General features: G+C 38.9%; 1 protein-coding gene across 1 annotated transcript; it reads left to right on the forward strand.

Annotated features, from left to right (window-relative positions):
* Window positions 1–11,179: 11,179 nt before the first annotated feature.
* On the forward strand, window positions 11,180–45,281 carry FRZB (frizzled related protein). The gene is made up of 6 exons (XM_036254244.1): window positions 11,180–11,851; window positions 20,161–20,208; window positions 37,008–37,073; window positions 41,094–41,298; window positions 41,678–41,741; window positions 44,343–45,281. The coding sequence occupies exons 1-6, from the start codon at window positions 11,374–11,376 to the stop codon at window positions 44,457–44,459; spliced, it is 978 nt and encodes a 325-aa protein (XP_036110137.1). The 5' UTR covers window positions 11,180–11,373; the 3' UTR covers window positions 44,460–45,281.
* Window positions 45,282–72,089: the final 26,808 nt, after the last annotated feature.

Consider the following 72,089-nt stretch of genomic DNA (forward strand, 5'->3'; position numbering starts at 1 on the left):
GCAAAATATCTAAAAATTCAAATGGTTTTTGTTTGGCAATTACTAGTGAAAAGTGAAAATCTGAATTTCTATCAAGAGAAGAGATGAAGGATTTACAGAAATTTTGTGCTTAGAAAGTACCTGGATGGCCTTAGTTGATATTCATACTGTTGTTTTATAACTTTGCCAGGTTTTTATCTGTATCAGGTCAAGAGAAAGGAAGGCTAATTTTTTTGTCCCTGTCTTCCTTGCCACCTCAGATGTAGTAACTGAGTGATGTCACTGCCTATAACATCTTTTCCTAATTCTCGTTCTGGGAATCTTTCCCATGGTCTGTGTTACCTTTCACACATGACTAGGGTGGAGGGAGTGGTTTCTGAGAATACCTATATGCAAAGTCCTATCAAATCATGTATCTCCTCAGGTCAAGGGGTTCCAGTGAAGATGGTGGAGTAGCAAAATGCTGCATTCACCTTCTCCTCTAATACCATCAAAATGACAACTGAATTACAGAACAGTCAACCTGAAGAACTATCTGAAGACTAGCTGAACAGAAGTCCAATAATTAAGGATATAAAGAACAAAACACGGGGAGACTGGTTGGAGGGGTGGAGATGTGAAATAGGCCCCCACAGCCTCCTGCTGCTAAAATAAGCCAAAATTTTGTCTATCCATGTGAGATGGAAGGCTGCTGGAAACCCAGATGTCCTCTTAAATGACCTGTGCACAGATTCACTTGCTCATAAATGAAGAATACAATAACTGAAATGAATAATACAATAAAGGGAATTGACAGCGGATTAGATGAAACAGAGGATCACAGCAGTGATTTGAAACACAAGGTAGCAGAAAACACCCTATTGGAATAGAAAAAAGCAAGCAAACAAATAAAAATGAGGATACTTTAAGGTGCCTCTGGGAAAATATGAAGCATAACAACATCTGCATCATAGGAGTACCAGAAGGAAAAGAGAGAGAGCAAGAGAACAAGAGTTCAAGAACCTAACTGGGAGAAGAAAAAAGACACACAACTCCAGGTAACACAGAGTCCCAAACAAGATGAACCCAAAGAGGCCCACATCAAGACACCCCATAATTAAAATGGCAAAGGTTAACAACAAAGAGAAAATCTTAAAAGCCACAAGAGAGCCCTGGCCAGTTTAGCTCAGTAGTAGAGTATCGGGCCATGGACCAAAGAGTCGTGGGTTCAATTCTGGCCAAGGGCACATACCCCGGTTGCAGTTTGTCCTGGGCTCTGGTTGGGCTCATGCAGGAGGCAGCCAGTTGATGTGTTTCTCTCACATCAATGTTTCCCCCCCTTCTCTTTCTGCCCTCCCACTCTATCTGAAGATATTTGAAAAAAATATCCTCAGGTGAGGATTAAAAAAAGAAAATCACAAAAGAAAGACAGTTTCCTATAAGGGAGCTCCCATAAAATTATCAGCTGATTTCTCAACAGAAACTTTGCAGGCCAGAAGGGTTTGGCACAAAATACTCAAAATGATGAAAATGAAAATCAAAGACCTACAACCAAGACTACTCTACCTAGCATGTCTATTATTTAAAGTTGAAGGAAAGATAAAGAGCTTACCAGACAAGAAAAAGCTAAAGGAGCTCATCACCACCAAACCAGTATTACAAGAAGTGTTAAAGGGACTTCTTTAAGAAGGAGGAAAAAAAATAATGAACATAAATATGAATAATAAAATGGCAATAACCACAAACCTATCACTAATCAATTTAAATATAAATGAATTAAGTGCTCCAATAAAAGATATAGGGTAGCTGAATGGATAAGAAGAAAAGACTCATTCATATCCTGTCTGAGACCTACCTCAGAACAAAAGACACACACACATTAAAAGTAAAGGGATGGGCCCTGGCCAGTTTGGTGCAGCGGTTAGAGCATTGGCTGTGGTCCTGGGAGACCCGGGTTTGGTTCCCGCTAAGGGCACGTACCTCAGTTGCAGTTTGTCCCCAGCCCTGGTTGGTCGTAGAGGTGGCGACCACTCGATCGATGTGTCCCTTTCACGTCGATGTTTCTCTCTCTCTCTCTCTCTCTCTCTTCTTCTTCTTCTTCTTTCTCCCTCCCACTCTATATGAACAAAAAATGGAAAAGTGTCCTCGGGTGACGATAAAAAAAAAAAAGAAAAGAAAAGTAAAGGGATGCAAAAAGATATTTAATGCTGTTTTTTTGTTTGTTTGTTAGATAATCTGTCTTTTCTTGTTGGAAAACTTTAGAATGTTCCCTTTGTCTTTGATGTTATTAAATTTTACCATCTTATGTCAAACATTTTAAAAAATTTAAAGATATGTTTGTAAAAAATCTCATCAGGTCCAGCAGGGAATCGGTGGGAGTCTCACTTCTTCATTTTAATAATGTACACGATCAGACTAACAGTCAATATTGAAGATCAAAATAAATATTATTTATTATATATTATAATTATAAATACTTTCTAAACAGTCTTGAAATCTCTTTCTTATGAAGAAAATAAGTCAAAACAAATATTTATTTTCAGATAGAAGCTATAATTCTCCCCTAATGTTATTCCAGAGACTGTGATGTATCATAATGTCATAAAAATTAATGGGTTGGACCAGATGTTTTTCCTTTGGGTTCAAGAAATTATTTACTATTCTGTTCAGTTTATAACAGTGCATTGATCACATATCAGTCATACATTTAGGATAGGATTTTGAAATGATTATCTTCCTGTCTTGCCTTACCATTTCTGAGAGATTGCTTGAATAGGAGAGGCTTTACAAGGCAAATTTTCAAGATAAAATCAGTCTTGGTGTTCAGGTTTTTAAAAATTATCAAAATGAATCAAGATATCTAAGGAATCAATGTAATAGCACTGATAGTCCAGAGTAACCCTTATGTTCGTGTTTAATTGCTTTTGGATGAGAATGCCAAGACAATTAAATGGGACAAGAATAATCTTTTCCATAAATAGTCCTGAGGCAAGTATGTAGCCACATGCAAAAGAATAAAGTTGGACCCCTTCTTTATACTGTGCATAAAAACTAACTCAAAATGGACCATAGACCTACTAGATACAAGAGCTCAAACTATAAAATTCTTAGAAGAAAACACAGGAATAAATCATTGTGACTTTGGGTTACTCAAAGCCTTAGACACAACACTAAAGGCAGTGATTTTTAACCAGTGTGCTGCAAGAATTTTTAAAACGTGCAATACCTGACTATTTAGTCAGGGATACTAATCTCTTTTCCCTCAGACTGTCAAATAAAAAAATGACAACAGCCAACATAACAATAGCTGGCCAAGTGTGAATGAATCAAAATTACATGTAATTTTTGTCAGGTCAGTAAAAACTGTAATATATTTTTGGCGTGCTGCAGAATTTTAGTAATTAGTTTATGTGTACCATGAGATGAAAGAGGTTGAAAATTGCACAAGAGCTAAAAAAAAAAAGTGTGACAAGGATGTGGGGAAATTGGAACTCTTATACATTGTTGGTAGGAATGCAAAATGGCACAGTCCCTCTGAAAATAGCTTGGTAGTGCCTCAAAAGTTTAAATATAGAGTTATCATATAATCCAGCAAGTCCACTCATAATAGTATACCCAAGAGTAATGAAAATGCGTTCACACAAAAGTTGCACACAAATGTTCACAGCAGCATTATTCATAATAGCCAAAAAGTGGAAACAATCAAAATGTCCATCAACTGATAAATTGATAAGAAAATGTGGTCTACCCATACAATGGAATATGTTCAGCAATAAAAATGAAGTCTAACACAGATGACCCTAAAAACATTATGAAAGGCAAAAGAAACAGTTAAAAGACAGCATGTTGTATAATTCCATTGATATGAATAGGCTTATGTATGTACAGAATAGACAAATCTATGAAAACAGAAAATAGATTAGTGGTTGTCTAGGGCCTGAGGGGCTGGGAGGGGGGAAGGGGTTGGGGAGTGAATGCTAATTAGTGTGGATTTCTTTTGGGGGGTGATGAAAATGTTTTAAAGTTGATTGTGATGATGGTTGCACAACTCTGAATAATCTAAGAACCATTCGATTGTATTCTTTAAAAGAGCAACCTTTATGTAATTCATGCAAATTGATCTCACTACAGATGTTATAAATAAAGATATATGAATGGTTGGCGTGAAATTTAATAGGTAGGGTATTGACATTAAAACATACTAAACTGTTCCTAATGGGCACTGTGACAAGATCGGAGGAGCAAGTCTTCAAGCAGAGGCAATGTCTCACAAAGAGGAAGGACACGGGCCTTGCAGCAACTGATTCTCTGGATTTCAATCCTGACAGAACCTCTTATTAAGTAGGGGATCTTGCAAAAATTATGTATTTATTCTGTGACCTCAGCTTCTTCATTCATAAATGGGAATAAAAACGTCACTATGTTATAGAGCTGTGATAATTGAATGAATTAAAAGCTTTAATGGTGACTGGCACATAGTAAATTACAATAAATGCAATGTAAGTATTTGTTATTATTAAATAGTCTACAAAACTCAAAACATAACTCTGCTGCTGACTGAATTCCAACTCTTTATGCTTTTAACTTAGTAAATGCATGAAAAGGAATCTAACGATTAAGAGAAAATAGATTTCTAAGGGACGGATTTCAGACAAATACTAAAAGAAAATACAGAGGAAGACTAGAACAACACCCACATTTACCTCCTCAGATTACTACATTGTAAGAAATAATATATTCTGTCAGTGAAATATGATTAAATATATCCCAAGAAACAGGCAAGATGTCTGCATTTACCTTTTGAGAATCGTAATTAGGAAATTCTCTAACTTGCTAACTCAACTATTGAGTTACTAAGGTTGTTGGCAGTGAGTAGCTTCCACAATTCTAGCCCGAGTTACACTATAATGATCCAGTTCTTTGTGATGGAAGAATGGAGAGACAGATTGAAAGAGGTTTAGCCAGAGGTGGAGTTATTAACCAGTAATGGAAGACTGAGATATCTGAGGGCCAACTGGAGGGTCAAGGGCCTCAAATTAGAAAGGATCTTGGGGGGAAATTGCATTGCATGATTAATGTTCTTTGGTTAGCAAGGTCAGCATGTCAGAATTCCCACATGTGGAAAATTAGTTGATTGGTGTTACAGGAGTAATACGCCTAGTTCCAGGGAAGGTTCTATTAGCACTAGAAGGATTCATGTTAAGAATTAGGCCCTTTACATTGGCTAATTTATTTTTAAGTATCTCAATTTGACTCTAAAAATCTTTCAATAGCTATTTCTGAGATTCATGATGAACATTTATTCATCAAAGCTGAGGAAAAAAAAATTGACTTTAAAACATTTCTTGGCTTCAGTAATTGATATATTGGCCAAATTGGCAGATTCATGTTCTCATTATTTATACATTCATGGAAGAGACTGATTCGTCTTCCAGGTTAAACATGAGATGTACAATTCACATGAACAAATCACAGATGACAGGAGTCTAGCTGGGTTAGTAGTGCTTCTTACTGATTTTTAGATTTTTATTTATTTATTTATTTTAAATCCTCACCGGAGAAAAATTTTCCATTTATCTTTAGATAGAGTGGGAGGAAGGGAGAGTGGGAGGGAGGGAGGGAGGGAGGGAGAGAGAGAGAGAGAGAGAGAGAGAGAGATGTGAGAGAGACATATTGATTGGTTGCCTCTGTACTACCCTGACCAGGGACAGGTACGGAACCGCAACCCAGGCCCATGCCCTAGACTGGAATCGTACCCACGACTCTTTGGTCTGTGCACTGATGCTCTAACCGCTGAGCAAAACTGGCCAGGTCTCTACTGATGTTTTTTAAACAGGATCTCTAATCTTGTGGGATCATTTTAAGACCATTTCCTATTTTGGCCTTGATGTTAAAAATCAATTACTCAATTGTTTGTACCATAATTCAGGCCTAAAGTCGAAGTTAGGAAGATTGGTGTGCCACTCACCTTCTCCTTGGTCACCATAAGAAATTGAGCAAAACAAGAGTTTCAAAGTCATCATAAGATGAAAGATGAAGCAAAACATGGCCGAGAGTAAGATGGTAGAAAGTTTGTTTTAGAAATCATCTATCACGAAATCTTGTCAAAGGGAGATTAGAAAGATTAAAACCTTCTGGGTTTTAATTAGACGTAAAGAGTGCTCCATTGTGGGGTCTCCTTGGGTGTGTCCCCCACATCCCCTTTCAGATTTCTAAATCTTTTTGGGCTATTTGGAAGGTTTGGATGATTTTAAGGAATTGTGTAACTGAATGCCATTATGTTTAATTATCATATACATTATGTATAGGCACCACACACTTCTAACAGAGAAGAAGGATGATGTAAATAGAAAGACATTGAACTGGGCACTGTTAACTGCCGTTAATTGACTCATGATTTTGCATAAGTAATTTTATCTCTGAGTTTTCTTTTCAAATTAAGATATGGAGGGCTGGGAGGTTAGGGACAGGGAACGGGTGGGCGGGCTAGATTGGTAAGGTTCATTCCATTGCTAAAATACTATGCTTCTTTCTGGAACTTCTTTGAAGCAGGATCTATTGTTTTTTTTGTTGCAATCGGGGTGGAGTGTAGCTATTTTCACTTAGAAAAATACACTGGGGTCAGAGATGCAGCTGATTTTATTGTCAAGTCTCTCTGGGGCTCAGAGGATGGTCTCCGAGTGACTAAGAGAGGTATTGGTCTCCCTCCTCCCTCCTCGTTCAGAGTGTCATTTAGCTGTTAGGCTGCTTTATTGAATTTTGTTTCTACATTCCTTGTAAAAAAAAATAACCAGGAGATAAAATAATGAAATCTTTATAGCATGTAAAGAGTTTACTAAAGGTAATTCAGGGCTTAATAATCTACTTCAAAAGGGTGTTTCTCAAAGTGTTGTCCTTGATGGGCTATATCAGCGTCATGTGCAAATTCCCAGGCCCCACCCCAGACCCACTGTTCTGGAAACTATGGATGGGGCCCAGCCATCGGTGCTTTCAGAAGCCCTGCAAGGGATTCCGTCGCACACGGTTTGAGAGTCACTGCCCTGATGCTGATGTAGCTAATGGGTGGGAAGCTTTCATTGGATTGCCTGGAGACTGGAAAGGTAGGACTTTCTAAAAGTGGAATTGAGAAATTCACTGGGTCCACAGAATAGCTCAGGTGGAGGCCATGAAGCAGGAAGTTCTCCCCATTTAAACTGCAAGTCTTCATGTTCTATTCCTGGGCCCGCGTGTGGGTGGAGTTCAGGCCAAGACCCAGGCTCGCAGAGAGCCCCGGTTCTTCCCATTTCCAGCTCCTTTCTGCCCAGGACGAAGTGTTTGTTGGATTCAAGGTCCACTTCTGACAGGCCTTTGTCCAGCTGTGAGACCTATGGGAAATGATTTCATCCCTGAGCTATTCATTCCACTTGGTTTCCTCATCTTTGGAACTAATACCTCCTGCAAAGCATAGTGCCATTTATGCGCCTCACAGATAGTAGCTACTCAATAAACACCAGTTCCCTTGCTCCCTGGGTACCTACGGCTGATCCTCGGTTGGTACAGAACGGCACTGGCCACAGTCATTCTGACTGATCCATGTCCATGCTGGGCTGGTTGTTAATTCTTTCACATTTAAGCCCTGCTTGTAGGAATGTAAGCACACTTTCATATAGAATGGCATGGATGGTCTTACAAGCACGTACCTGGGGTAAGTTTAAAGTGTATTTAAACAGATGAAAAATAGTGTTCATGTTTAAATAGTTGACAAAAAAGACATTGCAAAAAGAATTTTTTCCCCACTTGCTCAGATTTAAATTTTGGAAATATGACTATTGCATAGTGATAACCTCTAGCAAGATCTTTTGCTGACATTGCTGTAGGAATCTTTGTTAAATGAACCGCCACTGACCATGGTGCTGTGATGCATTCTGAGAAAACTGGTTGGCCGTGCCTGGGTCTGGGGGCCTTTCCTAAGCAGCTGTGGCGCCCAGAATTGACCCATAGTCCCAACGAGGTGCTGGGTGGGTGCTGTGCCACAGCCCTCCAAGGGCTGGGTGCCCCGTGGTTACACTGAAGTGCACTGGACGAGACTCACTGGATGTGCGTGGAGAGCCCTTCGAGGTCCTGGAAAACTAGTCTCCATAGGTTCCTTTCAGCAGGATATTGTTATACTGATAATTTGCATTTGCCACCTTGACAACTTTCTCAAATATAAAATCTGCTGCATTAAACTCTTCGATTTTTCACCCTCAGTTCTCACAGTGAATTCTAAAAGATCACCATTGCTATGCCCATGAACATATCACTTAAAACTCCAGTTCTGCCCCTGTGTAGCATCTGCTGGTTATGTACTTTGAAATTTCCTCACCAAATATGAAGAAATATCTAAAGTAATTAGCTATCTTTCATGTAACCAGGTGTAGTTTTACACAAAGATCAGTGTTCTGTCAGTTAAAGCAAACTATATAAACTAGAACATCAGAGGAACGAATTCCCTATGGCCCATTTCCTCCGGGGCACCAGGTTTCATCCTTCCCTTGGTTTTCTCTCAACGTGGGCTTGTGTGGAGGCACTCACTTCCACTAGTGGAAACAGTGTGACACATCTCATTTGTGTTTCCTTCATGCTCATACAGCTTATTTTCCAAATTTAGCTACTGCTATTTACTCAGATCTTACATTTATGATATGTATATTTAATATTTAAAATATTGTGTTTTAAAGTTCATGAGCTAACATTTTTCAGATGCCTATTTCAAAAGAAATAAAAGAAGGCAAATTCTCCTCTTTTAAAAAAAATCATACGTGCTCTTAAGGTAGTTGGAGCACATCCAGATGAATAATGAAAAATAAATTTTTTTGAAGCAATATATTCGCAGGTATTAAAGAAGAATTTGCAAACATGAACGATGCTCAAGGGACAGTAACTAGAAAAATGAACCAAAAGGCTTCTGGGAGGCATTGAAACTTATTTTGGGTTTTGATAAAGACAATTTTGAATTAGAGAAAAGTTGTGAGGGAATATGTTAGACAAAGGGGATAACTGACTTTTGTTTAGGGGAAGAAAAACAGACTTTATTGCAGATAGATGGAGAATCATTAAGACAACTGGCTGATTTCTTCTTATGCTGTTAAGATTTAAGATAGCAGGAAAATATTTTAGCAAGGAATCTATTATGTTTATCCCTCACTTCTTCCTTCTGATTTATTGAAAATCCTACCTACATTTCCACAAAACTAGGCCCAAAATGCTCTATCTAATATTGACTGTTTAAAAAAAAATTTCCCCCTAAATTTTACTTGCTAAATAATTTTTTACTTTCTTTTTGTAAATTACACCAAAGAATTGTAGACCAGACAAAGTTTGCATACTCACTATCTACCATCTTTTTTGTTTGTTTGTTTGTTTGTTTGTTTTGTCCTCAAAAGTGAAACAAGCTTCCTTCTGAAAAATTTTATTGCAATCACAAATTGCTGTTTATGGTCATTTTAGAAATGAAATCTCATAATCTCAAGTTAACATCGACATTTCATAAGTGCTGCCAAGTCAGGGCTGGGGAACGGAAACGGACATCTCATCGGGTGCTCTGAAGTGAAGGCATCCTTTTTCTGCTTGTTATTGACTGAGAGATGGATGGAGTTAAGCAGTGACATATTTCAATGATGTGGAGCAAAGGTTGCTTCCTGTTTTGTTTTAGGGTTTGTTTCCCTCTCCTCTCAATGAAGGCCATGTTTTCTGACACTGTCCAATCCTTTTGCTCAGTGATTCCCATTGAAAGGGCAGGGTGTGAGGGCCTCTGCGGGTCTTTCCATTTACAATGTGCCCTGGAAAAGGGGTGGGGGAGGTGGCTCATTAGTGGCAGGAGCAGACTAGGAGGGGATCTGTTTTCTATTTTCTTCTCTAGACAGAACTCATTTGGATGGAAAGGGTTTTATTGTTGTCATCATCATCATCATCCTTATTACGTGTGGTGTATTTTCCTACACATTTCTCTCAAGTGTTAGGTGAAATTGTTGGTGAGGAGAATTAAATATTAAGTGCCATTTTATTTTAATGAGTAAAATCAGAAAGAAAAAAAAAATGTCCAAGTACTTTAAAGCAGTTAATTTTCCTTCTTAAGCTTAAAAAGCAAAACTCGAAGGTTTTGTCTGCAGGGCAAAGGAAATAACTTTAAAATTTTTTTTTTCTTGCTTCTGGTGGTCTACTTGCAATTATTCTTACCATTTCTTCTTTTTTAAATGAAAGGCAATTTCCTTCCATCCAATTATTCAAAATGCAGACCACTGTAGTCAGGAGCTCTGGGTTAAAGCTCCACCAAGTGCCACACGGGTCGGGTCCAAGTTTTCTGCGACTTGGACATTTAAAGTGACATTGCTAAGTCTTTCCCCTTCATGTCTGACTTTCTGCAGAGCTCTGGGGATCCCAGAGGTACAGCGGTAGTTGCGTTACCGGGGAGATCGAGGCTAGGCAGGTTTCTAGCTTGGTAACTGGGGAGACTCCTCCGTTGGAAATTAGGGTGGGCTCTTCAGGAAGGGGCCGGAGGCTCTTTTTTGGAGCCAGTCAGGGTGGCTCCGCACTGGGGGTGGGGAAGAAGCGTAGGTCTCAAGTCAGAGCAGTCTTGGGTTATTGCGTCCTTAGTTCTCAAGGCTCCCCTCCCTCCGCTTCCAACCCACAGACCTTCTCTCCGCGGATCCGCTACTTCCTGGGAAGGGGCAGGCGTCGGAGGGCTGGGTCTGCTCCGGGGGCGGAGCTGCCTCTCGGCCGGGAGGTAGGCAAGCGGAGACCCGCAGGTCCCGGGCGCAGACCGCCCGTCGAGGCTCCTCCAGCTCGTCCCTCCCGCCAGCCGCGGTCGCTGCAGCCGCCGCGCTCGCGGCTTAAAGTGGATCTTTTGGCTCAGCCTACAGGCTTGCAAACTCTTACTGCACCCCCCCCCCCCCATTAGGAGACTTTCCCCTTTGGTTTTAACTCCCTTTCCTCTCCTGCCCCCTCTCCGCCCCATCCTCCTCATTTTGGAGAATTTCATGCTTCTTTTAGCACCTTTTTGTCATCCAGGGAAGTGACACCCCAGAGCGCCGACTACCTCAGTTGAATTCTACTTTTGTTTGCATTTCTCTCGCGCTTCCTTTTGTTTTCCTCTTATCTGATTCATCCGCGACGCCTGATGTTTCTGCCAGAGGGAACGAGAAATAAATAGCTGCTGCTGCCCTAGAAGGTTTAGACGGGAAAGGGCAGCCAGAGCGGCGGCGGCGGCGGCGGCTGGAGCTCGGCGGAGCTCGTGGGACCCCATTGGGGGAATTTGATCCTAGGAAGCTGTGCGATTGCCGGGGGAGGAGAAGCTCCCCGGTCCTTGTGTCCAGTTCCAGGGGGGAGGAGGAGACGGCGGAGCGGGCCTCTCGGCGTCCTCGGCGCTGCTGCCCCCTGCCCCCTCCTGCCGGGATCATGGTCTGCGGCGGCCCGGGAGGGCTGCTGGCGCTGCGGGCCGGGCTGCTGGCCCTGGCTGCGCTCTGCCTGCTCCGCGCGCCCGGAGCCCGGGCTGCAGCCTGTGAGCCCGTCCGCATCCCCCTGTGCAAGTCCCTGCCCTGGAACATGACCAAGATGCCCAACCACCTGCACCACAGCACGCAGGCCAACGCCATCCTGGCCATCGAGCAGTTCGAAGGTCTGCTGGGCACCCACTGTAGCCCCGACCTGCTCTTCTTCCTCTGTGCGATGTACGCGCCCATCTGCACCATTGACTTCCAGCACGAGCCCATCAAGCCCTGCAAGTCTGTGTGCGAGCGGGCCCGGCAGGGCTGTGAGCCCATCCTCATCAAGTACCGCCACTCGTGGCCGGAGAGCCTGGCTTGCGAGGAGCTGCCAGTTTACGACCGCGGCGTGTGCATCTCTCCCGAAGCAATCGTCACTGCGGACGGAGCGGGTGAGTGCGGACACGGCCGAGCCTCCCCCTCTGCTGTAGACTAGCTCACTTTTCACTTCGGTGTTACTAGCCTTTCCTCTCTAATCCTGTCTTTGCCCTTCGGGTCACTTCTTAGTCTTTCACCACCCTTCCCATCTGATGCACTGTTTTCCCATAGGTGATGTGTTTCTCCAAAACACCCTGTTTATTCCACTCCCAACACACTTCAACTCAACACTGACCCTTCACTTTTCCACTCTTTGCATGTGGAAGTAACCAGATCTTGTATAGTGATTCTCTTTTCTTATTTTATTTGTTTTCAATCAGATAGTTCTTGCCCAGTTCTCTTGCTTTCTCAATCATCTGTTTTCTTGAGCCAATGTTTTAGATGCTTGTCAAGATTGTATGGTGGAAACAGAAAACTGAAGCACCGTTTTCTTCTAATCATTAAAAATGCCAAGATAATTTCAGTCAACTTACTCTGACCCACAGATGTTAGTGGTATGTGTTTGCTCAAAATCCAATTTGAGCAATTACCTTCACCTTAAATTTCCCTCTCCTTTCAATGAGATAAATTGTTCTCCCATTCCAGACTGAACAGCTGTGAAACACTGCTAGGCACTGCTAATTAGCTTCTGTGACTTGCTCCAGCCACAGAACTGGCCAAGGGAAATTGCTGGGCGCTTTTCACATTCCCACATGCCTCCAAGTCATTTTGTAAATGACATATGGATGAAAGGAGTTATATTTAAGGCCTGTTATCATCACACACTCATGTAATGTTATTTTTAATCTCACTTCTTATGCCACTCTTATGTTCTGCAAATAAATTGTCTTTAGTACCTTATTTCATGCCCTTTCTCTGTGTGTACATCAACCACACATTCATTTCAATCTTTCCCTACCATAAAACTTTATTGCTGTTCTACATTTAATAGAATCAACCACTCGTTGTTTTCTTACTTGTGTTTGGTCTCATTATGACAGTCATAACTCTTAAGACCTCAACTAAGCCTAGTTCATTATTCTAACTCAGTATCACTCCTACCAATTAATCCAAACTCAAATTTCACCATCCGTATACTTGAAAAATAAACCCAATCTTTTATGATTGGTCCTCTTTCATACCCTTCCCAGATCAGCTCTGTTCTTGGATGTGAGAACTTGATTGCCTCCTTCTGTGTTCATTTCTTGGACATCAACTTTTTCTTTTGCTTCTCAAGGTGCTCAGCCTAAGCTCATGCCCTCAGTCCATTTCCAGGTAATAGTTCTTGGTTGTCAGGGAACTGGCTTGAAAAAATTGCTTTTTGTGCACATTACCCACTTAATATAAAGTGAGTGGGGAAGGGGAAAGTATTTGTACACACAGCCACAAAAACAAAACGGAACTGAAAGATTTCAAGAGCTTTTTTGATAGTTACCTTACTTAGTGTATCACTCTTTGAATATACCTATTGTCTTCTTGATTTCAATCAAGAACCAAGAGCTGGTTGTATAAAATAATCAGAAAGAAATGAATCGGTTATCAATCTTTGGGCTAAAAGAGCGCTCTTGAGCCTTTGCACTCAGTACTGTCACAGACTGCAGACTCTGGAAGAGCTCTGTGGTTGCTGCCCTGACCTGGCAGGAACTTAGAATCAGTTAAATGCTGATGCTCCTCTCAGGCCAAGGGCTAGGAATGAGGTGCCCATGGTTCACGCAGAAATGCAGTCCTCCCTTAAAGGAGAAGACTTGCTCTGAAACCTTTCAGATTTGGCCCTCAAACGAGAGAGGTTTGGCAAGGTTAATGGCTCTCAAAAGCCATCGTCAATATGGATGGGAAGCCGTTTCCTTTAGTGTCCCCGAGTTACCTATCATTGTGGACCAAACACAGAACAATTGCCTCATTGAAGCACTCAAAGAAATGGGACATGCATGGAAATAATTTGTCAGTCCATGGGACCTGATTACTGAGCTGCCTTAAAATGCCATAATATCTGTTTTGCTGACAGCATCCTTGCTAGAAGAATAAGTAGGGGTAGGTGGCAGCTGGAACCATAATTTAGTAATGGTCTCCCTTCCCCCCTGCCTTTACTTTCATTGTGAATCAGACTGTTGTGGCAGGAGGGAGCTGAAGGGGATGTGGGAATGGGAATGGAGGGGTGGATTCTAGCCTGAAGGGTCCCCTTGGCTTCCAAGGCCAGCTTGCTGAAAATTACATTCGCTATCCTGGGTCAAACTGTCAGGCACCTGGAATTACTTAGGAACTACCACATGTGGCCAGTTTAATTTACGATGCAAATATACTCCTTGGTTCAGTGGGGTATGATAGTTCACGAAGCTGGGTTTGTTTGTTTTTCCCCATTCCTCCAGGTATAAAGAGTGCCTATGCCTTCTGACTAGAATCCAGCTGACTATAAAAATAAGGTCTTCCTGAATAAAATGGGACCACCTTCCACAGTCCTTCAATGCCAAGAAGATTTTTCAAATCCTACCATTCACATGAATCTGTTTGCTCATAGTACAGGATGACTCCACAAACAACTTTAGGACATTTTACAAAGCAAAGTCTTACTAAAATGGAGTATCACTTCAAACTGCTTTTTGCTTTTGAAATACTAAGGACAAAACATATTTATTTAAAAAATTGTATCTTGACCATCACTAGTAAATTCATATTAAATTTATTCTTTTTCCACATTTTACATTTACTATATGGTTATGGCTACATGCAGTACTGTTTTATCTGATAATTTTATCAGGTCAGGTTAGTCCTACAGCCAGTTAATGAAGACATTTAGTCAAATCTTACATAGGTATGGGAGTAAACAGTATGGGCAGACCGGTTGTTGAATCTTGGTTCTGCTTCATGTCAACTGTATCAGAGAGCATTTTATAACCTTTCTGAATTCAAGTCTTCTGACTTGTATCATGGGGACAACACTGTCTACCTCCTACAGGCATGGTGGAAATGAAATTAAATAGCGTACATAGTACCTGGTTCATGGTCCTTAACAAATTGTTGCTGCTGCTGTAGCTGTTTTACTATGATAGTCATTGTTACAGCAAATTGACATGTTTTTGTGTCCATTTGTTTGTCGAAATGGTCTGTGGTCACTGCAGGTGCAGCCTAGAACAAGCTTCCCCATGGGGCCTAGCTGGAAGAACCCATCTTCTGAATATATAAGCTTAATATTTTATTTTATGTACATCGACCTGAAGCTCAGGCTCGAGAACAAATTCCTTTGGAAATAACAGGAAAAAAAGAATGAATCTGATGGGTGGATGTTAGTTCCAAATGGCTTATCTCAGAAACATAGAAATCATGGATGTAAGAAAATTTACGGTATGATATTTAACAGCTATTTATACAACACTCATGGCATGCCAAGCCAAGGGCTTTATAATCACTCCTCAGTCACTGCTGGTCTCCGTCGTGGTGTTAACTTGTCACCCCAGCTCTTGCTCAACACATTTCTGCAGGCCCTGTCTCGCCTGGCAGAGCTGGGCCAACTTTCACACGCAGAAACTGCTGTTTAATCATTTCTCCACTCTCCGAGGAACAGGCAGCCTTTTCTTTAGCTCTGGTTACAAATATTTGAGGGGCCAAATACTAAAAACGGAAGACTTATTTAGTGTGATAGGAGGAAAATGGAATGGAAAGGAGAAATGGAAATTTTAGATGAAAACTAGAGAGAAAATATGATTTTAAGGATCCTTTGTTGTGTAAGATATTGACAAACATTCTGAATGGGGTAGGGAAGAATATCTCAGAGTGTTGCTTAATATACAGCTAACTCAATTATTGGGGGTCCCCAAATATTATTGTAATAATTCATTTTTATTTTGTTCCCCCAAAACTTCCACATAGTTGTCGCTATAAATAACAAAATGGACTAAGTTGCATCTGGCCTTTCTCTTTCTACTAGATGTATAAAAAGAGGACATCAAGAGCCACCATATAGACATACGGTTAGAATAATTAAGAGTTGACTATTTTCCTCAGTTCACAGAAAATCACAGCTCTAGAGTTATAGGCCCTCAGTTTGAATTCTAGATTTGCTGTTAATGTTGTACCCTGAGCAAGTCATTTGACATTGACATTGAGGATTGTGAAGAACAAAATAAATATTCATGTGAAGTGATTGATAAATGGTAAAGCACAATAAAAGTGTTTAACAACAACAATATGATTGAGAGAGGACGTGCCATCCTCAGGAGAAATATCATTATCAGCAACAGAATAATGAACAAAATAAACTGATGAACAAAATAGATACAGAGACATGGAAGCAGGGAACAGACTGACAAACCTCAGAGGGGAGGGGGAGGGGGCAGGAAGAGATAAACCAAAGAACTTAAATGCGTATATGCACAACCAATGGACACCGACAGCAGTGTGGTGAAGGCAGGGCGGGGGGTGGGGGGTGGGGGTGGGGGGAGGTAAAATGGGGACATCTATAATACTTCCCCCCCCTTTATTGAGTTTAGAGAGAGAGGAAGGGAGAGGGGGAAAGATAGAAACATCAATGAAAGAGAACATTGATTGGCTGCCTCTGGCATGCTCCTCACTGGGGATTTGGCCCACAACCTGGGCATGTGCCCTGACCTGGAATCAAACCGGCAAACTCTTGGTGCACAGGTCGATGCTCAAACACTGAGCCACAATGGCTGGGCAATACATTTAACAACAAAGATAAAAAATTTAAAAAAGAACTAATTACCTTTTACATGTTCTAGGTACTGTTTTAAGTATGTTATGCATATTAATTTATTTAATTATCATAACTATGTAGTGGGTACATTATTTCCATTTTGCAGAAAAGAAAGCTGACTCAAATAGAGACATTAAGGGTCCAAGTTCATAAAGCTAGTAAGAGAAAGAAGATTCAAATCAGAACCCAATCTACACTATATTTTCTCTCTCATGAAGAAAGAGATGATTCCTCAGTTTAGAGAGAATCTGTCTTTTGAACATCAGATCGCAGTTAAAGGATTGTTTTTATCATTGTATTTTCAAAGCCCATTTATACAGAGATGTTCCTCAACTTATGGTGGGGTTACGTCCTCATAGACCCATAGCAAGTTGAAAATATTGTAAGTTGGAAATACATTTAATATATTTAACGTAGTGAGCGCCATAGCCTAGGCTAGCCCACCAAAAACGTGCTCAGAATGCACTCACTGTCCAGAAACCACTGGCAACACAGTACACTGCAGAGTATCGGTCGTTTGCCTCGTTCTCCTGCCTGGGAGCTGTGCTCAGTGCTGCCCAGCATCAGAGAGGGCTGTACTGTGTATCGCTGGCCTGGGGGAAGACCGAAATTCAAAATTTGTGGTATAGTTTCTACTGGATGCATATCGCTTTCACATCATTGTAAGGTTTAACCAGTGTCAATTGGGCACCCTCTGTATAGTTTAAGAGCATAAAAGACAGCCCTGGTCAAGGCATTTCAAGAGATAAGATAGAACCACTTCTTTTGAGATATCAGAGAACATATATTTCAGATGTTTACATCTGTTCCTTAGCCCTCAGTTTCAGCATGCTCCAGAGTAACTCATCTTTCCTTACCCTCAAAGTCCTTTTCTTTTCTAGTCTTTCCATATTGTTCCGAGGCATGACCATACTACTTACTACTCCAGGCCCGAGGGTCAGCCCAGCTCCACCTCTTCTTCATCCCCGACATTCAATATTCTCAAGAGCTATGAATCTACTCTGAATCCACTTCCCTTCCCTCTTTCTCTAATGCTAATTTCTTAGTTTGGATCTCACCATTTATCATGGATTATGGCCATAGGATGATACCTGACTCAGTCACCTCCAGTATTGCCCCTCCATGTTGCTTAAAATTTTTATCTGCCTCCATCCAGCCTTCATGATCCCATCCATTCTTAGCCGTCTAGTTTCAGTTCTCTGGGCTTACACTGCTGTTTTAGTCACGCTGGAAAATTTGCAGGTTCCTTGAGCAGGTACTACTGTTTCTGACCCCCATACCTTTGCACATGCTATTCTCTGTGTAGGAAAACCTCCCTACCGTTCCCAGCTCCTTTAGGATCATTCTGGAAATCTCTCTGGCCCCTACTAGAAACTCCTGGGGCATAAGATCAACTAATAATACTTACCATTTTGATTGAGGATGATTTTGTTAGAATTTCTAAGTTTAACTTTCTAAAAACAATTTTTGGAGTTATTTATGATCAGAAAACTTTGGTTTTTCTCTTTTATAACATAACAATTGACTTCATTTAAAAATGTAAAAACAGCCCTGGCCAGTTTGGCTCAGCGGTTGGAGCATTGGCCTGTGGACCAGCGAGTCCCAGTTTCGGTTCCCACTAGGGGCATGTACCCCCCAAAAAAGTAGAAACATTTTTCTGTGAATAAGAATAAAAGAAGAAAACCACTTTCCTAGATTCAGTTGTATCAAAGGTGTTTTCTTTTCCAGGAGAAGAGCTTTATTTTTCATTTTTCTTTCAACCTTTTAACTCTAAACAACCTTTTAACTCTAAATGTGGATTGATATATTTTCATTTACAGAGAGATCATCTAAATCATATGCATATCATCACTTATTCAGAAATGGAAAAAACATTGACACATTAATACTTGGATACATTTACCATGCATGAAGTCTATGAATAGAATTAAAGTCATTAAATTAATAGTACATGACTGAGTTGAACCAAATGTTTTAGAATCAAGCATTTGTTGTCTGCTAATTTATTTATTTGGCAGTTGCTATCTTTCCTTGGATATAACTTTTAAAATACCAGCTAATGATTATTAAGCCTGGGAAAATAATCCATTAATTGCAATTTTGGGTCCCAAATATGGAACTAACTCCTCCTTGTTTAATTTATTTATGATATGGCCTATAAAGAAAAAGGACAGAGAAAAACATTATTTTCATTTAACATAAAATGTTCAGACAAATATAAAAGTCCTGTTTCAAAGTACTGAGTTGAAGTGTCCATGAGAATATTGAGGTAGGTACAGCATCTTTCAACATGATGCTTTGTTGAGGTATTCAGTGTTATTTATCAGAGGCTGCTGTTTTAACTAGAACACAGAAGAACTTTATTTATTACCATTTTTCTTCATTTAGCATTACCATTTTCTATGGTTATGGGATTATGAAAAGAACAAGTGGCAATTTCCAAGTCTATTTGCACTGGTTTGAGTAATCCTTGGATGGTAGGCTTCTTTTCTGCTGAACAACTGTTTAATTTTTTTTTTCTTTATTGATATTTTGAGAGAGAAGAAGGGAGAGGGAGAGATAGAAACATTGATGAGAGAGAACATTGATTGGCTGCCTCCTGCATGCCCCCCACTGGGGATTTGGCCCACAACCTGGGCATGTGCCCTGACTGGAAATCGAACCAGCAACCTCTTGGTGCCTGGGTTGATGCTCAACCACTGAGCCACACTGGCCGGGCCTGGACAACTGTTTAATCTGTCATTACTAAAGAACGTGAGATTGCTTTCTGAAATTTTTTCCTTAGGCTCTTAAATTTTAAATGTATTCCATTAAAGTGCAATACATCTATCTATCGAGGAGATGTGTTTGGTTCTTTTGGTCACTAAGAGATATGTTTTGGGCAAATGCCTATCATATGCATGGGCTTTATTGTGTAGGATGGTCATAATTCACACATGGAAACTCAAAAGTTTTATTTATTAAATCTTGGAATTTTATGTACAGTTGAGGATTCATAAGAAATATATTTTAATCACATGAAAGAATAGATCTTATCTATATTTGACCCATAAATGATAGATACTAATAAGAATTATTAGTATGACTAATGACTAATAAGAATATATTTCTGCCCAGCCGATGTGGCTCAGTGGTTGAGAGTCGACCCATGCACCAAGAGGTTGCCAGTTTGATTCCCTATCAGGGCACATGCCCAGGTTGCACAAATCCCCAGTGGGGGCGTGCAGGAGGCGGCCAGTCCATGTTCTCTCTCATTGGTGTTTCTATCTCTCTCTCCCTCCCCCTTCGTCTCTCTCTCAAATCAATAAAGAAAAAAAACAAAAAAAGAATATCCTTTCTTGAGACACCTGAATTCTTTTTTTTCAGATACATGACTTCTAGGCTGATTATTAATAGGAAAAGTCACAGTAATAAGCATCATGAAGTCACATCATTTTTTAGTCTTTATTATTATTATTATTTTTGTCTTTATTGTTGTAAGTATTTGATGTTCTCCCTTTTATCCCCACACTGTTGTCTGTGTCCATTGGTTATGCATTCTTATCTAAATCATACCTGTGACTGAATTAGATTTTTATATGGGAATTCTTGAAATAATAATGAATATGTTACGATTCTTACTTTATCACCTTTCAGATTTTCCTATGGATTCTAGTAATGGAAACTGTAGAGGGGCAAGCAGTGGTGAGTACGGCACTATCTTCCTGGTTTTCATTTGTAGTCAGATTAATCTTTGATGTAATCTAGACACTCAAGTCTTATTTGGGAACATTTGTGCCCTACATTTTAAAGTAGGCTTATAGCAATTATTTTATATTTATATTAATTTTATTTTTAAAATCAGCATATAATAAAATCGACCTTTTCTTTTGGTCATTAAAATTTCTATAAATTGTATGAATTCTATAAATTTTAATGCATGTACAGACTTGTGTAACCACTTACAATCAGTATACAGAACAGTTCTATCACTTCAATAAAAACTTCATCATGCTATCTCTTTATAATTATAAGCTTCTCTCACACTAACCATGGTGGTCACTGATCTATTCCCCATTCCTTTAGTTTTGTCTTTCTGAGATTGTCATATAAATGGAATGATAGAATATGTACCCTTTTGAGATTGGCTTTTTTTACTCAGAATATGCCTTTGAGATTTATCCAAGTTGTTGCATATATCAATATAGTCCATTTGTTTTAATTGCTGAATTTTTATTTCTTGGATATGTTACCATTTGTTTAACCATTCATAACTTTAAGAATATTTGGGTTGTTTCTAGTTTTTGCCAGTTATGGATAGAACTATGGTAAACATTTGTGTGCAGGTTTTTGTATGAACATAAGTTTTTATTCCTTTAGAGTAAATATCTAGGGAGAGAATTAATGGTTACATGGGGAGGGTATGTTTAATTTTGTAAAAAACTGCCAAACTGTTTCCAAAATTGCTGTTCAGTTTTGCACTAGCCATGTGTAAGAGTTTTAGTTGCTCTGCATCCATGTAGACTCTTGATATTATCAGTTTTTTTTTTTTTTTTTAAAAAGAGCCATTTTAGTAAGTGTGTAGTGATAGCTCATCATGGTTTTACTTGGTATTTCCCTAGCAGACAATGATGTTGACTATCTTTTCATGGGCTTCCTATTTACATACATCCTTTTTGGTAAAGTGTCTGTTCAAGTCTTTTGCCCATTTTAAATTGCGTTGTTTTTTTTCTTTGAGTTTTGAAAATTCTTCATATATCCTGGATATAAAGAACCATCTTTCGGTTTCACTGTTTTTCTGTTTTCAGTTTTATTGATTGCTACTCTTTCTTCTGCTTGCTTTGGATTTATTTTGCTGCTTTTTCTCCCTTGAGGTAAAAGCTTAGATTATGATTTGAGACTCTTCTTTTCTAATATAATAATTTAATGCTATCAGTGTCCATCTAAGATGGCTTTAGTTGCATGCCAACATTTTTGATAAGTTTTATTTTTATATTTTTCTTCAGTTCAAAATATATTATAATTTCCCTTGAGGCTACCTCTTTGACTCATGCATTATTTAGGATTCTGCTGTTAAATTTACTGCTGTTTGGAGATTTTTGTTTGCTTTATGTTATTAGTTTGGTTGTGGGTTTTTTTTCCTCTGATTTTATTGTGGTAAGAGAACATGCTTTGTATAATTTCAGTTCTTTTAAATGTATTAAGGTTTATTTTATGACATAGAGTGTGAACTATCTTGGTGAATGTTTCATGTGCACTTTGGAGAAATATCTATTCTGTAAGTCATTGGGTGGAATGTTCTTTAAATGTTCATTAGCTTAGTTGATTGATTATATTCTTGCCCAATATTTGTCTAGTAGATCTATTGATCACTGAGAAGATTGTTTAAGTCTCCAAATACTGTGAACTTTCAAGATTTCTCTTTTCTGCCTGGCTGGTGTGGCTCAGTAGATGAGCGTCATCCCATGGACTGAGAGGTCCTGGTTCTATTTCTGGTCAGGGCACATGCCTAGATTGCAGTTTCGATCCCCAGTAGGGGGTATGCAGGAGGCAGTCAATTGATTTTTCTCTCTCACATCAGTATTTCTCTCTCTAAAAAAAAAAGTCAATAAAAACACATTTTAAAAAATGTTCTCTTTTCAGTTCTGTCAGTTTTGTTTCATGTATTCTGAAACTCTATAATTTTGGTGCAAGCACATTTAATATTTGTATGTCTTATTGGTGCATTGACCCATCATGATGTAATGTCATGTTTTATCTCTTGTAATTTTCTCTGCTATAAAGATTACTTTCTTTGATATTAATGTAGCCACCCCAGTGTTTGCAAGGTGTATCTTTTTCTATCTTTTTACATTTAACCTATATATTGTTATGCTTAAAATAAATTTCCTGTAGACATCATATAGTTGGGTCATGTTTTTTTATTGGCATTTTTTTAATCCATTCTACTAATCTTTGTCTTTTGCTTGGTGTGTTTAGACAATTTACATCTAATGTAATTATTATTATGCTTGTATTTAGAACTACCATTTTATTATTATTTTTTTGTTTCTTCTCTTTCTCATTCTTGTTTCCTATTTCCCGCTTTCTTTTGGATTATGTGAATCTTAATCTCTCTCCCTCTCTCTCTCATGTGTCTATGATATATATTCCCATAAGATAATGTTCTATATATATTTTCAACCATTAATGTTTCTTTCAAACATTATGTTTTAAACAACTCAGGAGAAGAATAGTCTACTGAATTTACACAGATGTTTATAATTTCTATTGTTCTTTCCTAATGTTTCAGGCCTTCATTCTGGTATCATTTCCCTTCTATCTGAAGAACTTCTTTTAGAGCAGTTCTAGTGGCAACACATTTTATTTTCTTTCTTCTGAAAATGTCTTTATTTTACTTTCATTCCTGAAGGATATTTTCATTGGATGTAGAATTCTGTGTTGACAGTTCATTCACTGTTTAAAAAGTGTTATTCCACTTACTTCTGTCTTCAGTGTTGCTCATGGGAAATTGGTAGTCATTCATATCATTAACCTTGTATATAATGCATCAGTTTTTCTTATTGCTTTTAAGATTTTTTATTCTTAGTTTTTAGCAATTTGATTAGGATATGCCTGGATATTGATTTCTTTGGGTTTATCCTGTTTAGGGTTCACTGAGCTTCTTGAATCTATAAGTTTATACCTTTTGTCAAATTTGGAAAGCTTTCAGCAATTATTTCTTCAAATGTTTATTTTTATACCACATTCTCTTCTTCTTCTATGATGATATAAATGTTAGTGCTTTTGGTATTGTCCCACAGACCCCAGAGGCTCTGTTCACTCCCCCTCCTCAATCTTTTTCTTCCTCTAGATTAGATACAGTAATTTCTATTGGTTTGTCTTCAAATTCATTGACTCTTTTCTAGGTCATCTCCATTCTACTATTGAGCCCATTCAGGGAATTTTTAATTTCAGTTATTGCAATTTTTAAAATTAAAATTTCCATTTGGATCTTTATTATATCCTGTATTTATTTGTTAAAACTTTCTATTTTTTCATTCATTTCAAGAGTGTTCACCATAACTTTTGGGAGAATATTTATAAAGGCTACCTTAAAGTTATTGTTGGATAACTTCAACATTTATGTCTTGTAATTGTTTTTTTCCCCATACAACTTGAGATTTTCCTGGTTCTTCATATGAAGAATAATTTTTTAATCTATCCTGAACATTTGGAATATCATGTTCTAAGAATTTGGGTCTTATTTAAAGTCCTCTGGAGAATGAATATTTCTGTTTTATCAGGAGTCAGTTTAGTTGGGTTTAGGCTGACTAGTCTTCTATGGGTTGTGATTTCAATATCAGTTCTATTTCTGAAGCCTCTTCAGTGCCTTTCAGATATATTCCATGTGTATACTGCCCAGTGCCCAGTGAAATCGAGGCCGTAATCTATTCCATAGTTCAGTTTTCAAAGCTGTGGTGTAGTGCTTAGTATGAGATTCACATGTAACCAAGGGTGAGCTCAACAGTTCATAAACAATTTTATGGGATTTTCCCCAAACTTCTCCCTCTTTGCGATCTTCTGAGTACTTTTCAGTTCCTTGGGGGTTCTCCTTTTTGGTCCTGTGGCCAGAAAGCTGAGGTTCAGGCTCATCCCTCCCTGTGATGTACTTCCTGTGACTGCTCCTGCAGCTGAGGTTAAGTGGTGGGAGGACAAAGCCATCTGGGTTTGCTGCAGTCTCTTGATTCCACACATCCAATCAGAAACGACGGTTTTCCTATATGAAGAGTTTAGGCTTCTGAGGGCCTCCCTGCTGCAGGTGTTGCTGCCACCGCTGTCCCAGGATTGCTTGAGGAACAGGGTACAAGAGAATGGAGTGTTAGGGGACCCTTTCCCACTTCTTGAATTAGAACTAGAGGGCTTCTCCTGAAGCAATTTCGGCATTAAGCCCACTTCTCAGTTATGGGTTGTGTTGAAATCCATCTGGGAGATACCAAAGGGGAAAAAAATGTTGAACCCAACTCCAGTTTGATGATACTGGTCTTCTTCCCAGTCTTCCTGCTGCTATTTACTTTTCAGAGTCCTTAAGTAGCTGCTTCATGCATTCTATTTAGGTTTAGAATTTATTCAGTGGGAAAGACATGATGGAGTCTACTTACTTCATCTTATCATAAAATAAACTTTCAAATGAACTATGACATATATGCAGAAAAGATCACAAATCATATGCAGCTCAGTGCCTTTTCACGAAGTAAATACTCTTCTGTAACCACCACACAGGTCAAGATGTGTGTATTACCGGCACTCCAGAAGCCTGCCTGTGCCTCTGCCAAACCCTTCCTCCCATTCTTCTTCCCCAGAATAACTGCTGGCAGGAATTCTAACAGGATGCATTCATTTCACCTGATTTTGAACTGTTGTCAGTGGCATCCTACAGTATACATGTAATTTGTGTGGGTATGTGTTTATGGCTTCCTTTGCTCACTATTATGTTGTGTATAGCAGTACTTTCAAATTTTCATTGTGTTCTATCTTATGACTATATGTCACTCTATTCATTCTAATGTTCCTGGATTCTTGGTAATTAAGCACTAAGACATTTTATTTTATTTATTTATTATTATTTTTTTAATTCTCACCCAAGGACATTTTTCCACTTTTGTTCAGATAGAGTGGGAGGGAGAGAGAGAAACATCAACATGAAAGGGACACATGGAGTGGCTGGCTGCCTCCCGCTCAACCCCAACCATGGCCGGGGACAAATTGCAACCAAGGTACGTGCCCTTGACCGGAATCAAAACTGTGACTCATTGGTCCACGGGCTGATGCTCTAACTGCTAAGCCAAACCAGCCAGGGCTTATTATTTTTTTATTTTTTGTTAATCCTCACCCAAAGATATTTTCTCCATTGGTGTTTTTTTTTTAGAGAGTGGAAGGGAGGGAGAGAGGACAGGAGAAAGGAAGAAACATTGATGTTAAGAGAACCACATCGATTGATTACTTCCCACATGTGCCCCAGGGGTTGGGGATTGACTCTACAACCCAGGTATGTGCCCTTGACCAGGAAGCAAACCCACAACCCATGGTCCAACACTCTTACCAAGGAGCCACACTGACCAGGGCAACACTAAAACATGTTAAAATCCTTTATTGTTTGAAAGGATAATTTGTTTCTTTAAGAACATTATAATTACAATTAATTTTTTTTGGTTAATCCTCACCCAGGGATAGTTTTCCATTGATTTTTTTTAGCTAGATTGAAAGGGAGAGAGGGAGGAAGAGAGAGAGAGAAACATTGATGTGAGAGAGACATATCAATTGGTCCTCCTCCATGACCCTGACTAGGCCTGGATTGAACCTACAACCCACGTACATGCCCTTGACCAGGAATCAAACCCATGACCCTTCTCTCCAAATGCTGATGCTCCAACCGCTGAGCCAAATTGGCCAGAACCAATTAATTATTATATACTTCTATTCACTTTTGTCTAGTAATTTATACTGATTTAGGTCTGCATGTACTGCCTTGTAGGGTGTTTTATATGTGGAAGCAGAAAATAAAATAAGACCTGTAAACATTGAAAATTAAATTAGATTAGAACAGTTTGCACTGTTGATTTCCACTGACTCTTATCAGAGTGATAAGTGAGCTGAGATAATGTCTCCCAAAGGCGCCTCAACAAATATTTATCTTTGAAAAATTCATTAGTGTTCAGCAACAGTTCTATTTTAAGAATCACTTCAACTGTTCTGTTCGGTCAAAATAAACCAAAAAGCTAATTTGTATAATATATTTGGAAAGTCAAAATTTCTAGCCAAGTAGGTGCAAATGCTATCAATTTGTCCTGAAGCTATGGTTAGAATAAGAAAGTACTTCAGCATGTGAAAGAGAGAACACATCAACAACTCTATAAATACACACAAATCGCTCCATGTATGAGACTACCTGGAATGAATGTAGTGTTCCTGGTTCCCTGTTTACTATTCTTCTTTTATAAATGTTTTTCTGATCTCTGGCATAATGGGAGTGATGAAAAACAAACTAACAAACAAAACTAAAGTCATTCTGCTTGTGAAAATATAGTCACGTGTTCTGAAAAGAAAATATAATTTGTTCATAGTCAAAATTCTATACTTTGGAGTAATGTAACAGCTGAGGTTGATTATGATAAAACAGGAAATGAGGAAGACATAAAAACATTGTAACCCACACAGCCCCTCTTTCAAAAGTGTCAAGCTGTTTCTGTCTGGAATTTGGCAAAGAAATTCTTTCACTCTGGTTAATTTATCCTGTCCCTCAAAGCTGAAAAATTTTCTTTTTCTTTTTTTGGAAATAATAATTGTGTCTGAGCAGCTTCCAATTTGCAACCATGTTTACTCTTGCAAACCCACTATCATAATAAGGAGTACATCCTCACTTGCTTCCAGAACTTGGAAGGAATATGGAGAAAAACAATTTTAGTTCTATTCCGCTGAGTCACTTGGTCTGTCAAAGCAGCACAGGAAATTAAGGCAGGTAATCAAATGATGCAATAAAAAGACATTTTTATTAAAGTAATCCGGAAAAAGAATCCTCCTAGTTTTCTACTTTGTGATGGCGAACAATTTATGAGCTTTTCTATTTGAAAACCACACATTTTTCCAGAGAGGAGATATAGTTGGTAAATTCTGACACTAATTATATGGTCATAACCAAATTACATAACTTCTCTGGGTCTGTTTTCTAATATAATATCAGATTATATTGACCTCTGGGTTCCCTTGTGATATACATGGTGGGCAAAAGTAGGTTTACAGTTGTGAGTACACAAAACACAGAGTTGATTTCTTGAATTATTATTTATTTATTAATCATTGTATTTTTCCATACGAACAACTGTAAACCTACTTTTGTCCACCCCTGTATTTTCCAATTAAGGAAACTTAGCAGTCTGCCCTAGTGTAAGTTGTGTAACTCCCAGTGTTTACACTAGCCTCCTCCTGGCCTTGTGTCAAAGGTACTCCAGAGAAACTCTTCTGGGCGGCTGAGTGGCAACTGCTGAGGGACCAAAGATTCCCGATTGCCTGGACCCGCCAGGTCTGCCCTGGCCACCCCTCTTTTAGTGGGATGGCCTGTGTCTATTTAGCATGGGTAGTAGAGACCCATTCTCTGTTTCCTTCTCCAAATATGGAGAATATGTGTGTGTGTGTGTGTGTGTTTTGCAGTAATTGACACTTTTGACCCATTCTTATTCCTGAGCATTCTCCTCCCTGAGCTACTACCCACATTGTCCTGGTTCTCCACCTGCCCCCGGCTGTGTGCATTCTCCAAGGTTCTGTGTTTGGCCTCGGCTCCTCTCTCCTTACTATGATTTATTCCTGTTGGAGTCCATCCAGCTACACAGGCGAACCCATCACCCTTTGACTCTAGTTCGGATCACTTTCCCAGGTAGAATACCACTTCTCCATAAGCACTTCTACCTGGGTAGCCTACTGAACTCCAAATGCAACATATTAATCAAGTTATCTTGTCATTAAACCTTTCCTCCTTGAAATGTTCTTTTTTAGTATGTGGCACCATTGTTTTCCCAGATCCCCTGTACTGAAACTTCCTCCACCCTGCCATTCATCACAATGTTGACCACCTTCTCTTAGCAGGCGTCCTCAACAGCCAAGGGCAGGATGGAGGAGTGGGCAGCTGACCGCACTTCCCTGTTCTACCTCTTCCCGGGGTGCTTGGGGTTGAGTGGAAACACTGTATTCTAAAAGACTGTAAAGCCTACTTTATTTTTTTGTCAATTGAGTTCTTTGGAATACATCACAAAACATCACACTTCGGATCTCCCAAGAGAAAACGGGCAAATTGCATTGACTCTTTATTTTGTTGATTCTGAGTAACTCTTGGATCCAGACATCTTGTGAACTGGCAATTCCCTTTTACAAAGTGCAAATAACTATGAATTGAGACCTTTATTACAATATTTGAGGTTTGTTTTTTCAGCTAAATTGAGCAAATGTTATTTTGGCTTTTTAAAGCGTTATCATATTACCTAGGTTCACCCATCAACTTCATGCATTTCCACATCCTGTTCTAATCCAAAGTAAAATCTAATGTGATATTCTTTGCCCTGTGTCTATATTTAGGGAGAAGACATTATTTTAAACACATAATGGACAGCTGCTAAGTCATGACACACTTAAATTTATGGAAAAATGAGAAATAGATGAATTTTACATTAATGGTATTTTATTGAGATATAATTTATTTACAATGAAATGCCCAAGTGTGTGCCATGTTGAATTTTGACAAATGAATACACCCATGTAGGTATTACCCAGATCAAGATAAAGAATATTTCCATCACCCTTGAGAATTCCCTTGAGGTAGCACAATTCTGATCTTTATTACCGATCATTGATTTTCAACCAGTGTGCCATGACACACTGGTGTGCTGCGAGAATTTTTCAAACATGCAATACCTGACTGTTTAGTCAGAGGCACTGACCTCTTGTCCCTTAGATTGTTAAATGAAAATATGACTACGGCCAACACAACAATAATCATCCAGTGTGAATGAATCAAAATTATACCTATGTTTTGTCAGATCAGAGAAAAATATATATACTCGGTGTGCTGCAGAATTATAGTAATTAGATTACCTGTGCCATGAGATGGAAAGGGCTGAAAATTACGGCCATAGATCAATGTTGTCTGTTCTTCAGATTCATGGAACTGGGATTTTACAGTACATATTCTGGCTGCATTTGTTTTTAAAGCTTAATGTTTTTGAGATTTATTTGTTTAGTTCTGTATATCATTTTGTTCTTATTTATTCTATAATAATGCATCCTTGTGTGAGCATAATAATATAATTTCTAAATTCTATCCTTTTTACTTATTTTATTTTATTTTATTTTTGGTATGTGCCCCTAGTGGGAACCGAACCCGGGACTCTCTGGTCCGCAGCCGATGCTCCAACCGCCGAGCCAAACTGGCCAGGACTAAATTCTATCCCTTTTATATAATTCTCTCAAAACCAAATGTAATACATATAAAAGTTTCTATCTCTAGGAAAAAATTTAGCAACTTTTTATTTTCAAGCTTATTGATGAGTTTTTGTTGGAAAATTGTGTTCTGTTTTATAAACTGCTTTGAATTTGCATAAGATATCTTCAGATCTTTTTGATTTGTTAAGATATTACTATTAATAATAGCTAATATTCAGTGATTACTCAGTACTAGGCTCTGTACTAAAATTTTTATGTGAATTACTCTAAATTCTTAACAATAATCCTGTGAGATAGTTGAGTTTAGAAGTAAATTTTGTCAGTTGCCCAAGATTGGGCTGGAGTTCAAACCAGTGCCCCCTTAATCATTTTGCATATTCTCCAGCACTATAATATCATTAGAATGGTTACATGTATGCTCATTTTGGCTTGCTAAGCTTGATCCTTCAATTTGGGATATGTAAATGATAGTTGAAAAGGACTCCCAACATCTGGATAGAAATGAGCATGGTCTACCTGAATCAAAATAGCAGACTCAAGCACTACTGACAAAACCTGATTGCTTTGCTTACTTTTGGTAAGTATCACAGTTCTTTAGGTGTCAGAAGCCTGGAAAAATATTGCTGATGCTGATTATAAAGTAGATGATCCGTCTGTGCACTGACTTCTTCGCTTCACAAACCTGTCTGTCTGTTCTGCCCCAGCCATCATTTCCATGGGCACATTCTGGACTTGCCATCCAGCAGAAGTGCCAGCACTCTAATGTCAATTTCAAGCGCCCCCTCCCTTTGCCTACCATTTCTTCTCATTCCAGCAGATTTGCTCTAATATCATCACTGCTAAAATGTTCGCTCCATCGAGACTGCCTATTTATCTGTTCACTAACTTCCTTGTCTACCTGAGAATTAATGGTGTACTGTAATAATCATTCTCTTGAAAATACCCTCAATTCTCTTGCCTTTCTTTTCTTCTGCCATATTCACCTGGCAAGATCCCAATTCTAGTTGCCAGAGAAAATAACTCAGTTGGGGTGACTGGTTTCACTTTAAGTTCAGGATAAAATTAAACCACACAATTAACACTGCCTAGCAATCCTACTTTTATTCTCTATAAAGTTTGTCTTTCTACTTAATAAAATAACTGTTTTATACCTTTTCTTCTCTCCTTACACTCCCATACCCTGCCTCTCTTGGCCCCTCATTCCCTACACTTTATGATGTCACTTCATCCTTTAATGAGAAACTAAAAGCTATCAAAAGACTCTTTCTCATCATCCCAACAGATGCATAAACCTGTCAACGTCTGGACCCCTCTCTCCTTTCTCTTCTTGTACAGTGGATGAAGCGTACCTCTAGCTTTCAAAGTCCTATTCTCCTCTTTGTCCAGAGTCCCCTCCTCTCCTTGCTGATTGAATTTAATGGACACTTTTCTCTCTTAACTCAGTTGAGCTTGGAGAGTCTTTTGACACAGAGGACCACTTTCCTTTTCATTTGGAACACCCTCTTCTTTCAGCTTTTTGACTCCCTGTCATTGGCTCTTTCTTCTCAGTCTCCTTTGTGAACATCTTTACTATCTTACATATTAAGATGTTGTTCCTATCCCTAGCCAGTTTTGCTCAGTGGTTAGAGCATCGGCCTGTGGTCCGAGAGACCCAGGTTGGGTTCCCGCTAAGGGCATATACCTTGGTTGCATTTTGTCCCCGGCCCTGGTTTGATGGTGTGGGTGGCAAACACTCTGTGTGTCCCTTTCACATCGATGTTTCTCTCTCTCTCTCCTTCCCACTCTATCTGAACAAAAAATGGAAAAATGTCCTTGGGTGAGGATAAAAAAAAAAAAAAGATGTTGTTCCTACCTAGATTATTACAACTCATCTTTCAGGTTTTAAGCTTAAATGTCATTTTCTCAGAAGACTTTGAAGAGCAGACTAGTTTAGATCCTCAAGTTACATGTTCTATTTGCACATGGTACTTTTCTTTCATAGCATTCATCACATACTAAAATAAACAATTTTAGGTGTAATTATTTGTTCAATGCCTGTATCTTATTCTGCTTTATCTGTATTGACCATCAGGTGCCCTACATGCCTCGCACAGAGGTTGGCATATAGCAGGTGCTCAATAAATATTTATAGAATGAATTAATTAACATGGAAGTAACTTAAAGGGCTCAACAAATGTTAGTTCTCTTTTCCTTCCCATCTCATATTTACAGAAGCATGGATATCCCAGGGTTGTAAAGTCAGAAAAGACTATTTCCACAGGAGAGAGACAAGTTCATGGTATGATGGACATTGACATATGTTTAAAATTACTTAAGGTCATTCTATGGACACCTCTTATAGGGGTTAAAAATATAGATCTGGATCTCAGTAAAGAAGTCATAGGTAAGGATATATAGATTTTCGAGTTATAAAAATGTAATTTTACATGTGTTTTAAAATTTGTGGTCTGCTCCAATGTGTCTTAAAATGGAGGGAAAGAGGAAGAGGAGTCTTCTAAGGTCAAAGGCCAGGATATAAAACATGTAGTGAGTGCATTTAGTAAAAATTAAAATTATTTAAACCGTGGCCTGACTGGAGTCAGTCTTGAAAGAATTACAGTGGGAATCGTAACATAAATAGAATTGTATTTTCTTCTTCTTTTTTTTTTTTTGTCCCCTACTTTTTAACAGTAAATCCTGAGCACAGATCTAAGGTCTTTTCCCAAAAACAACAAAACACAAAAATACTCATTCATAGATAGTAGTATTCCAAAGTAATGGTACATGAAAGGTTATAGGAGTTTTGAAGTCTTACAAAGTTAATTATAGGCTTACAGCTCCGGATGACACCCAAGAGAAGTCATTTTCAAACCAAGGCCAGGGTTAGTTTGAAAGTCATATCATACTTCAGCTTGAAGTCAAACAAGGATGCATTAAATAGTGAGGGTCCGGTGAGAATCAAATTTCACACTTGTATCAGATACTTACAGTTCTTTAGAGCCTGTAAAACCATATGACCCTGTAAAATAATATTATCTTTCTGTGTTTTCAATAAGTGAGCCAATTTTCATGAGCAGAAAACTGGATAAAAGATGTAATCACGTTCCTCCCAGGCATCAGAGTGCACTGTAGGGCGTCTTCCCCGAAGTGCAGACCAAGGTCTGAGGAGCTCTGGGCATGTTATTTTGCAAACTCGTATTTGTACTCATGTTTGTACTAGGATGATAAACAGTTCAGTTTCACTGCAGAGAAGCAGGAGATCACTGATTTTAGGAGAGTGTCCGAAAAACTGTGAGGGAGAGTTGCTGAAGACAGTTTCCTGGTCACACAGCTCATGGATGCTTGTGGGATGTAGGATGTCATGCTGCTCCATGCTCAGAGTGTTGTGTGTGATCCTGCACTTTGAGGTGAAGGAGTTGCTAATATATATATATATATATATATTTTATATTTATATTTATTATTATTATTTTTCATCCTTACCGGAGGACATTTTTCCATTTATCTTCAGATAGAGTGTGAGGGAGAGGGGGAGAGAGAGAAACATCAATGTGAGAAAAACACATCGATTGCCTCCCGTATGGCCCCAACCAGGGCTGGGGACCAAACTGCAACTGAGGTACATGCCCCTGACCAGAACTGAACCCAAGACTCTTTGGTCCACGGGCCGACGCTCTAACCTCTGAGCCAAACTCGCCAGGGCTGAGTTGCTAATATTAAAACCTTCCCCACATTTGAAGAACTCTGTCCCTTAACTTATTTTGTTGCTGCCAGCTCCTTTTTCATATTTTTTCCTTAGATAAGAACACCAAGGCAATGTCTTTTCAAGCTTTTTGTCTCAGCAATGGAATGCAAGCGAATTAATATCTAATGGTTTTGTGCAAAGCTCAGTAAACAGATTTTATTTTGCCACTATAAAATTAAAAATCCTTGTGTCATTGGGAAGCTGGAGAGGAAGACTATTAGCAAAATTATTAGCAAATTAAAGTAGAAATGATAATAACACTAGTGGCCCAATAAAAAGTCTGAGAAATCAATTATTGGTAGTAAAGAAAAAGCTGCTGCTCCAGTCGGGTTTAGGGTGGCAGGTACACAAAATGTAATAAACAATATATGCAGTGTATCCCTCTATGATTCTTTACAATTGCCCAGTTCTTGGGCTTTGGGAGAATATATATGTAGATGTGAGTAAACATTAGAAGAAGGATAATCCTCTGGGTCTATGGATCTAAGACACACTTTCATGAACATGTGTGAGTTAGTTAACGTACCTAAGTCAAAGGAAGTTCTTCCATATTTGAACCTTGTAGATGTAACATTTCACTCCTCCTCATTACCTTGTTATTTCATTGAACTACTAATTACTTAGATAATTGTCACAGCAAGACCTAGGGATCAGAGCGTTGGTGTGGCATTGCCACTTCTAAGGCCATCAGAGATAAGTGTACTGAGGATGAACAACATTTTGTACCAAGAATATAATTGCTTAGCTCATTAGATAGGAAAGAGCCTACCTGTGGATATGTAGTTGTGTATATACAGGTCTGTAAATACTTATTTGAAATCTCTCTAAATCACTTTATAATATAATTTTTGAAAAATTTCTGCTTGGGAAGTTTTATAGAATCCATTTGTTTATGCTTTGAGCAAAGTTATATGGTAACAATGCCATAGACTCAATCCAGCAATGCTGTATTTTTGCCAAGAGTTTTTCATCGGAGCGTGTGAAAATTTCTCTCTCTCCTTTTTATTGAATGTATTGGGTAACACCGGTTAACAAAATTATAAAGGTTTCAGGTGCACATCATCCGCGCACTGTACTGTGTGTTCACCACCGCAAGTCAAGTCTCTGTTCATCACCATTTATCTCCCACAGGCTCCTCCACCTTCCCCGCCCTCCGTGCCCTCTGTCATTCACCACCCTGTCTGTATACATGAGTTCTTTTTTCTTTTTTTTAAATTAATTAATTTATTTTTGTTACAGATGTTTCTCCTTTATCCCCCACTGATTCTTTTTTTTTTTTCTCAATCCCTTCACCCCACCTCACCCATTTCCTGGGCACCCCAATAGCTGTGAACCTGCTCTCTCTCTATGACTCTGTCTCTGTTTTGCTTGTTAGTTCATTTTGTGCATTAGATTCCTCATAGGAGTGAGATCATATGGTGTTTTCTTTCTCTGGCTTATTTCACTTAGCATAATCCTCGCCAGGTCCATCCATCCATGCTGTTGCAAAGGGTAAGATTTCCTTCTTTTTTTATGGCCAACTACTATTCAATTGTGAATATACCACAACTTTTTTGTTTTTTTTATATTATTTTGAATCCTCACCCGAGGACATTTTTTCCATATTTTATTCAGATAGAGTAGGAGGGAGAGAGAGAGAGAAACATCGACGTGAAAGAGACACATCGAGCGGTTGCCATCCACACGACCCAACCAGGGCCAGGAACAAACTGCAACTGAGGCACGTGCCCTTAGCAGGAACCGAACCCGGGTCCCTCTGGACTGCAGGCCAACGCTCTAACTGCTGAGCCAAACCGACCAGGGCACCATAGCTTTTTTATCCACTCATCTACTGAGAGAGCTTGGGCTGCTTCCAAGTGTTGGCTGTTGTAACTAATGCTGCAATTGGTATGTGCGAATTTCTGAAGAATTACAAATATATAGTAATTTACCTGCATGCATTATTTTTGATAGATATCTATTTTTAAATGGCAGAAAAGCACAAGCCCTTATCTACATATGAGTGAGGATAATTTGTAAATCTTCAGAAATAGTCTCATTTCAAGAATTTCTCTCTTAAAAAAAGAAGAGAAAAGCTCATGGACATGAACAACAGTGTGGTGAACGCTGGGAGCGGAAGGATGGGGGAGGTGGAGGAGGGTGAGGGGGATACATGGTTATAGACCGAGACTTGACTTGGGGTGGTGAACACACAATACAGTGTACAGATGATGTGTTGTAGCATGGTGCACCTGAAACCTGTACAACTTTGTTAACCATTGTCACCCCAATACATTCAATAAAAATGATATTTCTCTTTAAAAAAGTGTGATTTTCTGTACAAAATAAAACTATGCAGTAGAACTAGATAACTTCCCATTTTCTTTTAAATGGGAATAACAAGAAAGTTATTTGCTAATAACTAAGTTATTATTGGAGGAATCTTCTTTAAAATAAGCTACCAGCACTGATATTATCCATTATTTATTGGCTTGACATATTCATTCTGTAGAAATTGTGTGTGAAAAAGTATCTGCAGGACAGGGGATGTGATGTGTGTGGCAGTGAGAAATGTCTTACCTCTCTTGTGGGCGGGAGCAGCTGATGGTACCACTGCTTTGGAGCACACACCTGTCCCCGTGGAGGGGCTTATTTCTAGGACTGAAAAGCTGATACTGAGGGTTGTACTCTTCTTGGGACTGCTACTTGAAAGCATGTTATCTATAAGTACACCTGAAGTGAAAATTTTTTTTCTTTGAAAATACAATATCACGTCAACAAAAACTTCTGCCTTTTATTGGTCTCCATGCCAACATAAAACACGTCTTAAACAAAATATTTTTGTTGGCTTTCCTTCTGTGATTTATGTGTTCTTTTTTCCTTTTTCTATGTCAAAATAGACATTTTTAATAATTTTTAATAAAACATTCTCAGGGGCACTATTTTAAAGAAATCTTCACACAAACTAAAATTTTTCTACAATAATTATATATTATTTTCTATTTTTATATTGACTTGAATGACTAATAGCCTACCAAGGTTATGGTGCAGATATGACATATATTTTTTAGTTAAGTAACCTGTAAACAATATAGTAATTCGCTTTCCAAGATGTTAAATGAGTTGTCCTATATAAAACATTTTGAGATAATTAGAACTTCTATGACATACACCTATATTACATATAAAATGTGTTCTGGTCACTACTCGCCAGATATTTAAAAAACATGAAACTTCTCATTTCAAAATATGCATGTAGTGATTTCCTCCACTAAATATAAAAATACCAGCTAGACAGCAGTTATTCTGCCAGTGAAGGGACTCATGGCTTGTCTTCTTAAGAACTCCACAGAGTTCACTAGTTTGTAATAATACTTGCTTATCTCTTTGAGTGGCTTTTCGATCCAGGACCTGTATTTGGAGGAGTGCTGTGTAATCTGGAAAGCGTCTATGAAGGCAGGTGATATTCTGAGGGGTAAACCCATGCACTGAGCATAAATTATCTCTCAGTTGGCATTGATTCTACCTCCATAAGCACTAAACATCCTCTTTCAGGGTTCAGAGGTCGTGCTCTCCTCGTGCATTGCAGTGAAGTGTGTTTCCTCAGGACTTGGGTGGTTTTTTAGAGAGTAGGAACTTCTGAGCCCACTGATACGGAAAACAATCTATATAGATGACTAAACACGATGTAATTCCAGAGGAGATCAGACACACAGAATCACTAAAAGCCTTCTTGCCACCAAATTAGATCTAATCAACCAAAGAAGTGTGAATAAATAAATAAAAGCTAATGTCGAACTTTTGCTTACAGATAAAATGTTATGTTTTTCAGAACGCTGCAAATGTAAGCCTATTAGAGCGACTCAGAAGACCTATTTCCGAAACAATTACAACTATGGTAAGGATAACTTCATGGTTGACCTATAACTGCTGTGTTAAGAAAGGTGTGTGTGTGTGTGTGTGTGTGTGTGTAAATTAGTAGAGCACTTCAAGAATAAGGCTTAAAAATAAATTAAGACAACTTTCAAGAGCATACCTCTCCCACATAATTAAAATGTCTGATGTGGGCAAAGTTCTTGACAAATTATTGATTTTGAAGCAGATCAGGAAACGATGCCGGCATGGTAGAACCATGTCAGCCCAGAGACACATTTCAAACTGGATGGGAGGGACTGTTCCCCTGGAGCCGGAGGGGGTTGAGCTTGAGAGGTGCTGCGCGTCCCGTTCCCTGTGGTAAACAGGAGCCCGTGGTGCATGCAGGACGGGGAACAGAGTTCAGGCCGTTTCTTCAGGCATTCCATCCCATGGAAAACACTCACAGAGTTGGAAAGCAGCACTTACAAAGGTTGTTAGTATTCAATTAAGGAAATGTTTTGTTATCTAGCTTGACCTAGAAATGGGACATTCTGATAAAATATTAATTATAGAGCTATCAATGCAAATGTAACTGACAAACCTAACTGACAGGAGAAGCCAGCTGTCTGAGCCAGGTCCCGGGAAGGAGATTTCCATACGTAATGTAATTTTCTCAACTGCCCCATGAGACCAATTATTATTTTTATTTTATTAGTGATTATTTATCCTTCCTTTGATTATTCAGAATGTACTTTTGGGTACTTACATGCTTCAGAGTTGCATATTTCAATGATCAGTTATTTAGAAGAGTCAGTTAATAGAGTTTTCCTGTTGATAAAATAAGGGGCAAATCAATATTTGCTGTACTTCGTCAACATTTTATGATCACCTTTTTCTAGCATGTATGAGATTAATAAAGGTTATATTACTATCTTTAGAATATTCTTGATGCTGAGTCAATGAGTAAACATGGCAATGAAACAAATTTTTGGAGGGAACTTTATTATTAAAATGAGAATTTTATTATTGAATTTCCATGCCCTATTTTAGAGGCTATTGGACATACACAGCAGATCTATTCCTACTTTTATACTTTTGGGAATCGGAGGAGATAAATGTTTAATACTCTGTAAGAGTAATGGTTTATATTTAAAAACTGTGTATTAAAAGGTATAAAGTACAAAACTCTCAATGTAGGTAAATATCTTTAAAATAAATTACACATAGTTTTGCAAGTGTTACTTCAATGAATTCAATTTTTATTTTTTGCTTACTACTCACCTTAAGAGGGATCTACTTTCTCTTAGCCAATGGTGGGCACACTTTCCAAGGCTGAAAGATCAAATGTGAAAAATCACAGGGAAAGGGAGGCCTTCATTTTTAGGAGATTAAAAAATGATATATAACCTTTTAAGTACAATTATACTAAAAATAAAAGCATAATAAAAATTTTGTATCAGAGAAATTTAGTTTGTATTTATTTTGCTTAATTAGTCAATTTTTACTTTACCCAACTTTCTTAGTGCTGCAGTGGTTGGTGCTGGGATTTTTGCTAAAAGTCAAAATACTAGGGGTTACATAGAAAGAGAATATCTTCAACAAGGTAGCAGAGTGAATGTTATAACATAAAATGGGATAGAGATAAAAATTAATGGCAAGAAGTTAATTTCTTTCTTCTAGCCAAACAATAATAACCAGGTTGCCTACAGTTTAAGGATTTCACTTGTCTGGGGTTTACTTAGAACTTCATTGGGGAAGGCAGTCAGTCTAATGATTAAATAGAAGAGAAAAAAACCTCTGAAATAAAAAAACATTTTAAATTTCAAAATATGTTGATTTTTATCTTTTCTTAAATATCTACATGTCTACTGAGAAAACGAAGTGGGGTTGGGAGCAATTGATAACTCAGACAAAACCCCTGCTTCATTCAGAATTAATTCAGGTAAAGTCTCTTGAGCTTTAACAAAATTACTTGAATAATAAAGTAAGTCTTGTAGAGAGATATTTATTTTGGAGGCAGTATGTGTGCTAAAAATTTCTAATGAAAATAGTAGCCATACTGGGTAAATAAATCATTAGTTTGAGAACATTTGCACAGTTCACTAATCTCTAAGAGTTGATGGATGCTATGAAACACATTCACATAAACCAGGACCCCCAAAAATGTCTGCTAGCTGGGTTGTGAATTTATCATCTGATTCTCAAATGACATTTCCAAAAGGGAAATCTTATCTTTTGTTAAAATACAGAATAGAGAGAACACTCACAGAAAGGGATTCTTTGGCTCACAAGTCACACCAAGCAGGGACAGCTGGGCAGTTATATTTTGTTTGCTGTAAGTTCTCATGTTTGAGACACCTAATTTTCTGAAAATTAAAATACCTGTAAAGCAAAAATGAGGTTTTTGTCTTAAAGTTTTCAGCATTAGTAACTTAATTTCTATCATATGTATGTTGTACTGGTGGAATTAGGTAAGTTTCTGCATGGCATTGGGGCATGGATGGGGCTTATTAATTGGCTTTGTATTTTCATGGATCACTTTTTTCCATTCTTTCAGAGTCCAGAGCACCTAAAATATGTGGGAAGGAACTCAGATGAAAGTGGTTTGCTGATATGTGCCCAAGAGGCTTTTAAAAAGTGGATTCATTTGGTTGAGTTGTGTTTTCCTCTGTGTACCATCCATGAACACTGAACTAGAGCAATGAGGTGCCCAGGAGAAAGCCACTGGCTTCTTACACATTAACTTACTTCTAGGCCTTTTCAAACTTCCCCTTTAGAAAACAAACAACAAACAAACAAAAGTTCATTTGCCAGAAGTAGGAATCTAAAGAATTTGGCCCCTCCAAAGAAGAGAAATACAGAGGAACTGTATTTGATAGATTATGAGTCCAAAACTTCAACTTTGCAACTGAACTGATTATTTTGTTTGTCTTTACATTGAGAACACACGTGTGAGACAAACTGGGTGTCAGCACATCCACTGAGAGAGGTGGGTTAATGCAACTGGCATGTTGGACTGCGCAGGGCACGTGAAGGGGAGGGATGTCGGAGTATCTGACTTCAAAGCAGATGGGGGAACAAGGTCTGGTGGTGACCGTTTTTACTAAAAAAAAAGGTAAAATTCTTGCCCTGGCCGGTTTGGCTCAGCGGTTAGAGCGTCCACCTGCGGTCCGGAGAGACCCGGGTTCGGTTCCCGCTAAGGGCATGTACCTCGGTTGCGGTTTGTCCCCGGCCCTGGTTGGTCGTGCGGGTGGCAGCCACTCGATGTGTCCCTTTCACATCGATGTTTCCCTCTCTCTCTCTTCCTCTCTCTCCCTCCCACACTGTCTGTACAAAAAAAATGGAAAAATGTCCTCGGATGAGGATTAAAAAAAGAAAAAAAAAAAAAAAAAGAAAAAAAAAAAAAAAAAGGTAAAATTCTTACAGGAGTGTATAAAATAAAATCTGTACTGAAACAAAGGGAAAAGGAGCTGACGTCTCAACAGTGAGCTAATTGAGGAAGGTGGAAAGAGCACAGAACCAGTTTGGAAACAGTAGGAAGGACAATTTTATAACACTTATGAGACCCCCAGCTCTTCAGAGAATCCATGAATAGACCTGATAAAAGAATACTGACAAGAAAACAAAGCATATTTAAGTACCCGGTCTTTACATATAGTGAAATTAATAAAGTTTAAATTCCTGTTGGCAGCCATGGAAACTGCAGAGATGCATACACACATCCAAAATGAAATTCTGGAGGAAAATTACATCAGATTCACACAACCTTTGATTATCTAAATGAACTTGTTTGAATAGAATACATACACATGTGCATATATGCACACAAATATATATGTACACAAATTGGAAGGGGATCAGGGCTGAACATCAAGGGGACAGGTGTGTTGTGCAGTGTGTCACTCACTACTGTCTAGGACGAAAATGTCTGGCTGACTTTTCCTCTCCATTCCCTGAGCATCAAGTCGAGAAAAATGACTGTAAAGAAGCCAACTTATCTTTTTTGAATGTGGCACCTATTGTGTATCACATGACCATCTCAGTTTTATTATTTTTTGTTCAGTCATTCGGGCTAAAGTTAAAGAGGTGAAAACCAAGTGCCATGACGTGACTGCAGTAGTCGAGGTGAAGGAGATTCTGAAGTCTTCTCTGGTCAACATTCCAAGGGACACCGTTAACCTGTATACCAGCTCTGGCTGCCTGTGCCCTCCACTCAGCGTTAATGAGGAGTACATCATCATGGGCTACGAAGACGAGGAACGCTCCAGGTAATTCACTCCCTAAGGATTCAGGATGATTTCTATGCCTGTGCTATCCTGTTTGCACTTCTCCAGAGATTTTACTCTGGGGTTGGGGATTACAGGTAGGTTTTAGTTGGGTCTCTCAACTGCATGTATTGAACAGAAAGTGTATGTGTACAACTTGTGGATGTGCATTTTTCTGGGGAGAGGGTTCATAACTTCATTTGTTCTTGAAAGGTCCATGATTTCCAACAGTTAATAATTACTGCTCTAAAAAAATATTACTGTTCTGAAATTTGGTCATTCTGGTCTAGAATAAGCAGGTAATTTTTTTTGCAATTGTTCCTGTATTTTTCAGTAATATGTTTCAATTTTTCAAAAATGTTTTCTTCTTTAAAAAATGCAGATTACTGTTGGTGGAGGGTTCTATTGCTGAAAAATGGAAGGATCGACTGGGTAAAAAAGTTAAGGTAAGCCTGTATTTTATGTATAGAGTGATACATAGAATATAAAAGTAGACAACCAGCCCTTTGTCATTTAAACAAAATAGCTGCCCTCAACTACATGAGAAATATTAAAACCTGATATATATGTATAGGTGTATAGATATGTTATATCCATCCATCTATCTATCTATCTGATTCCAAAGACTAAGTTTGTCTTTAACATAAATTTCATTTAGGAAGTTCTCTGTATGTGTATCAGAAATCTAACTATGGCTGCCCAACTTCCCACAATGAGAACTCCAGCTGTAGTTAGCCCAGTCCTGGTAGGGTGACTCCGTTGTCCTTAGAGCACCATTTTCATGGTCACCTGCAGGTCACAAACAGCTGCCCCACGTCCAGCATCACACCTACATTTTAGGGAGAAAGAAAAGAGAGGTTAAAAGGTGTTTTCAAATGCCCCATCTAGCAACTTTTACAAAGGACTGGGTCTCCTGTTAATCTCTAACTGCAAGAAAAGCAGGGCAATGTGATTTTTTTTTTTTAGCTGAGCTTGTTGCTTCCTTGAACAAATTGCAGTGGTATGTGTCACAGAAAAGAAGAAAGAATGAGTAGGAAACTACCAATATTGTCCCAGTGCATAGACATCATTTTCTAGGTATAAGGTACAGCCACGCTCATCTGTATATAAGCTCCTTAGAGCAGTAATGTAGCTTTATTTTTAAGCCAGTGACTCTGAGATTCTGAAAGTGATGCATTTTTTAAAAATCACTGTAAATTACCTTTTTAATAGAAGGTTCCATTCCTTCTTGCTATACTAAGCAAATCTGTTTCAAAGAAAGGAATATGGGAGTGTATGTATAGAAGGGCAAAGAATCGAAAAGTGTGTGTGTGTAGTGGGCAGGGAGGGGGAGGGGAAAGTAGAAATTGTACCAACATAATAACATAATACATCCTCTTCCTTCTGTGTGTTTGAAGGGTTGGGAAACATTTACAGGGTAAGCTAAACACCCGTGGGCAGTTTATTGTAAACATCTGGCACTCGACACAGCAGAAACATTTGAGTTCAAGTGACCTCCAGAAATGTAGAGGGCATTATTTTTCAGGGAGAAACTGCTCTCCAGTAACCCTCCCACCCCAGGATATTTGTCAAAAGTGGGATGCATTTCAAGTTTAGACTTGTGAGAATTCTCTATTTGTATCTCTTTTCAATTAGGTTGGTGTTTATTAAAAAGTGGTTTTCCTTCAGTATTTGGAATCTCTTACTGTCCTTTTCATTTGGGTTTCTGCTTGCTAATGCAGAACAGGAATGTGTCCTAAATTCCTTCACCAGATGGGAGAGCTTTTAACATCCCCGCTGCAAAGCATGTAACAAGGCTGCTCTTTTGGTACCAAAACAGTTATCATCATGTAATGACCTAGGACGCATGACTTGTTAGTCCTGTCTCTTAGTAAGGCAAACATATTTTCTACTGCTTTCTTTCTTTTTTTTATCCTCACCCGAGGACATTTTTCCATTTTTTGTACAGATAGAGTGGGAGGGAGAGAGAGGAAGAGACAGAGAGAGAGAAACATCGATGTGAAAGGGACACATCGAGTGGCTGCCACCGCACGACCAACCAGGGCCGGGGACAAACTGCAACCGAAGTACGTGCCCTTAGCAGGAACCGAACCCAGGTCTCTCCGGACCGCAGGCCGATGCTCTAACCGCTGAGCCAAACCGACCAGGGCTATTTTCTACTGCTTTCTATAGGGAACTCACACAGAGTCATTATGTGAATTTATTTGTATTCTTAGTCTAGATTTAAACATGCTCAACAATTCAAATTTATATGGAGATGCTTCAGACTAAAGACTTCCATTGGAAAATCTCTTTGATGAGAATTATTGAGATCTTTAGTTTTCCAGTTAATTTGAGGATGGAAAAAATAGTTTTGTGGAGGGCACTTAAAAAAAAAAAATAGAGTTGCCCTTCCAGCTGATTTTTTTTGCTCTCAGTGGATAGATCAAGAATTAAATAAAGACCCCTTTATGGTTTTCCATGCAAATGGTTGTTTATTTAAGTCTCTGTTATAGTAGGTTGTTCAGGTTGAGATATTTGGCCTGCCTTGGGGAGCTGAGAAGGAGACTGTTTTTTAAATATGAAAAGCAATAAGACTGTGGACTAAAGCATCTAAAATAAAGAATTACTTTCAGTAATTGAAAAATGGTAATTTAATATGAACTAAGCACGTTGTACATTTTTCACCTGTTAATCTTCAGAATTCTCAATGTACATCTTCCATTTGTTGACCACTTGTGAAGGGCCAGACTTGTGTTTGTCGTCTCAGGAGAGCTCACAGATTGTGATAGGTATTTGTGTCACCATTTACTGACACAGACATTTGAAGCTTCAGGTTTGATGTGAAAGCAATTTTAATGTAGGCAGACAATTTCATGCTTTTTAAAATCTGAGAATTGTGTTTACATAGCATCAATTTCATTGTTGCCCTGGGATACAGAGCTGATACTTTTTGAAAGTAGTAAAATGCTTTTGAGATCTGACTTTGCTGTCTCCATTGTCGGAATAATAGAAATGATGACCCTGGTGATTTGCGCATGTGACCATTTCTGTTCTACGTTTCACAGCGCTGGGATATGAAACTCCGTCATCTTGGACTGAATAAAAGTGATTCTAGCCATAGTGATTCCACGCAGAGTCAGAAGTCTGGCAGGAACTCGAACCCCCGGCAAGCACGCCATTAAATCCTGACATGTGGAAAGAACAGCCGTGGACTTCCTATTAAGACTTGCATTGCTGGACTAACTAGCCAAGGAAAATTGCACTATTGCACGTCATATTCTATTTTTTACCACAAAACTCATGTGGTAAATGATATTACTTCTATTTTCTCTTTTGTTTCCTGCTTTTCTCTTCCCTCTTCCCACCCCCTTCTTTGTGGTCTGAGTGCAGATCCTAAAATATATTATATGTATTCTATTTCACTAATCATGGGAAAACTGTACTTTGCAATAATAATAAATTAAACATGTTGATCCCAGGGCCTTTTTGCTGGAGTAAATGTTAATTTACTGCTCTGCGCCCAGACTGGGAATGCAGTATTGGATACAAAGAGAGAAAGCTAAATAAGCTGTACAATATACTCGGCTGATCTAATTACAGCCTCATTTTTGCACGCCTTTGGGCATTCTCCTCATGCTTAGAAAGTCCTACATGTTTATAAAGGTAAAATAGCAGTTTGAAATCAAATGCCATATAGGCAAAGCAATCAAGCACCAGGAAGCATTTATGAGCAAAAGACATACAAGACGAATTATTTGAAAGACAGGCAGGAAGCAAAATAAATAGTGTTAGGAGTTGGGGAAAGAACATTTTGCCTGACTGAGAAGCACAACTGAAACCAGTAGCTGCTGGGATGTTATCAGTAGCATTTATCTTTTGGCAATACATTTGACTTGTTTATGAATACATATATTCATCAGCACGAGGGATGTGAATTATAACTAGACATCTGCTGTTATCAGCATAGCTCCATTTAATTTTAAACAAACCCATTGGTGTGAGTCTATTTTTTCTTCTTCTTTTAAAAATGACTTGCTTCATTGACCAGGAAAAGAAATTATATATGTATGTGCGCCAGGGTGTTGTTTTTAAAAGCTGTGTAGCTCTATAACATGCTGTAGTTTGCAGGATGGTAAAATGTACAAGGGGTGGGTGTGTGTGTATTTGTGTATGTGTGTTCACACTCACCTGGACTGAATTACAGGCCTGTGCACTGGCCTGTACTTAATCATTTGGGTTTGTGCTATTTAATGCTCAGTAAAAGACGTCTAATAAAAGGAATTATGGTTTTCAGGAGGGAGGCTACTCTGACTTTTGAACCAAATGCACCTTCTCATTACCCAAGCTGCAGTGTGATCTCCAAGGACCGTGGGGAACAAATTATGCTTTTACTTTCTTCAGTGGGATTCTTTAGAGCCTGTGCCAATCATTGGAAAGTCTCATTCCTTTCCATTTTTATGTTTGATATTAGTAGAACCAAATTTCTAAGCTCTGATATGCTGAAAATAAAACATGTATGAAGCAAATGGTGCTGTGTTTCCTTCTACAAGGACAATCATGCAAGAATGAAAGTTATTTCTGAACACGTTTCCTGAAATCATAAATAATAATCCATCCAAATTCTATTTTGGAAGTAAGAGAACATACTTACCTTGCCTTTTGACATACCCCAACCCCCAACAATGTCTTCCATCTTAGAAGAAAGTTCCCACCTTCATCTGCATGAGGGACTCTAGCTCTTTGTGCTGCCCTGTGGCTGCTTTCAGACAGTTTAGCCTCTGCCCTGTGGGCTTTATTCTAATGGCTCAGGCAGGGGATCTCTTTCTAGAAGCTGCTGTTGTTGTAGCCTTGAAAGGTGAGCGTGGGTGTCACAGGGTAGTAGTGAGGTGCCACATGGAAGAACCAACTGCATCTCAGGATCTCTCATCTGGATATTTATGCCTCAAGTTGAACTGCACAGACGAGGACTGGAAAGCGGTCCTTCCACATCACCCTGTTTTACCCATGCCTTTTCATTGTAACTGTGGAAAGAAGGGCAAAATTGAGTACAGGAGACTGAAAGGAATTGGTTTCTCAAATCCACATAATGTCATCAACTCTTCCAAAGCATAGTATGGTGAATTTATGTGATTAAATATTCTGATGTATGATGCAAGGCACAGATGTTTCCAGCCCCTGTGGCTGGGGGAGGGGAGGAGGATAATATTTGCATAGAGATTTGAAACAATTTATGATCAATACATATACAATGGCAATATTTATAAGCAAAAGACGACCAGATTCCTAGATTCAGCAGTGGGTTTTGTTCTTTGCCATTTTCCATTTAAATGCTCTATACAGCCGGTGTGGCTCAGTGGTTGAGGGCCAACCCATGCACCAAGAGGTCCGCGCTCTATACCGGCAATGCTTGATTTTGCTCATGTATGTAGGGCTCTGTCAGTTATTTTAAAGCCCATAAGGCCCATGAATAAAGTACGTTTGATTTTACAGTTTGATAGTTGTAATATTTTAATAAATTATGTGTAGGCCTCTTTTGGGACGACATGATTTTTATCATGACGGTCACCTTTCTAATCAGACTGCAAAACCATTTCTACCCTGCAATTGCCCGAATGGAAATATCTCTCATTAGTGCCTCTCTATAGGCTTTCCTGTCAGGGACCAACTTTCAAAGCCACTGAAATTTGAATACATAGGCATCCTTGTCAGTAACCTTGAGATCTAAGAAATTAATTTAAAATTTCTTGGGAAATTGATGTTCATTCTTAGGATTTTACTCTTCCTGGATGCATGATGAATAAATAAGTAAAAATGAAAATAATAGCAAATTTGGATTCTCTTCATGGACATGTAAGTTTTCACCATGTCACATGTAGAGTGTAATATGATTCGATGCCATATGTTACACGGAGCCCTTGAGGTTGGGGTGGGACAAACCATGCCTTTCCACATCTGTTACATATTAAGAAGGCAAATACAAAAATTACAATCACTATGAGTAAATAGTACTACTTATTGCCTTCTGCAAGAAATTATTTGCTATTATTTTTTGACAAGGAAAATGACTGAAAAAATAAGTATTTCAAGACTGGTGTTTATTTAGACTGTGAATTTTAATATTTAAATAATACCGGCACTCAAGAGCATGGCCGAAATGAGGGAAAGCAGATACTCCTGATACTAGTCCTGACATCCAACAGATAGAAGTTTAAAATATTGTTCCCAGCTGAATTAATATGAACAAAAAATAGGATCGTTATACCTTTGGTAATTATATTTTTGGGGGTAGTAGTGTCTGACAGTGTCTAGAACTCTAAAGAAAACACTCACATGTGTATTACCTCATGTAAGCCTTGAAAGTGTAAAGTAGGTATTGTTATTTTTGTTTTATAGGTGACAAAATAAAGGATTTAGAACTTCAGAGTTATGTTAAGCAGCAGACCCCCTTATTCTTATTTCCAAAGTTATATTTCCCATCATTACAATTGCTGATAAAAAGTTAAACACATCCTGACATTGTAAAAAAGCCTAGTGCCAAGCATGTAGAGGCTACTAATATTTTTTTCTTAAATTGAGGTTTACCACCTGTGTCAGCAAGCCTCGGTCCCACTGTGACCCCAAGTGGTGTCTATTCTTCAGTTGTCCTTGCCTATGAATTCAAAATTTCAATGGCATCTCATACAGGATGAGGTGAATGGACAATCAAAGTGATGCTTCTGGCATGAATAGTTTAAAGATATGTGATTCTCTGCAGAAAACAAAAAATGGTATTTCCCCCTCTAAGTTTCTGTTTTTTCTTGCATTTGGAGAAAAGCATGGAGTTAATAGTATTCAACAAAGCCAGAATTAAAAGTTGATTGTTACCTCATTTTATGTTATCTCATGTCTCAGAGGTTTCCTTATCCCTCCCTCCACCAGAGTCCTCCAGAGGCTGGAAAGAAAACTGTCTGTATGACCTAATACCCCCTGCTTTTCTTTCATTAAATATTTTCATTATGTCAGAGATCTGACATGTTGAAAGACAACTCAAGCTGTTTTTTTGTGGGTAAAATGCAGACAGCGTGCATTGTTTCTACTGGGAATGGTGGGCGTCAAGGCGCCATGAAGAAGGAAAGGATGTGCTCAGGGAAGCTTGCTCGGTACAAAAGGAAAGGGTCTGTGGACTGGTGAGGAGACTGACTCAGAAATGAAAGGAGATGCCGAAGAGAGCTCCCCACTAACCACAAGGATGTGGAGGGGTTGACATCACTTATTATATAGTAGGGCTGGGGCCGCCCTTCCAAACAGCCACCACCCTGTGCACACACGCTTAACATCATGAAACAGGACTGAGGTTATGATTGTAGGGTTGGGTCTTAGGAAACTCTGGGGTATCAGCAAGGGTGGGTCAGCATGATGTCTGACACTTAGGATAGCTCTGAGACAGTAAATAGTTCATGAAAGGGGACGAAGTATTGCTTATTTATACTGGATGATAAATAAAGCCAACAAATAAAACTGATCAGGTTCACTTGAATGCCTTTAGTTCTACATTGTTTTGGTGACTGGGGGAAGCAGGGCTTCCGAGAGATGGGATCCCTGTACCAGCACTGAAGGACAGAATTTAAAGTAAAAGCTATGATATGATTGGGCAAAAAAATAGATGAATCTGAACAAAATCCCTACTGAAAGATTCTTTCCCTATGACATACAACTCAAGTGATATAGCAAAGCTTTAAAAAGAACCATGAAGCTCCAAAAAATCATACCTACAGAGACTTCACTGTCCTCTCTGCACATTCTTCTCTCCCTCTTGGCCATTCTTACCTGTTCTGCTTCTCATATTGCTTGGCTAATTAAATCACACACAAGCCTGAAGTAAGTATAGTTTTCAGAATTGCTAGAAAATTAAGTAGCAAGTAAACAGAAGGAATTGTTTGATATTCTTTAGATCCACTGATCAATACCCAGGAAGCACAATGGGATTCCCTTCAGATCACTAGTCCAGGCAATCTTGTTCTGAGCTTCTGCATACACAACAGCATCCGCCTGGAACCATGGCTCCCTGTCCCTTAGAGAGCCAGTCAGTCACTCAAAACAGCCCTCACCACACCTTGAAATGAGCTTTGAAGTTAGGCACCTGAACAGTTCTCACTGGGCAACCTATTGGCTGTTTAGCTTACTCTCTCGGTTCTAAGATCAGGTGAATTGAGCTAGGCAGAGCCTGTTGATCAGTGTCTGGAGTATGGTAGGCACGTAATAAGTACAGATTTACTTGTACTCTGAGTACTCTCTGTGAGGACCACAGTTCTCAACCAGGGCTCTGGAGGGTGCTTTTCCACCCAAAAGGAAACAATGGCTTCCAAGAGATCCTACTGTCTGAACCGCTCTTTCTCCTCAATCTTTAAGATGCCATACTCAAAAAATTCCCTCAAATCATCCTCAAGTTGCAATTAAAACTTTTTTCTGCTCTTCCTCTAGTAAGGCAGATGAGCTTAGAAAGAAGCATGATCAGGAGACTCAATGAATACTCATTTGATTTTTCAAAAGGTAAGATTCTGGAAAAACTACATAGTGCTCAATTCTACAAAATGTACATATCACTGATACAAGTCTATTTGTTTTATTCCACGTATTATGATTTATTTGGGAAATCAAAAACCACCACGTATTATGATTTATTTGGGAAATCAAAAACCAAAATATTTCTCCAACCACTTTTAAGTATGAAAGATGGTAAACCTATAGAAAGCTTAATGTCGTAATGCTGGTTATTCCTATGGAGATGTCAATCTCCAGATTAATTCACTTAATAACCTTTGACCTTTTCAGTGGAATTGGGTTTTTATATACTACTATTAGCCATTCGTAAGCAATAGGTTATTTCACACAAAGGAGAAAAGCAAGTAAAGCAATTTTCTCTTAATGTTATTGATAAAGTTTGGCCTCTTGAAAGGAGAGACCACATGCAAAGCTATGTGTTCTCATTAGGAGCTAAATTTTGTCAGAGGAGCTTCTTGGTGTTTGCATTTCCAGAAGCACTAAAATTATATTGAGACAAAGTGTTTATGTTTTAAAAGCGCAGGCTCTGCATTCCAGGCTGCACACTGAGGGTTCTCTAAACAGAGGCAGCTTTTACTGAAACTTGGGAAATAAGAATAACTCGTAAGGGCTTGGACTAGTACATAATGGAAAAATAGAAGATAACCAAAGAGCCAGCAGAAAAGGGGAGCAACTTAATCCAGGGGTTGGCAAACTTTTCTGTGAAGGGTTGAATAGTAAATATTTAAGACTTTGTGGCCACGCAGTCTGTTACAAGTTCTGCCATTGAGGCTCAAAAGCAAACATTGACAATGCATACATGAATGAGCATGGTGGTGTTCCAATAAAGCTTTATCTATAAAACAGATGGGCTGGATTGGCCCTCATGCTGTAGTTTGCCTACTTTTGTGGATCTAATCAAATGCTCAATAACTAGTTGAGCTCAATAACTAGTTGAATTATTTTATCATTTAGTGGCTTAGAGACTTAACTACTAAGAAAGGTTAGCCCTGTGCTTAAGTAGGACTTTGTCCAAAATTTTACATTCGAGATTTAATCTTTTATGTCAGACATTGTTCTGTTCAGGAATCTGCTTGAAATGCAAGGGCTTAGGATGTACATTATGTCACCATTTTCTTAGTATCAAGGAAGCAGCTAGCAGAAGAGCACACAGTGCCTGGAGTAGAGAAAGGGGTTTTGAAGGGGAGAGCCATGAACAGGTGTAGTCTCCCCATCTAAGCAGTTATTCATAGAATCCATTTGACCACCCAATAATATTTCTTGTTGTTGTTCCTACAAAGCCACATTCTTTAGGAATAAAGTCCGGTATGAATGAGTGCTCACATATTCAGACAGAGAGCACTGCTCTGTTCTTGTGTACCCATTGAACAAACACCTGTTTGGTCTCCAGGCTCAGTACTCGGAATTGAAGATAAGAGTGGAATAGGATAATTCAGCAGGGAAAACCCACATATAATTCAAGGTGGTGGAATCCACAAGAGAAGCAAGAACAAAGAGTAATTCTTTTAAAAAATCTCTCAAACTACTGGTCTGTTTTCTCTTGCCTTCCCTCCCATTCAGTCTAGTTTGGTGTATTAAAATGTGTCCCTCTTGCTAATTACTCCTTATTTTTAAAACTGGCATGTCAGTGATTGTGAAAAACTATAAATATGGTTGGTGGTTGTCATTTTTAACACCTTACTTATTCTTTACTATTTCCTTCACATTTCCTTTTGAGTTGCTAAAAAAAAAAAGATGCTTGGAAGTGTTGCTCATGCACTAAACCTTCTTGATTTACAACAGCCTTCCTTGCTTGATGAATCCCACACGCCCCATAATTTAAACATCTTAATACACCTCTCACTGGAGTGCCTTTTTATGTGAATGTAAATTGATTCTGAAACTGCTCCCAGTGAGAAGTTTGTGTTTGGCATACTGCAGCTTAGAGTTGCATATGGTTGATCTGTAAGGTCTAGGATTGAGGTTCAATGGCCACCATAATTAACCCACCATAATTAACCTAGCTTAGGCTAATTTAACCATAAAATATACACTGCAGCTGATTGTTTAACCTGTCACCAATAAATGAATGGTGTCTACCCTGAGCCACTCAGCTATGGAATGCAGTACATACAAAAGGACCTTGGGTTTATTTCTGGATCGATGCAGCTTATTCTTTTTGGGGGACTTGGAGGGATTTTCTCTTATTTTGGAAAGTAACTTTAGTAACTCTTCTCTAGTCCAGGTAAAACCAAATATGAGTCCAGCTGGTGTGGCTCGGTTGTTGAGCATCAACCCATGCACCAAGAGGTTGCAGGTTTAATTCCCGCTCAGGACACCAGCCCAGGTTGGGGGCCCGATTCCCAGTGGGGAGTGTGCAGGACGCAGCCAATCAATGTTCTCTCTCATAGATGTTTCTGTTTCTCCCTCTCCCTTCCTCTCTCTTTAAAATCAGTAAAGAAAAAAAAATTGTTTTAAACCGACTATGAACCATGTAAGATAGTAAGAGCGGGCTATCATCTATCCCATGCAAAATGGGTATGCTGGAAGACATTTAAGGCTTTCCATTTGTAGCGTTTTCTAAAACTTAATCATTATTCCTGCTATTGGCAAGTTACTCTGCAGGTTTAAGCACAAGAAAATGTCGAATTTCGTGAAATGTTTAGCTGCAATTATAAAAGTTACGATTTTTTTTTCTTCTCCCAAGGACTTGTTCAACATTTTACACTTAACCAAATTTGGGAGCATTTCAGTTGAGATTATATATAATGTTAGTAAGTCAGTAAAATTTCAAGTCCTACTTTTTCCTTCAAGCACAAGGAGTGTGCTAGCTCCAAAGACGCTGGGGTTTCGGTGTCAGCTCTCTTTGGAGACAAACTCCAGATCCTCTCCCTGCTCCCTTCTCAGAGCCACAACCTGACAGGGGGGAATTCTCAGTGACGAGGACAGGCTGATCAACAAAATCATGAATGAATGAGGCAACAGGTGCACAAATGTATCTAGATGGGATAGAGCGGAGCCCAGAAAGAGCTAAGGGCTCCACAGGGTTTGCTGGCCCCCTGGGCCCTGTCTGATGTCACCAGCCAGAAGCCACGTGGAAGCTCTTCTTCCAAAACACAGAAGATGGTGTTTTTGACCCAAGTAACCAGGCCCAACCCTCTTGGACAACTGCTTTTTTGTCTCTGAAATTAGGCTGTGGCCTTAAAAATTCCTGAGGTTTGGAGTAGATAAAGAGGGCATTACAATTCTGTCCTCTGCACCAGGAGCTGGGCCATGCTGTAAACCTCTTACCGTGGGGAGAAGGAAAGGAAAACAAGCCTGCTTTGCTGACATGCACATTTAAATTATAAAACGGTCCTTTACATTTATCTGGCACTGTTATTCTCAAAGGACTCTTCATCACTCACAGGCAAGTCTACCGCATGCTCCTGTGCCAGGTGCTATGTGTGGCAGGGTGTTCTTGCCCGGTACCAGCCCTGCTGGAATGTGCAGTCTGCTGCGGGAGGCAGGCGAGACAAGCGACAACTGTGAGAAGCGCCAAGCAGGATCAAAAGGATGCGATAGTGGCCATCAGGGGTGCAGGTGGAGGCAGGGAGGATCTGCTGAAAAGGGTATATTCACTGAGGGAGAGTCACTGTGAAGCTAATGAGGCTAAGCTTCGCTTGTCCCAGCCTCTACCAAGGTCCTGAGGAGGCCCGTGAGCACGGGTTTCTGTAGAATTTGCAAATGTAAGATTTAAAAAGCATTTTTCAGTCAGAATTTTTCTTAAAGTGTATGAGCTTCAGGGCTCACAAAATCTAGATTCATGCTTGGTGGTTAAGGAAGATCGAATCCACTAGGATAAGAAGGAGCATGACATGCTTGATGTGGGAGGTGGTTCAGGTGGGCGTTTGAAAATCTTGAAGCTGGAAATTGCCTCGCTACCTGCAGGGCCTGTGGAGGGAGTAGCATGGGGAGTGGGGAGAGAGGTAGGAGACACCTTTGGAGAAGTTAGCAGGGGCAAACCATGTGGCCATCTAATGGAATTTGGTTTGTATCACAGTGGTGTGTAAAACGATGTCAAGCAGGAGAACGACATGATCAGATTTGTTTTTAAAGTGTACTCAGGTCCTATAGGAATAACTGATATGGGTTGGGGACATGATTAGAGAAAGGAGGCTATTGCTATGTTCCAGGTGAGAGATGACGGCTGTTGCTATGATTGAAAGTAGTGGCAGTGGTTATGGAGGAAGAGCACAGATTTAAGATACGTATTAGGTTTTGAAATCATAGGACTGGCTGATGAGTTGGATGTAGGAGCTGGGCAGAATATAAAGTTAAAGACGACCCTAGTAATTTTCTTATTTGAGACACTGGATTGATGGTGGTGCGACTTACTAGGGTGGGGAAGGCCTAGGAAAAGGGGGAATTGGGGAGACGGAGTTGTGGGGGAATAGAGAGCTCTGATTTGGTTGTATTCACTTTGAGACATTTATTTGTCCCTCAACAGTAAGATGTTGAATGGGCAGTAGAAATATGAGTCTGAAACTTAGAAGAAAGTTATAAGCAAAAATTTGAGAGTTACCAACATATATTTGGTAAATGTAATATATTTCTAAACTGTATAAGGTTGCTATTTCTATTCCTTCTACTGATTCTTCACTCAGTAATCTAATTGAGACAGGACATAACCTCTAAATTGGATTAAGTAGAAATCCTCAATTGAAGAGTTACTTTCTTTTGAAACTATTGGATCCTTTATTTTTTAATCCTCACCCAAGGACATTTTTGCATTTATCTTCAGATAGAGCAGGAGGGAGAGAGGGGGGAAGAGAGAGAGAGAGAGAAACATCAATGTGGGAGAGACATATTGACTGATTGCCACCCACACGACTCCAACGGGGGCTGGGGACAAACCGCAGCTGAGGTATGTGCCCTTAGCGGGAACCGAACCCAGGATTCTCTAGCCTACTGGCCGACACTCTGACTGCTGAGCCAAATCGGCCAGGGCGAGCTATAGGATTCTTAATGAAAAGATGTTGGGGGTTGGGCAGAAGTACTACCAGAGGGTTGCAATAATCACAAGAAGTTGTAGTAGGAATATTCAGGAAAGCATTTAATAATATTATAATGAACATGATTTTATATGTATACATATGTCACTGCTGACGTCCCTTTGAAGGTGATTTAAGAGCAGGATTACAGTGAGACGTGATTCTTCATCATTTAATCCCACTCCAGTGCGCGGGAATGAATTAGGTATGTGAAATATGTACACCATCTTAATAAATCAGACTTTAACTTCGTTATCAGTTAGTTTACATTTCTTAGTGGGCTGTGAGAAACAATTATATGACCACCACTGAATCCTTCTGTCAGTGAACAGACCAGGGTCTGAAAGCATACTCGAAATGCGGCTGACCTCGTGTTCGCTTGTGGATCGAGAGCTTGACGTTAGGAGGCTTCAGTTAGAAGATGTTTCTCCAGAGTTAAATACACACATATATATATATTTTTTGCAAATAAGCAAGGAAGACAAATTAGGCTCTCTAATTTCTTCCAAGTGTGACGGAAAGTTCTAAGTGTCACCTAGAATGAAACACTATCTGAAGGTTCAGGATCCTGGCAGCTCCACAGATTTGTGTGATGTCTGTAGCATCAGGGACAACTTCAAAGAGCTGCGAGATGGAGACACTGTACTATAAGGGAGAAGTAATCTGTTAAGCAAGTCTTCCAAAAAATTCTTACCTTTCCTTAGGGAATAGAGATTAGTATATATATCAGTAGTGGCCAATGCAGTAAAAGTTGCATTATTCTTAAACAATTTCGTTCATTGATTAAAAGTTTAGAAAATGCACAGGTGTTGAAATAACTTTGGAATTCAAGAAGGAGAGCATCAGGCTGCAAAGTAAATTTCTCAGGGAATGACATCTGTATCTGTGCAACACGAAGAATGCCAGACTCAACTTGGCATTTGGCTCGATGTAAAATCTTCCATGAATGAATGTTGTATGAATTAGTTTCTATCTTATTTCAGAGCCCCTTCCTTCAACTTTTTCTCTGTTTTCTTTTCAAAGAAAAGTTGGTGATCTAGGAGTTTTTCTCTTATCTTTATGGGACTTCTGTCCTCCACTACCCTCATACACACAATTCCTGAAATACTTATTTTGAAGCCCAGTATTTGATTAGAAGTCTAATCTAGAAAGGGGGGGGAGGGAGGAAGGCAGCAGAAAAGGTTAAACACAACAGGCAAGCCAGCATAAGAACTTTAAGGGTGGAATAGTACTTTTTGGATTACTTGACATGAGAGTGTTAAACTCTAAAGAAGTACGAATTAATGGTAAGATAAAAACATTCTAGAAAAGCAGGAAAGGAGGCAAAGACTACGATAGGATTATAATGGAATGATCCAGGAGAACTTGCTGATAGTGCTGGCAAGAAAAATAATACAGTTTCAAATTGGGCCTGGTTTGGAATTGTTGGTATGTAAACCACCTAGGGCAGGTACAATAGCCACACCGCTGTTTCCTTGTGAGGTTACATCCTTTATCCTCTCCGTCTCCAACTCAGACTTTCTGCAGCCATCAACCAATAGTGATGTCCAAAGGTAAACCTAAGTCATCAAGAAGTCAACAACACCAAGGTGAACTCTGAAAAGTGGCCCATCCCTCCTTCTGGTTGGGATCCAGCAAGGGTCTGATAGTCATACATGCTGCTGTAGCTAATCTCATGCACCAAGTCCTGGAGATGCGGTAGTCACCTTGGAGCGCTAACAGGCATTCCAGGGGACAAAGAGCTGCTGCTGCACCAGCAGCATGAGGAGGGGCTGGCTGCCTGGGAGCCTGGATCCTGCTTATAGAGCCAGATCCCACCCCAGGAGCTTCTTCTCTGCCCCTCCCGACTCCTCAGCTTATCTACATTTTGTGCTTGTCTCTTACCAGTTACATTTCAACCACCGTGAGCAACTGAACAGAACACTTGCAGCTATCCAAAATATCATTGTTGACTGCAACATCCATAAAATACCCTTATATGATACTTATTTTGTTTGCCTTTCTTTGGTTAAAAAAGATCACTTTTTATTAATAGAAAACCTTGAATGAGTAGGAGGTTTTTACCCCATTGTTGCCAACTGTGGCTTTTGTTGAAGCTTGAAGATTGAGAAAATGGGCGACTTTTAATCAGCCACTAATGGAAATAAAAATAGCTTAAGTTTGTGACTTTCCACAAGATTAATTCAACTTTGGGAAAACTAGGTAGACTTTCCCCTGTCCATTGTATTCTTTAGTAAATGCACAAGACAAATTCATCACAGCTAATTGTGTCATTGTTTTGTATGTTAATACAATTTGTTGTTTGTGCAGTTTGGTTGACCCTGCCTTCTACAGTTTGCAGCTGCTTTGTCATGCTAATTAAATTGTCAACAATAAACACAGGAAAGGAGGCACTTTAAACTACCATTTTAGGCCACGAAACCTTTGCTTAAAGGCTGCCTGCTGTTTCTCCCAACTAGCCATGAAAAGCAATTAAGAAAGGTCTTGTATAACTGTAGCTCACTAAATCAAGGATAAGCTGTATGTTGACAAAAGACACACAAAACGCTTGCAAATCTTCTCAGGACCAAACTGAGTGCAATGGTGCCTGTAAGAATGTGTGGCCCAATTAATGGGAAAACACTTAACTGAAAGTTAAATTGCCCTGTTGCCTTTTTGCCCTATAAACTGCTGTCTAGCCTTAGCATGAGAGCCTAGCTGAGTGCTTATTTTACCAAGGCAGAAACACAGGGACCAGATATGAACCAGTCTAATAACGTGGCCAGTCCTGGGCCAACTCTTAATGCTAAGAATTTATACGGAATGAATACATACCTCTTTGTGATTTCTAACTGTGGTGGCAAAAAGGTTACTAAATTCCCACACGTGATGGTACAAAAGACACTGTACCAACACAACAGCTCCATTTGACACTCGTGAAAGGAAGGGGTACAGATGCGTGGGTTGAGTTAAAAGATAAAGGTTGCTTTTGCTGGCATGGTAACATAAACTTAAGTTACCGGTTTTTAAAATTGTGTGTAGTTATTCTCTTGTTACTAATAGGTTACGATTTTGACATATATTTTACCACTTAAAATTATTTATAAACTGTTCTAAGCGCCAAACGACCCCTCGGTTTGAGGTGTTATTGCAATAATCCCTGGGATAAAATATCTGTGCGATTTCTTTTACCCCTAAACGTGTTCTCTGCTGGTACAGTGTGTAACAGCTACATCCACACTCACCCAGTGGAAGCCACAAAAAATGGCCCATAGAATCTGGAGGCATATTTAAAGTTAACATTCAACAGTTTCTAAAAGTAAGATTTTGAAAATACTAAAAATAAAAGCTCGAAGCCTGCTAAAATAGAATAGTTTAACTTAGAAAATTGTTCATCATGAAAACAGGCATTGTAAACCTACATTTTAAAATTGAAAGTAAAGCTTAACATTTTTTTTTTCTTCATTGATTTTTAGAGAGAAAGGAAGGGAGAGGGAGAGAGATAGAAACATCAATGAGAGAGCACATAAACTGGCCGCCTCCTTCATGCCCCTCACTGAGGATCAGGCCTACAGCCGGGACATGTGCCCTGACCAGGAATAGAACTGACAGCCTCTTGGTGAGGGGTTGACGCTCAACCACGGAGCCATACTGGCTGGGCAGAGCTAAACATTCTTATGTTGACATGCACATGTTGAAAGTATACACAAGTTTTAACTTGTTGATTTATCAAAAATTTTAAATTAACATTATATTATAGAAGACCAGAATTTGTGGGAGGTGTATGTGTATATATGTGTGTGTGTGAGGTATATATATATATCTATATATACATATATATATATATGTATACTGTATATATAATTATATGTATATGACTATTTTTTAGAAGTAAAAATATTTTTGTCAGCTGATTCCAATTGACCCCTAATTATGTGTTTAAGATTAGGGTATGACCTATTATAGTAATTTAATATTTTAAGGATTATTTTTGTTATTTCCAGTGTGGACCGAAAGTGCTTTACTATGTAGACAACAGCATTCGTTGTCTTGTCAAGTAAAAAGCCACTGTAATAAGACTGGGTTCTTTGCTTCTGTCTCTGTTTTTTAGTAAATCAAGGTTATGTCCTAGAAAATATTTCTTATGGTCATTTTTTTTTTTCTTTTTCTTATAGTGCCCAGTGAAAACTAATCATCTTCAGGAAAATTAAAGTCTAAACCATACAACATGTTGATTAAAATTCTGTGGATTATACAGGTAGAATGGATTTCTAATAAAACTATTGTGACTACATGTTACCATTCCTGCCAAATGGATAAACCTAATATTAATGATGTTGCATCACACACACTTAGAACACTTCTGGATTTATTCATTTGATTTAGGTAACACATGGTGAGAATCAGGAAGAAGTAAACCTAAGTGGTAGGAACATTTTTTCTTTTTCTTTTGCTCTTCTCATTTTTATTCTTGTTTATAAAAATTCTGTGTCAAGAATTACTGGTATTCAAACATAGTCTCTGAAGTTACTGTCCTTGCTTAATGATTTGAAGAGGGTGGTAAAAACAGAGGGAATCAAATGAGCTTCCAATTTCCACTGCTGTTTAGAAGAGCCTATGCTACGTCCTATGTGATCTGGGGTTGCTTTGCATTTTTGGAATAAAGCTTGTTGGACTCCTCAGTTCTCCTTGGGCCCCAGTGAAGGCTATGTAGCTCCAGTGAGTACTTCTGAAAATATTCAGACGCCAAATGAAAGGTTAGCCTAGGAGGGAAAGTTAGCCAGCACAGACATTGCCCCTAACTGTTAGCAGTCAATTCAAGCCCTGTTCAAGGTTAGCCTGGCTTTCCTCCAGCTGTGGTGTTCCATGTAAAATAAAATATTGCCAGCTGTGGTCAATTATTTGATTTCCCTGTGAAACTTGAGGAACGTGTAATCACTGTTAATATGGTAAAAATTGATCAAGTGTGACATGATATATAATTTACTGATTGCAATAGCATTTTAGGTACCCACTCTGAGAATAGTCCCCGCTGATTAGTTTCTAGATTTCTAGAGTTAAAGTAAGAGTTAGGTTAACTTTTATACATCAAATTTAGCTTGATGTCAGTGATGGAGGTTTGGTTAAAAGACCTGTGATTTATCCCCTTGAGAGAATAGTATCAGCCATTAAAATGTTTTTGTAAGAGTATTTAATAATACAAAGAATTTTTATGCTATAATTTAAATGAATAAAGCAGGACTCAGAGTTGTACATATAATAATTGCAGTTGTATAAAAATATGAGGTTAAAAATATGCTAGAACATCAAAACATCCTTTTTTCTTGTTCCCATTTCTATTAAGCCAAATGTATTGATTCAAAAATTACGGTTGACAGTCTGCATATAATTTGGGGGAAATGCAGAGGAAAAATAATGCATTAAAAATTGTAAAGAAAAAAAACTAGTAAAAAAACAAACCAGTGATCTGAAGGATCTGAAAGCCCAGGCATTCACTTTTACAACTTGTGCCAAGAAATTAATTCCCATACTACATATGTTCTGGTGATAGATGTTCTTGGGGATCTTAACACACTGGTATCTTTGGAGGAGGTAATAACAACAGGGTCGTATAATCACATACAATCAAGGTCAGGAGGCTGAGCTCAGGAGCCTTAAACCTGGTGGCCAGTCCTGCAGATTTCAGCTTTCTCATCTACAGAGGGGTAGTCACTAGCATTACCCACCTAGCAGGACAAGTAGACAGTCAAGTGAGCTGATATGAAGAACACAACGGAGGTGCTGCCTGGACACTGGTAAAGTTCAATCATTGCTGCCTATTTTTATGTGTTTCAAAATATCTACATTTGTATTTGTCAAGTTACCAACTACAGTCTGCAGGTTTTATTTTTATGATACAATTTGTAATCAACATTTTAAAGATCTTTTTTTGTGTGGACACAAAATATTTTTGCTTCTCTCTGATGAAGTCCAAGGGTAGTATCTTTTGCTTCCTCTCTGCATCTAGCCATCCTGCCCTTAGTTAACCTGATTAGTTTACACATCTTTCAAGATTCATTCCAGCATTACATCCTCTGTATTCTGCTCTTTGCCCTCAAATTCTACCAACCTTTACGTAATTACTTTGCGGTATTCCACAATCATGTAATTTTGAAACAGAAAAAAGTCTAGTTTTACCTTTGGGCTCAATATATCTGACTGATCAGCAGGCTACTCAGAAAATGGCTAAGGGCTGAGGCTGAAGTTCATGTTTCATCTTCCGGGGATGACAGTGTCATTTACCTTCAGTAGAGGCTCTTACAAAGACTATCATATTGTAAATTCCAATTTTTATTATTTTGTAGCTCCTTAGTTATCATTTTATTAGTTTAATAATGACTCAAAAGGGGAGTCATTTCTTTTATCCATGTGGTTCATTTTAAGAAACCAAACAAAACATCTTCCTTAGAGTCTGAAGGCCCTTTGACTCATGGCTCAGAAGTGTGGCTGGGCAAAGTGTCCCGCTGTGGCTGCTCCTACAGATCGGATGAAGACCACTGCCTTGGTGGTGTCTCTAGTCAAGTCAAAGATTGGAATCTGCTGCCACCATGCCCTAGAAGCTGTCTCTTCATCTGGTCTCCCTACCACAGTGTGTACTTTGATTTCCTGCCACTAGGCCTTTGGCCAAGTCCTGCTTGGTCTTCTGACAGGTGTCAGTCACTTGGAAGCTCAGAAGGGGTTGAGGTTGCTTCATGCGAACCTCACACTTCTTTCCCCGGCTACTTCCAGGCTCTGCATATCAATAGTTTGGGGTGGGGGGATTTCAAGTTCCACCTCACTGAGCCCTCATGGCATCTCTAAAGCCACCGACAACTTAGTCACACGTTTAGAGACACGATAGTATGCGTCTGACAGTGTTCGCATGGCTTCCGTCGTGTTTCCTTCAACTTTTGTTTTCCTTGAGTTCTGCAGATAACGTCACAGACAAGATTCGATTTCGTGGAATTCTCAGCAGGTAGTTTCTGCAGTGAGTATTCCCAGCACTGTTTAGACTATCATGAGCCAAAGAACAGATGTGCTTTCAATGGGAGGATAACCACAGTGCCCCTTTCATGTATTTCCTTTATGCTCATTTAGCCGCGTACAAGCATGAAATACATATTAGACATATTTTATTGTTGTTGGGCATGGAGGCAAACTAGCATCCAAGTTCCTCATAAATGCCACATGGCTTTTGGTGATTTTCCCTGAACTGCAGCTTGGTAGTTGTTCCTGGAGTAACCAGATAACACTCTGGATTTTTGGCTAATTGTATTGTTAGGAGAAAATCAAGGTGCAACCACGATGAAAATACTGAAACTTGGATACATTGGTCAACGCTTCATTTTCTAAAATCAAGGTTATACTGCTTCTAACTACAAGCTATACGATTACTTAAGTTGAAAGAAAAATCCCCAAATCAAATCATCTGGTGGTATTGGAAGCAGATTAAGCCAGAAAAGGTAGAGATTTGTATGATTGTGTGTTATTTTATCTGAACATAAACTTAACTAGTGAACCCCAAAGCAATGTCTCATTTTCACTTGGAAAATTGCAGTTGGTGTTTTTCCCATTGTCTATTTTGGTCCTTATGAAAAGAAAATGAAAAAAAAAAGAAAAAAAAAAAGGCCTGATGAGGTGGCATAATGCTTAAATCCACACCCAGTCTATAGCTTTTCTCCCCACAGGGTTCAGTCTACAAAGTCTCTAACACTTGCTGCTATTAATAAAAGCTGAATAAAATGATGCCTTTGTCTGAAGACATTAGCAGAATTGTAGTTGTGTTCCAAGGCACTGGGGGCGAGGGAGAGGGACAAGGCCAGTTGCCCAGAGCACCAGCTGAAAGGGTTGCTAAATTTGTTAAGGGGAAGGCACCCAGCCAGCCATCAGTGAACCACAAGTGCCCTGTGGCCAGTCTTGGTGTCCATGATGCTTGGAATAGTTCTGCTTACTTTAAGCAGTTCTACCACATGTGTTCAGAAATATTAAAGACCATTTATAGACTTTATTGAAGCAAGTTTTTAAAAATTGGACATGCAGTCTTGCTCTGTACTAACGATTACATTTAAGTAAATGTTATAGAGGTATCTAAACACTTCAAACTTAAATCAGAAACCTCCCCTTAAATCAGCACTATCCCCTCCATACCCTAAACCCCTCACCATAGAAAAAAAAAGTTTTCCTATTGAGTTTTCATTTGAGAATACTGCAAGGTTTCAGCACCCTGGATGAACAGTAAAATCACCTGGAAACTCTGGGTCCATTGCAGTCCCATTGAAACTGACCTCGGGGTAAGTCCCAGGAATCTATAGGTCTTAACTGCTCCCAGGTCATTCTGATATACAGTGAGGACTGGTTGAGAACCACGAGGCAATGGTTACTAGTGTATATATCCTTAAACGTTAGCTCACATCAGAAACACCTAGGGGACTGTGAAAACAGGTCACTGGGCCCTACTCCCAGGGCTTCTAATTGAGCAGGCTGGATGGTTCTGAGCGTTTCCATTTCCGTGGGTTCCCGCTCTCCTCGATGCCGCTGCAGGGACTGCGCTCTGGGACCCTCTGCCGTGACACTGACTCGTTCTACCCATCTTAAGGTATGTGCACGACGAGAAAACTTCCCCACGTGCTACTGTTGTTTATGGTGAAGACTTGAAGGATCACGGAGTAAGTGTCCAAGGGCAGGAAGCAGAAGGAAGTGACTTTGAAAAAAAAAAAAAGTTATGGTGAGAATGTTATAAAAAATGGAGAGAAGAAGTTTTGAATTTTACAAGTGGAGGCTGGGCAGAGATATCTTTACCAGAGAAGCTTGAGCAGAGGAGACTGGGGGGGGGGGGGGGCGCGCTATAATGGATATAAGAGGATTTAAAGGAAATTTTTAAGTGTTGCTGGAGCCTTCATTTCTCCTTCAACATGCCGAGATGTGTACGTGAAGGGTGGGTTTTGGTTGTGCCCCTACCACCAGGGCCACCCCTGTCTGGGGTGAAGAGCCATGTCATGCTCTCCCAAGCATTACAGTTCCCCACACTTTTTTCTTTATTCGCCTCTCTAGAAGAACCACAAAATCCTAACTTCAGTGACTTTCTAAACAAACAAGAATGAGAAGGAATGGGGTTTCAGAGGCTCAAATAATTGAAATTTTGGAGTTTGAGGAAAAGGGGGCTTGCTTGAATCTAGAAGAGACTGTGTTCAGGGTCAGGATGGTCATGGAGTGAAAGGTGGAAAAATTTATCCAGTGGTTCCCATCACCCTTTGGTCAAAAGAAATCCTGGGGTGTAAAAGTGCCCTGCATTTCAGTTGTGTGTGCACTTGGAGGGTGTGTGGGATGGGAGTAAAGAGGTGCCCAGGAGGGCCCCACATAGGCAGGGTGCCCCAGGTGAAGGTGAGTGCCCCAGGCACAGGCAGGTGCCCCTGGGGAGTTGTCAGAGTCCAGACAACTTAGGGCCAAGAGGCACTGGGGCGTGCGGAAGAGGTATGCGACCCACAGTGCCTACAACACAACCCCCAATTGCTCCGGTGACAGGAATCTACCATAAAACAAAAACCAGCCACAAAATCCTAACAAGCCATTTGTTTCAAACTTCTCTCTAGATATACCAGCTCTGCAAATTCAATAGACCAAGGCTAGCCTGCTCTTTGTTCATAATGCCCACCCTCACTGCAGGGGACATGACGAGCAACAAAAAGACCTCAAAGCAAAATGGGCACAGGAGCTCTGCTTATCAATAAACAGGATAACTGTCCTCTGAATTAGTGAAAGTGGTAATGATTGAGATAGAGAAGTGGAATTAAAAACATCTTTTTAGAAGGATCAGACGGTATTCACTGTTCATTGGTCACATAATTTTCTAGTTATGTTTCCATACTTGTAAACACTCCCATGCGTAGTGGGAGATGAACTGGTCTAGGAATCAGAAAACTTGATTTCTAGTCCTAATTTTGTTGCTTGCTAATGGTGTATAGTCAAGTTATTCCAACTTTCCGAGTCTCACTGTCTTCTTACAAAATGATCTCTAAGGTCAACCCTGACACATATATTATGAAGCAGAGATGAGGAATTTGACATTAGGTCCCACTTGGGCACTTGGTTTTTGAGGCACTAAATAAATTTGTGCTTCTTGCCTGTTTTCAATGAAGATACAAATTAGGTAAAGCTCAGATTTGTTTCCTTGGGTTTAGAGGTGAGGCCAAAATAGGCTTTAGAAAAGCACAAAGAAATCAGTAGAGCCTTGTCCTCTAGGTAGGCGCGGACAGGACAGATGTCATGAGGGTTCAATTTCAGTAAACAAGAAATGTGGTTACATTAACAAAACACTGCAGTAGAGTTTAGTAACTATTCAGTTTCTTTCTTTCTGTTTTGAATTAATTTATTTTTGTTACAGATGTTCTCCTTTCCCCCTCACTGATTCCTTCCTCCCCCTCCCTCCCTGCCCTGTCCCCAGCTTTGTTGTCCATGTCCATTGTTCATGCATACATGCATATAAGTTCTGTGGTTTATCCCCCCCTCTTCTGGGGATTGTCAGTCTGTACCCCACTTCCACATCTCTGGGACTACCCCATTCCTTAGACTGTTATGTACATTATATTAAGTGAGATCATATGATACTTGTCTTTCTCTGTTTGTCTTGTTTCACTTAGGATAATACTTTCCAGGTCCTTCTATGTCATCTCAAAGGATAAGAGATCTTTCTTTTTTACAGCTGCATAGTACTCCATTGTGTATATGTACCACCACTTTTTTATCTACTCGTCTACTGATGGACACTTGGGCTGTTTCCAGATCATAACTATTGTAAATAGTGCTGCTACAAACATGGGGGTATCTTTCTTTCTTTTTCTTTTTTGGGGGTGGGGAGAAGTTTATATTCCTCAAAGGACATGGACTAAAAGAGATGAGACTTAGGCTAGAACCTTTTTTTATAACAAAGAGCAAACCTTACTTCTGTTTCTTCTCTTGACCATGATTGGTTCTGATATTGGCAAAGCAAAGCAATTTTTAAACAATGAAATTAATTTTAATTTTTTTTTTTTTACATGTTGACCATTCACTGCTTCTGGCAACTACCAATCTGTTCTCTGTACCTATAACCTTGTGTTTTTTTTTTTAAAGATTCCATGGATAAGAAAGAGCATGTGTTGTCTTTCTCTGTCTGACATATTTTATTTAACATAATGTCCTTGAGGTCCATCAGTGTTGTCTCATGTGGCAAGATTTAATTTGGCTGAATAATATTCCATTGTGTGTGTGTGCCATAATTTCTTTATCCATTCTTCCATTTGTGGGCCTCAGTTATTATTTTCGTATCTTGGTTATTGTAAATAATGTGGTACAGATATCTTTTCAAGTTAGTGTTTTTGTTTTCTTTGAATAAATACCCAGAGTGGAATTGCTGGTTCATATGGTAGTTCTAGTTTTAATTTTTTTGAGGAACTTTCATACTGTTCTCCATAGTGGCTGTACCAATTTACATTCCCACCAACAGTGAACAAGTTCCTTTTTCTCTATATCCTCACCAACACTTAACTTTTGTCTTTTTGATGACAGCCATTCTAAGAGGTGTGAAATATCTCATTATGGTTTTAATTTGCATTTCCCTGATTATTAAGTCAATCTGAACAATCAAATGTTTAACACCTTTTCATGTACCTACTGTCCATTTGTATGTCTTCTTTGGCAAAATATCTATTCAAGGCTTTTGCCCATTTTTAATGACTTTTATTTTGCTACTGATTTGTATGATATATATCTATAATTAGCGCCTTATCATTATATTGGTTTCCTTTGCTGTTCAGAAGGTTTAGTACGATGTAGTCCCATTTATTTATTTTTGCTTTTGGTGTTGTTTTTAAAAAATTATCACCAAGATTTGTATCAAGAAGCTTCTTGATATATGTTTTCTTTCAGAAGTTTTATGGTTTCAGGTTTTATGTTCAAGTAATCAATCCATGTTTATTTAATTTTTATGAATGGTGAAAAATAGTGGTTGAGTTTCATTATTTTGTGTCTGTCAGTTTTCCTAGCACCATTTAATAAAGAGACTCTGCTTTCTCCCTTGATTATTCTTGACAACTTTGTCACAAATTATCGACCATATATGTGTGGGTTTATTCTGGGATCCCTATTTCATTCCATTGATCTATGTGTCTGTTTTATGCCAATGCCATACTTTTTGATTACTCCAGCTTTGTAATATACTTTGAAATCTGGAGGTGTAATGACTCTAGCTTTTTTCTTTTCAAAATTGCTTTGGTTATTTGAGTTTTTTTTGGTGTGTATGATTCTATAGAAATTTTAGGATTGTTCTATTTCTTTGAAAAATGACATTTCCCTGGCCTGTTTGGCTCAGCAGTTGGAGCGTCAGCCTGTGGACTAGAGAATCCTGGGTTTGGTTCCCGCTAGGGGCATGTACCAAAAAAAAGAAAAGAAAAGAAAAGAAAAATGACATTGGAATTTTGATAGGGATTGCATTGAATCTGTACATTGCTTTGGGTGGTATGGAGATTTTAATAATATTGATTTTTCTGATTATATCTGTCCATTTATTTGTGTCTTCAATTTCTTTTATTAATTTCTTTCAAAATATTTTTTTCCTTTATCGATTTTAGAGAGAGAGGAAGTGAGAGGGAGAGAGAGATAGAAACATAGATGAGAGAGAACATCCATTGGCCACCTCCTGCATGCCCTCCCACTGGGAATCAGGCCCACAGTTTGGGCATATGCCCTGACCGGGAATCGAACCAGTGACCTCTTGGTGCATGGGTCAATGCTCAACCACTGAGCCATACCCGCCGGACATCTTTCATTAATTTCTTATAGTTTTCAATATGAAGGTCTTTCATATCCTTGCTTAAATTTATTCCTGGGTATTTTATTTATTTTGATGCAATTGTAAATGGGATTTTTTTTCTTTCTGATAGTTTTTTATTAGCATATAGAATTGCAACCGATTTTTGAATATTGATTTTCGTATTCTGCAACTTTACTAAATTCATTTATTAGTTCTAAAAGCCATTTCTAAATAAGTTCTAAATAAAATTCAGTCATTTATCTTGTATGAAAATTAAGCATACTTTTCCTTATCCTCGGTTCTATGTTCTATTTCTATCTCACCTTCAGAAGTTATGTGTTTTATAGCTAAAGTAGAAAGTTTTCCTAAAAAATAAAAAGTTTGATATAACGAGTACAAATTATAACTGACTCATTATGGATTCAGTCAAGAATGTAAAATTGGATATACATATTAGTTATTTTACATAATTATATGATTAAACCAATTAATAAATATAATTATAACAGTACAATGAAATAACTAAAAATTACTCTTTACAGATCATTTGTCTTAAAAGTAACGTTCTATCAATCATTAAAAAAATTTTTTTCTTTATTGATTTTAGAGAGAAAGGAAGGGAGAGGGAGAGAGAAATAGAAACATTAATGAGCGAGAACATTGATTGGCTGCCTCCTGCATGACCCCTACTGAGTATCTGGCCCACATGCCCTGACCGGGAATTGAACCAGTGACCTCTTGGTGCATGGGTCGGTGCTCAACCACTGAGCTACGCTGGCCAAGCATTCTACCCATCTTACTGAAACTTAATTTTCTTTGCATTATCAATATATAATTCATTCTTCCACTACTTCCTGATCCCATCTCATACCCTCTCACAGAGCTCTTTCTATTTGCCTTTTTTCTATGTCTTAAAGTTTCCCTGTGTGGTTATTTTTGCCTACACATATAAATATGCTCAAGATGCTCCTGTCTTGAAAACAATTAAATCGTCTCTATCTACTGCTATATCATTCCTTTTTTCTATCTCTCTTTTCCCCTTCCTTTCTCGATTACTTTCTCCTTTTTTCTCCCTATTTCCCATCCCCAGTCTTCCTTCTCCCTTCACCTGCCCTGACCCCTCCTGTTCATTTTGAGGGTAGGGGTGCCTACTATGTGTTTAACACTGTGGTGAGTTCTGGAAAACATGAAGATACTGGAAAGGCTGGGCTCTGCTCTTGTGGAGATTAAAATCTCGTGAAGAAGACAGACCTTCGATAAATAGTTGACTGTCATCACCTTTAATTCTTTCTTTCCCATCCATTACAATTGGGCTTGCTGTCCTAGCCCGGGCCATCAATGCCGTCTCAGTTCCAAAGCAATTAATGCTTTTTATTTGTTGTTGATGTTTTTTTTACACTTCTAATTTCTAATTGGAGTTTGTCACTTCATTCTTCTGAAATCAGCTTTGTCCTTTGCCCTTCTTCACTGATGTTCTTACTACTTTTATCCCCAGGCCCTTTTGGAAACTTTTCCTATACTCATCAATGAAATGGGTGGCATTTCATAGTGTTCTACCAGCAATCTTTGTATAATCTTTCTTTTCTGCTTTCCTGAGGTAAATCTATGTATTCCCATGTATCGGCAACCTCTGCACTGGTAACTACATACTGAACTACATAACTTTCCTGAGGACCACTTTTCATCTATCCTGGTGACATTCTCTCTCAAACTCAACAGGTTCTAAATGGAACTCAATTTCTTTAAAACTGGATCCTTCTCATGTATTTCCTGTCTGATTTTAGTTAACCAACATACATACAATTACCTAAACTAGGCTGTTATAAATAAGAGCAGCAAGATTTTAAAGAACTGGCTTTTTTTTTTTCTGGAAAGGAAATACATTTTTTATTGAATTTATTGGGGTGACACTGGTTAATAAAATGGTACAGGTCTCAGGTATACAATTCCACAGTGTATTATCTGTATATTGTATTGTGTGTTTGCCACCGTAAGTCAAGTCTCTTTCCGTCACCAGTATCCCCACTTTCCCTTCTGCTACCTCCCTCACCCCCTTTCCTCTGGTAATCACAATACTATTTGTGCCCATGAGTCTTTCTTTTTTGCTTAATCCCTTCACCCTTCTCACCCAGCCCCCAACTCCCTCCCCTCTGACAGCTGTCAGTCTGTTCTTTGTATCTCTGAGTCTGTCTCCACTTTTTTAGTTTATTTTGTTCATTAGATTCCATATATAAGTGAAATCATATGGTACCTGTCTTTCTCTGACTGGCTTATTTCACTTAGCATCTATTAGACCAAGAAGAACTGGCTTTATAGGTAAGATTCAAAAAGAGATTTAAATGACAAGAAAGAACCAGTCATATAAAGATGTAGAGGAAGTTTCTCTTTAGTCCTACCTGACTGAGGGTTTTTATCATGAATGGGTGTTAATTTTTGACATTATTTTTCTGCATCTATTGGTATGATTATGTGATTTTTCTTTTCTTCTTTAGCCTGTAGATATGATGAATCATATTCACTTTTACTTCTCACTTTGCTTTTACTTTTCACTTTGCTTTTGCTTTTCACTTTGCTTTTACTTTTCACTTGGCTTTTGCTTTTCACTTTGCTTTTACTTTTCACTTGGCTTTTACTTTTCACTTTGCTTTTGCTTTTCACTTGGCTTTTGCCTTTCACTTTGCTTTTACTTTTTATCACACTTTTATTTTTACTTTTAACCTTTACATATTACTTTTACTTTTCACTTTTCCTTTTAATTTTACTTTAACTTTTGAATGTTGAACCAGCTTACCTGGCATAAATTATACTTGGGTGTGGTATGTAATTCTTTTTATACATTGTTGGATTTAATTTACTATATTTTATTGAGGATTTTTATATTTATGTTCATGAAAAATGTTGCTCTGTAGTTTTTTTTCTTATAATATCTTTGTCTAGTTTTGGTATTAGGGTAATGCTAGCCTCATAGAATGAGTTAGAAAGTATTTTCTCTGCTTCTTTCTGCTGAAAGAGATTGTGGAGAATTGGTATAATTTCTTCCTTAAATGTTTGGTGGAATTTACTAGTGAACCTATCTGGGCCTGGCACGTTCTGTTTTACAAGTTTATAAATTATTGATTAGATTTTTTAAATACATATAAGCCTACTCAGGTGGTCTATTTATTTTTGTATGAGTTTTGGCAGATTGTGTCTTTCAAGGAATGGTCCACTTTATGTAGGTTATCAAAGTTGTGGGCATTGAGCTGTTCATAGTATTCTTTTATTATCTTTTAAATGTCCAGAGGATCTATATTGATATTCCCACTTCTACTTCTGATATTATTAATTTGCATCTTCTCTTTTTTTCTTACTTAGCCTGGATAGAGGCATATCAATTTTATTGATCTTTTCAAGAACTGGATTTTTGGTTTCTAATTTTTCTCAATTTTCTATTTTCAATTTTATTGATTTGTGTTCAAATTTTATCATTTATTTTTACTTTGGATTCAATTTGCTCTTGTTTTTCTTGGTTTACAAATACAGAAAAAGTGAATTGTGTCTTTTGTTGTTGTTAATCCTCACCCAAGGGTACTCTTCCCTTGGTCTTCAAAGTGGAAGGGAGGGAGTGAGGGGGGGGGTAGAGAGAGAAGCACCCATGTGCGAGAGACACAATTCGTTGCCTCCTGAAAAACCCCAACCCAGCTGGGGTGGGGATCGAACCCACAACCCAGGCACGTGGCTCTGACTGGGACTCGAACCCACGGCACTTTGGTCCACAGGCTGACGCTCCAATTGCTGAACCAAACCAGTCAGGGGAGTAAATTGTGTCTTACAGGGTTCTATCCACCTCTCTAGAACAGATGACACATTTAACAAGTAAGCTGCTGTCCGGGCTTTGATTTCCACAGCTCCCCTTCCCACCTCAAGGACTCAGTGACATCCTATGCGCTTTTGCTTTTTTGAAAACAGATTCTCTAAGGGAGCCCTCCTTGGAAGGGTCAATGCCTACACACCGAGTCCAGAAATGATTAACTGAGTTTGTCTGCCTTAAATGACAAAACATTGTCTTTTCGTTTTGTATTGACCTTGATCCTAGAGCATAGAGGAAAATCTCTGGACTGCCTTTGGTAGATAAAGAATGTATAAACTGACCCGTGAGGTTGGCTTACAAAAAGGGAGGAATAAGACATTAAAGTTACAACTAACCTACAGAACAACCATCATTCAAAACCGCCTGAAATCAAGCTGAATGGAAGTCCTATGACTAGGGAATTAAAAAAAGCAGCTACATCCAGACTGGTAGGAGGGGCGGCGAGACAGGCTGATCCCACACCCACGTGTGGCAGATAAAAATCAGGAGGCTCCCGCGGCTGGGAAGGTTCTTCCTGAGGACTGAGGGGTCCCCGTCCCACGCCAGGTGCCCCGCTCAGGGTTCCAGTGCCAGGAAGAGAATCCCCATAACTTCTGGCTGGAAAAACCAGCGGGAACTGAGGCTC

The sequence above is a fragment of the Molossus molossus genome, unplaced genomic scaffold, assembly GCF_014108415.1.
Source record: "Molossus molossus isolate mMolMol1 unplaced genomic scaffold, mMolMol1.p scaffold_m16_p_11, whole genome shotgun sequence".
NCBI lineage: Eukaryota > Metazoa > Chordata > Mammalia > Chiroptera > Molossidae > Molossus > Molossus molossus.

Excerpts from the sequence above, each read along its gene's own strand:
- FRZB (XM_036254244.1), top strand. The coding sequence starts at position 11,374 with ATGGTCTGCGGCGGCCCGGGAGGGCTGCTGGCGCTGCGGGCCGGGCTG. Across the intron at positions 20,209-37,007 it reads CTGTAGAGGGGCAAGCAGTG|AACGCTGCAAATGTAAGCCT; the intron begins GTGAGTACGGCA and ends TATGTTTTTCAG. Across the intron at positions 37,074-41,093 it reads CCGAAACAATTACAACTATG|TCATTCGGGCTAAAGTTAAA; the intron begins GTAAGGATAACT and ends TTTTTTGTTCAG.